Source organism: Sturnira hondurensis, unplaced genomic scaffold (genome assembly GCF_014824575.4).
Source record: "Sturnira hondurensis isolate 20B ecotype Veracruz unplaced genomic scaffold, ASM1482457v3 Scaffold0004386, whole genome shotgun sequence".
NCBI lineage: Eukaryota > Metazoa > Chordata > Mammalia > Chiroptera > Phyllostomidae > Sturnira > Sturnira hondurensis.
The window spans coordinates 115879-187967 of NW_028077017.1; the positions used below are offsets into that span (position 1 = coordinate 115879).

General features: G+C 40.8%; 1 protein-coding gene and 1 pseudogene across 1 annotated transcript; one reads left to right on the plus strand and one right to left on the minus strand.

Moving 5' to 3' along the window:
- Positions 1 to 6034: 6034 nt before the first annotated feature.
- LOC118986623 (zinc finger protein 883-like) lies at positions 6035 to 23795 on the plus strand (annotated as a pseudogene).
- A 19122-nt stretch (positions 23796 to 42917) lies between these two features.
- On the minus strand, positions 42918 to 60017 carry LOC118986624 (zinc finger protein 883). Its single transcript, XM_037045594.1, has 8 exons — positions 59849 to 60017; positions 56328 to 56427; positions 55674 to 55891; positions 53385 to 53511; positions 52700 to 52795; positions 45965 to 46038; positions 43212 to 44658; positions 42918 to 42996 (listed from the first exon to the last, which is right to left on the minus strand). The coding sequence occupies exons 3-7, from the start codon at positions 55812 to 55814 to the stop codon at positions 43225 to 43227; spliced, it is 1872 nt and encodes a 623-aa protein (XP_036901489.1). The 5' UTR covers positions 55815 to 55891; positions 56328 to 56427; positions 59849 to 60017; the 3' UTR covers positions 42918 to 42996; positions 43212 to 43224.
- Positions 60018 to 72089: the final 12072 nt, after the last annotated feature.

Consider the following 72089-nt stretch of genomic DNA (forward strand, 5'->3'; position numbering starts at 1 on the left):
CAAGACAAAAGTAAGAGATGTTTAGATCCTCTTGTGCTAAATATATCTAGATACTTTCATCCTACTTGATGGGGGGCTCCAATGCTGGAAAAAATTTAGTTTCAGGTAACAGCTAAGAAGCTTAGTAATCAATGTATGTACAAAGCTATTTCAGGAACTGACAATATGACCCACTCTGACTCCAGGAGACCATAAGCAGTTCCACCTTTGTGCTTCAGGAGGACTGCAAGCAATCAGGATGGTATCTGAGCCATTGTACTCCAGGGTGACACTAGTAAAGAGTACCACCCAGGGCAGAGATAAAGACCACTGCCCTGGACACAGAGGAAAGAATACTGTAGCTTGACATAGAAGAAAGAATACTGAAGCTTTTTATCTGATTAACTTTTCCCCTGAATTCCAAATCCCTTACCTACACTTTCCTTCTCCTAATAAAAAGGGTCAATTTCAAATGGAATTTACAATGGTCTGTTAGGGTACAAATGCACCCTCTTCTCAGATCACCATCCATCTGAATAAAGTGCCTGTAAAGATTCAGTTCTTCTCTCTGCTTATTGGGTCTGGTATGTGAGAGGCAGCAGGAACACAGCCTTTTCTGGTTTCAATTTGAAAAGAAAAAGTTCTCCATAAAATGGGGTTAAACAAAAAGTAACGAAAAGAATATAAGTCATTGTTTTTAAAAGATGATTTTCAGGTCTTCTTGTGGTTTGGTGGCCCATTGTTCTTCTGGTGCTTTTCTTAGTCTGGCGTGACGAATTAAAATTTTAGTCATCCTAACTTCATTGAGGTTGGGCTGGTGAGGGGTATGTCCCAAGGTCCAGTTCACTGTTCTTCTAGGAAGCTCTCTGGGATTCTGTCTTCCAAGGATTAAGGGGATCCTCATCCCCAGGATGAAAGGAATGTAGCAAACCTGTGGGCAGAGGTGTCTAATACAAACAAGGTCATTAATTACAGCTAAGTTCTGACTTAAATGTTGTACTTATTTCTTTACCTTCACTCCTTGATCCCTAGTCATATCTCCCACTCTAATCATAGCTTGAAATGGTCACCTGTACAGAATGTTATAAAGACTCAAGTGAATCCCACTTTAAGGAGCTACCCTTATCCTGAGCAGGGCAATAGGTAAAACTTGATCTCAATGGAGATGAGTTTCTTGACTCAGGTTGGCTACATTTTGCTTCGAGGTATGATACATCTTCTCTGCCTTCCCAGAAGCCTGGGCTCTCCATGTGGTATGGAATTGTAACATGGTGCGGCCAGGGGCCCCCCAAAGAGGGATTTTAATAGGGTCCAGAACTCAGGGTATCTAGGAAATATAAAAAATATAGGATGTCTTCATCCCCACCGGTCTGAACCGGGGGATGGGACACATGGAGCGGGGCCATTGAGAGTTGTTTTGCACAGCAAGTTTTGCAAATAACCTCAGCAATGATCATTTAACATATCTATAACTTTTAACTGGTTTCATGGATATATTAAATATAGATATATGACCATGCTTTGAGCCAGGGATATGCGAGTGACTTCCACACAGGATGTAACTGGAAGCAACTCCCCCTGGTTACAGCGTTATGCGTAAGAACTAGTAGAGGATTGGCTCCACGCCGCTGGGCTGACCATGCCTGGACTTATTATGGCAGCCCAGAAAAGCTGGAAAAATATGGGAATGTTGGCAGGTGTAGCTAATTGTGGGAGGAGTCGGAAATGGGGATACAGAGGAAGATTGGCACTGGGATTTTAAAACCCATGTGTGGCTGCTTTGCAATAGGGAAACCACTTTGGGAATGGAGGTCTACACAGTTTTGGCAAGGTCTGAAAACACATGGCTTTGGAGCTCCCTTCACCATGCAGCTTAGGAAGCCAGAAAGCAATACGTAGCAGCGATGCAGAGCTCTGTCCTAGCAGTTTGGAAGAATGCGGGAGAGATGCTGCAGGAGGGAAAGGGGTGAAAGGACTCTTGCTGTTTGGCCAGGAGAAGATGTTACATGTGTTTAAATTAAGAACTGGAGATCCTGGCAACACAGCTACTGCTGTTGGGAACTGCAGGAGGCATGCCAGCAGAGCCTGGATTTCTGGGAAGAACCAGGGACTACCTGAGCCATGGACTTCTATTTGTATTCCTGAGATATGGTACTCCAGACTGGGCAAAGGAGGGAAGGAAGGACTGTGTGTGTTTGTGGGTGTCTTAAGGGACTTGGGAATTTTAATGAACATATCAAGTCATTACTCTTAAGTCTATATAACTTTTGAATAAATAGTTCCTTTCCTTTTTACCAATCTGTGGCATTGAGAGCCATAATTCCCTGGCAGCAGGGAAGGCAAACCTGGCACAGGAGGACCCTGGGAGAATTGGGGGTGGGGGAGTGCATTTGGTAACAGTATTTTGTCCCCACCTTGGATCTGTTCTGTAACAGTCTCCACTTGATTCATAAAAATTTACTAAACTCCTGTGTAATTTCTGAAACAAAAGCAGTTCCACTATCACTCTGGATGCTGCTGGGTAGGCGAAAGCGAGGAATTATTTCCTTCAGTAAGGCTTTCACTACCTCTGAGGACATCTCAGTTCTGGTATGATAGGCCTCTCTACCCATCCTGAAAAGGTGTCAACAAAGACTACCAAATGTTTCCACCCTTGGACCCCTGGCAACTGGGTGTATTCTATTTGCCGATCTTCAAATGGGCCCTGTACTTGTTGTTATTTCCCTTTCTTTTAATGACGATTTTATTTACTTACTTGACTTACTTTTTGAGACATGAGAAGAGAGGAAGAGAGAGAGAAATGTTGATGTGTGAGAGGAACATGGATCTGTGGCCTCCCACATCCCCTACCAGGGACCTGGCCTGCAACCCAGACACATGCCCTGACTGGGAAGTGAAGCAGTGAGGCTTTGGTTTGTGAGATGATGCCCAACCCACCACTGAGCTACCTCACTCAAGCCTTTATTTTGATGGAGATCTGTGTGGGGCTGTTCTTCTGGCACACAACCCATCCAGCAATTACTTTTCTTATGGCTTTAGAAATTCCAGGACCTGTGAGCTGTGATTTAATATAAGCAGTTAAAGAGCGCCTTTCATAGTGAGTCATCTCCTGCAAATGCTTCATGACTGGCTCTACCAATTGTTCAGGAAGCAGTATGGCTCTTTTATTTTTTTTTAAGATTTTATTTATTTATCTTTAGAGAGGAAGGGAAGGAGAGAAGGAGAGAAATATCAATGTATGGTTGCCTCTCGTGAGTCCCCTGCTGGGAACTGGCCTGCAACCCAGGCATGTGCCCTGACTGTATACCAAACCGCGATTGTGTGGTTCGCAGGCCCGTGCTCAACCCACTGAGCTACACCAGCCAGGGCTTCTTCTCTTATTCTTTATCTACTCTCAGGACCTCCTTCATCAAAACCCTAGCTATTAGCTTTATCTCTGTCTGCAGTCAAATATTCAACGTCAAATTGTGACAAATCTAGAACAGGTAACAAAAGTATTATAAGGGTTCATTTAGCAGCCTCTTTCACTGCTCCATCAGCCAGGTTGTTTCCTCTAGTCATTTCAGTGTCCTCTTTCTGATGCATCAGACAGTGCATGACTGCCGCCTATAAAGGTACCTGAATGGCTTGTAATAATTTTAAAATTTCTGCTCTATGCTTAATCTCCTTTTTTATTGGAGGTCAACAGTGTTCTTTTTGTGTTTGGAACCTTGTATGTGCCAAATCAGAAAAACCTACCTCGAGTAAGTATATGCATTCACTCTCTTTTTGTGAGACAATTTCAGTGCCCTTGTCAATGCAATCAATTGAGCTTTCTGAGTAGAGGTTCTAGGCAGCAAGGCCTTGGCCTCCACTACACCTTCAAGACTCACTACTGCATAACCAGCCTTTGTGTTTTCTTTGTCCCCACAACTGCTTCCATCTGCATATAAAGTCCAGCCTGCCTCTCCTAAAGGACGATCTGGTAAATAAATCCCGCTAGAATAAAACTTCATCAGTGATCTCAGCACAGATGGGTCAGATACGATCTTCATTTTTTTGCAGTCCTTCTGGGGCACAGAAGTGGAATCGCCTGTGTTCTTCTGGAGTCAGGGTGGGTCATACATTCAGTTCCTGTATGTTCGTGTTTTGTTACATGCCTTCAGTTCATGTTTTGTTACATGCATTACTACTAAGCTTTTAAACTACAACCTAAAACTAAAATTTTCTAACTCTTGAGGTCCCTCATCAACATAAAAGCAGCAAGAAAGCTTATTGTTCCTGACTCTGTGATAAAGAGAGGGGAGAGTGACACTTCCAGCATTTCCACATCCTTCTGCTGGTGAGTTTGGTGGGATTAGAGAAAAGGGCTGTGCTGAGGCCTTGGAAGATACATCCTCAAAATGCAGGCTTGACTACTGAGTATGTCATCGCCTGAGAAAACAACCCAGAGCTAGAGGAGCAGGACCAGGACAACATGGGTGCTTCTCAGGGAAAGGATGTGTCCTGGGTCAAGGGCTATGATTGTTTTTCCACCTAACATGAGTGAAATTTAGAACTTGAAACCTTTATTTCTCTACTTCTGATGTTCTTGCCTAGCGAGATTTTCCTCTAGTTATTTCTTTTCTTTTCTTTTTATGATTACCAAGGTCAGCAGTTTATATACATTTCTCCTTTGTCCCAGAGCCTTCTTTGCATTATCTTTATCAAAGCTGCTCAAGTTGAAGAATTCTGCCTTTATTAAAGACCTTCAACTACTGCCCTGGCTGGTGTGGCTCACTGGATTGAGTGCTGACCTGCAAACCAAAGGGTGACTGGTTTGATTCTCAGTCAGGACACATGCCTGGGTTGTGAACCAGCTGGGTGCACTCTAGAGACAACCACACATTGAGGTTTCTCCTTCCCTTTCTCCCTCCTGTCCCCTCTTTCAAAAATCAATAAATAAAATCTTTAAATAAAGAAAAAGAACTGCCCTGGCTGGTGTAGCTCAGTGGATTGAGCGCAAGCCTGCGAACCAGACAATCACAGTTCGATTCCCAGTCAGGGCACATGCCTGGGTTGCAGGCCAGTTCCCAGCAGGGAACACATGAGAGGCAACCATACATTGATATCTCTCTCCCTCTTTCCTTCTCTTCCCTTCTAAAGATAAATAAATAAAAATCTTTAAAAAAAAAAAGAAAAGAAAAAGAACTACTTGGTAACAGATGAAAGGATGGTAAAGAGATTGCTGGACTGCAGTTTTTATCTCATTAACCTTTTGCATTAAATCCAAATCTTTTATCTATATTCCCCACCTTCCTGCCCCCAATTTCAAACCTCTTATCTATATATTTTTTTCTCCTTATAAAAAGCTGGTTTAAAATGAAATATAAGAAGGTGTGTTAGGGTACATAACTCACCATTTTCTCAGATCTCAGGCCATCTGCATAAAACCTCCATAAAATTTCAATCCCTATCTCTACATCTTGTTACTGTTGGTAGCAGGCAAAACAAATGCCAACTTTTCCGGTTTCAATGGCAGCATTTTTAAATCTGAAAAGGGTACTTTGAAAGCAGAGCTCCTAAAATTCAGGCCACTCCCCAGGAGGTCCACACAGGGCACTCATTCACTCCCTAACTGTCACTGCACATGCCTGGCCTTTCCTCAGGTGCTGCCTCCTGTCCCTAGCACTGTGTTCAGATTCAGTCCCCAGAACCTGCACTTTTCCATCCCAGAGCCATTTTATAGACAGACTCAGGAAGGTGACACTCCTGGGGAAAGGTTGCAAGGGGTGGCAAAGATCTTAGGCAAAATGTAATCATTGGAGGGTCACCAAAATAGTAATTTTGAAAAGAAATGTTACCAATGTTAGCAATAATTATGTGGATAAAGGAAAAGCAATGAACGAATAAAGCTACAATCAAGGTGACCTAGCTGGAATGGAGCCCCGGCCGCACCCCTGTGACTGCCCTTTCCCTGCACTCCTCATCTCTGTACTGGACTGGTCCTTTTCAAACCTTCCCCACCCTCCTTCCTCCAATACACGCCCTCACAGAGGAGGTGCTGAGCACAAACTCTGACTCCGCCCACCTGCTGACCTAAGGAGCATGCGCAGTATCTTCCTGACGCGAAAGCGTCTTGGAATAGAAATGTTCACTTGGTCCTCCCAAGTTTCGGCTTTTCAGGTCGAAATTTGATTTTTCAGTTCTTCCTACAGCCATGAATCCTGAAAATTACTGTAGACGTTGAAATCCCCGCTCCCGAGCCTCCTACAGCGGTGAGTCTGGCGTCCCTGTGAGACGCTCCGCGTTCGTTTCTGGGAAACTTGGGGCCTTCCGGCCCGCGGTCTTTCAGCCTTCAGGTCGCTGGACACCGCCTCCTTCGAGGTTTTCCTGCTGAAAACACTTCCCTGGGCAGCACACCCACCGCACGCCCTTTAAAGTCTGGAGATGCAGTCAGAGCCTGTGCACCCTTCCCCCAGCCTCGCCACTCTCGGTCCTGGAGCCCGGATTTCACCCCGGCCGCGGGATCGGCAGACCCCACTCCCAATTTGATACGAGACCTGAATCCGAGAGAAGCGCACATTCATGGGGTGGGACTTAGGAGGGGAGAACACGGTGTCCCCAGAAGAGGGGACCAGCCCCACGCAGGGAGGGGATTTGTGGGAGCAGTGAGAGCGAAGGGGCAGCAGGGAAAGCGGCGGAACGAGGCTGTGACGGGATCCAACGGACGCGTAGGGGCAGAAAAGGTCGGTGAGGGGCGGCAACGCAGGGGACGCGGGAGGGACGGGGCCGCGACAGAGGAGTGAAAGGGTAAGTGGGGAAAGTAGCTGTAGGAGGAAAACGGGAGAAATGCCGAGGAGACAGAGGAGCCCCACAGAGACGAGAGGAGCCGACAGGGAGGGGGCAGGAGAGGGTGAAGCCGGTCAGACGGAGGGAGTGGTTCTGAGAAGAGTCGAGGAGGGGAGAGAAGGGACAGAAAGGCTGTTTGAGGAGACAGATCGGAGTGAGAAACAGCACTGAGAGTTTGCCGGTGGGGGCGACAAGAAAGACTAATAAAAGGGGCAGCAGAGATGACACCGGCTTGGGCGGGTACGCGGAAGTGTATGGCGATGGGAGCAATCTCGTATCAGGGAGGAAGAGCAAGTGCAGGTGAAATAGGGAACAGGTGTAGGTAGAGGAATACCAAAAAGGGGAGAAAGAGCAGGGGACCGGGTAGAGCAAACACAGGAAAGGACAACAGTGCAGAGAAACACGGAAGAGACAGAAACAGATCCATACATAGAAGTACAGAGTAGCAGGAGAAGGGGAACCCCGATATAGATGAATGGTGAGTTGAGGGGATGTGGAGGATTATGTCGTGACTTGTGGGTTGTGGCTTTATAATCTATTTAGTTTAACATTTGTTGAGTTGTTTCAGTTAAACAGATTTGAATGAGGATAACATTTCCAGCTTATAAGGTTTGTGAATTTTAGAATTGCTTGTTTCCAGTTGCAACCTTCATTCACTTAGATGGAGGTCAGAGACCTGTCTTTCTGCACAGTGGATTTACTCTTTTCGTTTTACATCTCCCATTGAATTTATTTTTTGAGAACACATTGAGATAAACCAGAGTCTGTTGAATATCTGCTTTCGTGCAGGTAGTCTTTCACTTCTGAAATAAGCATTGGTGATATCTCTTAACTAGCACTTAACATTCTTTTCTAAATATGGGGTAGTCTCAGCATTTTTTAAACTTTGACCATAGAAGTCATTTAAAGAAAATTCCACAATAGTTTCTCTTTTAAATATATTGTGCCTAGTTTAAAATCTGAGCCCTGCATTCTTTGTACTGTTTATAATACTTTGGAACATAGATTGGTACTTAGACAGTAATATCAGGCTATTTCAGTGTGCACTGGTCAGGATGTCTATGATCTTAACAGTCAGAACCTATTTTTATGAGTTCACCTAATGTTCAGCAGCTTTTTCTTGCATTTATGTTACTTGTTGAATTAGTGACTGTGAGCCATAAAGGGGCTGTTTCCCTGAAGTTCCTCTTGTCCATTCTCTGAAAATATTGAAGGAAGGACTGAATTAACCTGAAACAGGGTTCCCAGAAAACCCATCTGTTGGTTGTGAAATTTGATGGACATGTTTTCATAGCTAATATTTTTTAAAAGTTTCAGTATCAAAACTTGCATTTTGGGGTGGGGAGAAAATACAGCTGTAATTGAACAACAACAAAATAACTTTATAAAAATCTATCCCTTCCCCAAAATACCCCACTATTGCTGACAATATGATCAGAAGATTTGCAGATAATGTGATCTCTAGATTCTAAAAAATCTACCACAAAAGTTTTTAAAAACTTACATTTATAATTTTATGCTTTTAATATAATTATTTGGCTTTTCCTGGGTAATAAAAAAAAAACTTTTGCCCTTGGAGCCTGTCATTTTAGAAGTTGCTGCCTAAATTCCTCACAGTACCCAGAGGTCTGAGGTGTGATGGCTCTGATAAGCCTGGCCCAGTGTACAGAAAACAGCTCTGATGGAGCAACCCAGGTACCAGGAGGGAACTAGATAAAGATGCCACTTCCTGGACTGCACTGCATGTTAGTATAACTTAGAGTGGAGCCTCATTCTCTTTGTGTCTGCATGCTTTTTAAAGCGACACTGTTTCCCTTCAGAATCCTGTTAAGTCACCCGAGAAGTTCTGACAAATGCCATGGGGTATGTCACCCTCTACAGAGTTGGACAACTTCTCTGGATGGAGCATCATTGTTCAGTGAAGAGCTTCAGGAGATACTAAGGTGTGTTCAGGGATTAACAGGAATGCTTTGGGATGCATTTAAAAAAAATCCACTTCCAAGGATATGCTCATTGATGAGAGAGAGAGAGAAACATTGATGTGAAAGAGAAACATCACTGGACCCTTTACATGCCCCTGGACTAGGGGTTGAAGCTGCAGCCTAGGTAAGTACTCTGATCTAGAATCAACCCCCAGCCTTTTCTGTGTACAGGAAGATGCTACAACCAACTTAGTCACCAGGGCACGGCATGCATTTGATTTTTGATAAAAAAATTTTTTACTTAGTCACACATAGAGGAAGTGAGGTCAGGGAATAAGACATGGAATCATAAGAAGGACCATTGGAGTTTCGGGGAAAGAAAGGTAAAGGTTTTCTACAGGGTGTGAGGGAAAGGAAAGGGGAAGGAAAAGGCATGCCCAGATGCATTTGTAAGCATGAACAGCAATCTTTAGTCAGGGGAAGTAATAGGATGTTCTGCTGGGTTTGGGGTTCAGGAGAGCAACATATGTTGTCTTTACTGTAGAAGGTTTTGGACATCTGTGGGAGGAGAAAGCACTTGAAAAGTAGGAAAAACAGTGTGGTCTCCATGTAGGTGGAGATCTTTGTTCCTGACTCTCCTGTGACATTTCCAGGTTCTTCTGCCTGTGAATGTGGTAGAAGAAGAAGAAGGGGCTGTGCTGAGGCCTTTGAAGGTACATCCTCAAAATGCAGATGTGACTCCTGAGCATATCCCGGATAAAAGAGCCCACAGCAGGAGCAGGACCAGGAGGACATGGCTGCTTCTCAAATAAACAATGTATCCTGGGTCAGTGGCTATGTTTGCTTTTCCTCCTGTCAGTGGATGAAGAGCAGGCAACTTTTATTACTCTCCTTCTAATGTCCTTGCCTAGTGAGGTGGTTTTTATCTACTTATTTTTTCTTTTTCTTATGATTGTCAAGGTCAGCCATTTATATACTTCTGTTCATTGTATTATAGGCTTTTCTGCATTCTCTTCATCCAGTTTCCCCAAAGACATGAGGGATTCCCATCCCAGATTAATGACCTTCTACTACTGAACACATCCCCTCTGTGACAGATCAGCCTGGGAAGGCACCAATGTCTATTTACTTATTTATTTATCTTTAGAGAGAGGAGAAGGGAGGAAGAAAGAGAGGGAGAGAAACATCAATGTGTGAGAAATACATGAATCAGTTGTGTTCTAATACGCCTCCAACTGTGGACCTGGCCCTAAATCCAGGTGTGTGCCCTGACTAGAAAGCAAACCAGTGACCTTGCAGTTTGCAGGCTGGCGCTCAGTCCACTGAGCCACATCAGCCAGGGCTCGTCTTTAAATGTAGTACAGTATTTGTGTAGAAAACATGGAAGGTACATGTGTATTGACATTTGCAAAAATTAATGTTTATTATCATTTTCACATAAAGATTTATGTATTTATTTTTGCCAGTAACATCACAGCAGTGATGACATGTCCTTCCATGTGCCCCAGTGACCTGTTCTTCATTTACTATGTAGTTAAGAGCTTCCCTTCATCATTAACTAGGGTCCAGCAGGGAATTATCAAGAGATGTGCCCAAAGCATCACATTTCATCTGGAAACTTAATTTCTCTTCCCTTTGGAAAATGGAGGCCCTCTGTTCATTTCCTAGAGGTTATTTGCTTTAGAGATGGAGACTTTAATTAATCATATCTCCTTCTGTAAATTTTTGTTATATTCACTTTTGTATTACTAACTCTACATTATCACTTTTTATATTTTCAAGAGTTACAAGAATCAAATTAATGTATGTTCAATTCAGTTAAATTTCTAAGATACAGCTCTCCACTATTGATACCCGGATATATTAAAAAAACAAAAACTAACACTGGCTTTCACTGTTTTATCATTATGTGCGTTCCTGTACCTATTGTGTTTATAAAACACAAAGGGATAGTACAGTTGTGATATTTACAGAATCGCAATATAATCTTAATTTCATTGACATGAAAATTCTATTTTCTATCATTTGTTTTGTACCTAGTTTCCATATGTATGTATGTATGTCTGTCTGCATAAAATGTTAACATTTGAGTTATTTAGTCGTACTCAAGGTGTTTTCATTCTTCTCACTTACAGAAACTGCAATGAACATTCATGAGGTCTTTAGTGTATTTGCCTGTGTTTTTTTAAAAGTTATAGATGAAGCTTGAGTGAAAGTCAAGGTGTACCCTTTGTTTCAGAAAATATTCTCACAACACAGGAAGAATAATCTTGTTCTAAGATTATATGTACAAAATGTTTTAATAAAGTTTTGATATTCTTTTTTAAAGATTTTATTTATTTTTTTTAGAGAGGGGGAAGGGGGGAGAAAGAGAGGGGGAGAAACGTCAGTGTCTGGTTGCCTCTCACCCACCCCCACTAGGGACCTGACCCACAGCCCAGGCATGTGTCCTGACTGGGAATCAAACCAGATACCCTTTAGGTTGCTGGATAGCACTCAATCTACTGAGCCACACCAGTCAGGGTGCATCCCAGAACTTCTGAATCAAAATCTGCATTTTTACAAATCTACAGGTCTTTGTTGTCTGAAATATGAAATAGTACTTATACTTTTATCTCACCATGTCTTTTCCAGTTGAGAAATATACACAATGGATTGTGAAGGATAAAAATACAACACTCAACAATCCATATATTTGTGTCTATTCCTTCATTTTAATGTGTATTTTCATGAAAAGAAAAGTATTTGCAGTGGATTTGTGGACCTGTGTCATCCTCATTTCTCAGTGTTATAAAATATATTGGAAAGTGTTTTGGGTCAATATGATTTTATGAGATAATTCAGGATACTGTCCTAGGTCAAAACCACTTTTCCTAACACTGCTTTCATGTTGGATGACAGTATGAAGTCGGTCTATGGCTCCAATATAAATGTGTCCTTTTCATCAGGGATCGTTGACCTTCAGAGATGTTGCTGTAGATTTTTCTCAGGAGGAGTTGGAGTTCCTGGACCCAGCTCAGTGGAAATTGTACACAGATGTGATGTTGGAGAACTACAGGAACCTGGTCTCCCTGGGTGAGGATGACTTCCTTTCAGAGTTCCTACCTACTACACCCACAGGATTTCGTTTTCTGTATTAGTTTAACATCTTTTGGGCACTTCTGCTTTGTATGGTAACTCTTAGGTTCTTGGTCTCAAGGGAGAAATTGGAGGTAATCTGGTTTAGAAACCATGGTCCAAGTAACTACCTTTTTTTTCCCTATGAGGTGGATTTCATGAGATTACTCACCTAAGTGGACTTGTATAATGTCTGTCTTTTTGTGACTTGTGTGCTTCACTTAAAAAAAAAGTCCTCAGTGTTTGTCTCTGTGGTATCACGTGATAAGATTTTTTTCTATGTCCTGCAGAGTGGTTTTTCATTGTAGGTATATGTTATATTTTTTTATCTGTTTATCCACAGACATGGGTTTGCTTTCACCTGTTCAGGCTTTTGTGAATAATNACTTGTGTGCTTCACTTAAAAAAAAAAGTCCTCAGTGTTTGTCTCTGTGGTATCACGTGATAAGATTTTTTTCTATGTCCTGCAGAGTGGTTTTTCATTGTAGGTATATGTTATATTTTTTTATCTGTTTATCCACAGACATGGGTTTGCTTTCACCTGTTCAGGCTTTTGTGAATAATACTACAATTGACACAGGTGTGTACATGTCTTTTGCAAATCCTTTTTCGAATTCTCTTTGATAAATACCAGAAGTGAAGGGCTAACTAACAAAACAATTCAACTTTTAATTCTTTGACAGAACACTTTGTTATTCATTTGGTTTGTACCAATTTATCTTTCATTCAACAGTGTGTAGGGTCTACTTTCTCCACATTGTTCTTTTTTTTAAATTTATTTATTTATCTTTAGAGGGGAAGGAGAGAGGGAGAGAAACATCAATGTATGATTGCCTTTTGTGCATCCCCTGCTGGGAGTTGGCCTGCAGGGAACCGGCCTGCAACCCAGGCTGGTGCCCTGACTGGGAATCAAACCGTGATCCTCTGGTTTGCAGGCCTGTGCTCAATCCACTGAGCTACACCAGCCAGGGCTTCCACATTTTTCGAAACACTTGATATTGTTTCTTTGATACTGGTCATCCTAATTATTGTGACGTGATATATTGTATTATCTGTGTATTTCAATGGAGGATGCAAACATTTGTTTCTTGGATGTACAGAAAGGCCATAGAAAAGGTGCATAGACCTGAGTACAGATACTTCAGAGAAGAAGACTGAAAGACCTCTTCAAAGGGCAGTTTTAGGTTCACAGCAAAATTGTGTAGGAGTTAGAATTTCCACACTTTCCATGCTTCTTCATGCATACCCTACTCCTTCTCTATGTCACCCACCGGAGTGGTACATTTGTGATGCATATGAACCTACAGAGGTCCATCATTATCACCCAGTTTTAGCTGACATTAGGGCTCACTGCCGAACTTTATGTTCTATGGGTTTGGAAAATTTATGACACAGATCCACCGTTTCAGTCTCATACAGACTTGTTTATTCTGTGTTCTGCCTGTTTATCCCTATGTCTGCTGTACTCTTGCAACCATTGATGGCTTTACTGTTTCTTTCATTTTGTTTTTTCTAGAATATCGTGTAGTTGTTATCCTATAGTTTGTAGCCTTCTCCAATTGGACTCTTGTATTTTTATTTTTATTTTATTTATTTTTTTAAAAATTAAATCAGCTTTTTTTTTTTTAAGATTTTTTTTTATTTATTTATTTTTAGAGGGGAAGGAGAGAGGGAGAGAAACATCAATGTATGGTTGCCTTTTTGTGCATCCCCAGCTGGTAGTTAGCCTGCAAGGAACCGGTTTGCAACCCAGGCATGTGCCCTGACTGGGAATCGAACCGCGATCGTTTGGTTCGCAGGCCCGCGCTCAATCCACTGAGCTACACCAGCCAGGGCTGGACTCTTGTATTTTTAATTTCATTTATTGAGTTTTTAGAGACAGGAGGGGAGAGAGACATTGATTTACTGTTTCATTTATTTATGCATTGATTGGTTGAATCTCGTATGTGCCCTGCTATGGATGGAATCCACAACTTTGGTGTATCTGGCCAATGGAGTAACCAACTGAGCATCTGGTCAGGCAGATTAAATTCTTTCTCTTCATGCTCTCTAGGTTTCTACCACTTCTTATGATTCGATATATTTTCATAGTGCTGAATAATATTTCATTGTATGCATTGTAGTTTACTTATCTATTTACCTGTTGACAGATATCTTCACTGCTTCCAATTTTTGGATATTATAAATGAAGTTTCTATAAATAGTCCCTTTTAGGCTTTTGTGTGTAGGCTTTTTAGCTGTTTGGTTAAATATTAAAGCTCACAATTATTGAATTATAAGTGTATGTTTAGTTTTTTTAAAGAAGTATTTTATTTATGCAGTTCCACTCATACCAATTTTTTCCCTTTGCCCCCTTCCGCCCAGCCCTCCCCATTATTTTTAGTTTTGTGAGGACCCTCAAACTCCTTCCCAAGGGGCTGTAGCATTTTACATTTTCATCAGCAGTGAATTAGAGTTCCCTTCACATCCACAGCAGCATTTACTATTCTTAGTGTTCTGGATTCTAACCTTTCCCATAGGGGTTAAGTATTGCTTGAAGAATGTGCTGTTCATATAATTCTCATTGTTTTAATCTGCAATTCCTGACTGGTAAAAGGTGTGGAGGTTCTTTTTAGAAACTAATTTTTTATCTACATTTTTTTTAGTGTGCTTTCTGTTAAGGTGTTTGGTCCTTTTCAGTCTGGTTTGTTTTTTGTCATTGTTGGGTTTGAAGACATCTTTGTATGTTTTGCATAATAGTTCTGTATATGTTACCTTTTACAAATGTATTTTCTCATCTTGTGGCTTCTGTTTAGTTTTTGTTAATGTTGATCACCTTTTGTTTTTGTATTTTGGCCTTAAAGCTTGATTTAAGACAGGGATTTAAATCTTAATATACAGATTAAAAACCAAAGATGAGATGGTTAAGAATTTGACCTGCAAAAGTGTGAAGTATATAAAATTAAGTTTGTTTTATATTCAATAACCTGGATATAATATTTATAGTTTTTTAAATCTTTGGAGTAAACACGTAATGATTCAATGCCTGAAGGAAACATGTTGAAATAAATATTTTTTAAAGATTTTATTTATTTCTCTTTAGAGGGGAAGGAGAGAGGGAGAGAAACATCAATGTATGGTTGCCTCTAGTGTGTCCCCTGCTGGGAACTGGCCCCAAGGGAATTGGCCTGCAACCCAGGCATGTGCCCTGACTGGGAATTGAACCGTGATCCTCTGGTTTGCAGGCCTGTGCTCAATCCACTGAGCTACACCAGCCAGGGCCAAATAAATATTTTTTGATGTTATATGTCAACTAAAATTATATCTCTAAATTTATGCCCAATTATATGGTACCATTATAAAAAGGGTCATATTTTAAATTCTGTTCTATAGCTTCACTGTTGTAGGTAATGGTGCAGTAGATATAAAGGTGCCTATACCATTTTGAACCTGTGTACTTATATTCTTTGGATAACTCCACAGAAATGGATTTGCTGCATTATGTGGTACTTCTTGGTAAATTTTTGAGGAACCTCCCTCTTGCTTTCTGTAGTGGCTGAGCCAATTTATTTATAATCTTACGGACAGTGCATGAGGATTGTCATTTCTTGACATCATTGCTAGTGTTGGTTGTTTGTTGATGTGTTGATAATTACCATCTTGATAGGCATGTCCTGGTATTTCATTGAGGTCTCAATTTGCGTTTCTTGATGATAAATGGTATTGAATATGTTTTCGTATTTCTTTTGGCCATTTTTATGTGCTGTTTAGAGAAGTATCTATCAGCTCCTCTGCCCATTTTTCAGTTGGATTGTTTTTTGCGGGGAGAGGGATGTGTAAGTTCCTTATATATTTTTGATATTTAGCATCATTGGTAGATATCTTCTCCTATACAATAGACTGGTTTTTCTGTATTTTTTAAAAAGGATTTTATGTATTTTCTTTATTTTTTTCAAAGTATATTTCATTGATTATGCTATTACAGTTGTCCCATTTTTTCTCCCCTTTATTCTCCTGTCCTCTACCCCCCCCCACTGCTTCTGCTTAGTTCATGTCCATGGGTTGTACATATAAATTCTTCAGCTTCTCCATTTCCTATACTGTTCTTAACCTCCCCCTGTCTATTTTGTACCTACCATTTATGCTTCTTATTCTCTGTACCTTTTCCCCGATTTTCTCTCTCCCCTTCCCTAATGGTAACCTTCCATGTGATCTCAATTTCTGTAATTCTGTTCCTGTTCTATTGTTTGTTTAGTTTGTTTTTGTTTTAGGTTCGGTTGTTGATAGTTGTAAGTTTGTTGTCATTTTATTGTTCATATTTCTTATATCATCTTCTTTTTCTTAGATTAGTCCCTTTAACATTTCATATAATAAGGGCTTGTTGATGATGAATTCCTTTAACTTGACCTTGTCTGGGAAGCCATCTATCTGCTCTTCAATTCCAAATGATAGCTTTGCTGGACAGTAATCTTGGATGTAGGTCCTTGCCTTTCATGACTTTGAATATTTCTTTCCAGACCCTTCTTGCCTGCAAGATTTCTTTTGAGAAATCAGCTGATAGTCTTTTCAGAACTCCTTTGTAGTTAACTGTTTCCTTTTCTCTTGCTGCTTTTAAGATTCTCCCCTTATATTTAATCTTATATAATTCAATTATGATATGCTTTGATGTCCAACCTCTTTGGGACTCTCTGAGCATCTTGGATTTCCTGGAATTCTATTTCCTTTGCCAGATTAGAGAATTTCTCCTTCATTATGTTTTCAAGTAAGTTTTTAATTTCTTGCTCTTCCTCTTCTCCTTCTGGCACCCCTATGATTCGGATGTTGGGATGTTTAAAGTTGTCCCAGAGGTTCCTAAGCCTCTCCTCATTGTTTTGAATTCTTGTTTCTTCATTCTATTTTGGTTGAATGTTTATTTCTTCTTTCTGCACCAAATTGTTGATTTGATCTCAATTGGTTTCCTTCCCTTTACTGTTGGTTCCCTGTATATTTTTCTTTATTTTTCGTAGCCTTCACTTCTTCCTCTATTTTGTATCTGTACTCAACCATTTCTGTGAGCATCCTGATTACCAGTGTTTTGAATCCTGCATCTGATAGATCGACTATCTCTTCATCACTTAGTTATATTTTTGGAGTTTGAATCTGCTCTTTCATTTGGGTCATATTTCTTTGTCTTGGTGCATCCGTTAAGTTGTAGGGGCCAGGACCTTAGGTATTTTTTCAAGACAAGGGCTACCCATCTCTCTCCTATTCAACTCTCCTATGAGTTTGGGAGTTTTTCCTGTGCTGGATTCCTGAGTTTTGCAGACTGTCTTGCTCCCTCGTTGTTTCTCTCGGTTTCTCCTCACCCAAATGTGGGGCCACCCAATCTTCTAGCTGCCACCTTGCCACGCATCCTCTCTGCTCGGGCTGCCTGTTTCCAGCCCCTCCTACCAATCTGAATGAATGTTTCTTCTTTAACTTCTTGGTTGTCAGACTTCCATACAGTTTTATTGTCTGGCACTTCTGATTATTTTTTGTTTTTAAATTTGTTGTCTTTTTGGTTGTGTGAGGAGACAAAGTGTATCTACCTATACTTCCATCTTGGCTGGAAGTAGCCCTTTATTTATTTTCTGAGTAAGGATGAGAAACAATGTGTGAGAGACACATCTCTCACAGCTGGTTACCTCTGGCATGCCTCCAGCCAGGGACCTGGCCTACAAGCCAAGCATGTTCCCTTACTAGGAATCGAACAGGCAACTTTTCAGTTCACAGGGTGGGGCTGATACCTTGGAGTCACACTAGGCAGGGATGTTTGTTTTCTCGATGGTTTCCTTTGCTTTGCAAAACGTGATTTTGTGTAGTCTCATTTGCTTTTTTTTTTCTTTAGTTTCCTATGCCTACCAAGTTATACCCTGAAAAGAATTTTCAGGTGTCCTTCTTCTAGTGTTTTCATGATTTCAGGTGTTACATTTTAGTTTTTAATCCATTTGGAGTTTATTTTTTTCTATGGCATAAAAAATTGGTCTAGTTATATTTTTTGTGTGTGTCTAGGTTCAGGGTTTTGGGAGGGGGGCATCATTTGTTCTCCTGATGTTTTTCTTATAGACTCATTAACCGTTTATCTTTGGCTACTTTAAAAATTGGGTTAACATGTTTTATCATGTTGTTTTGTAAAAGTTCTTTATATATTCTGAATATTAAAGACTTAATCAGATATATACTTTGCAAATTTTCTTCCATTCCACTGGTTGTGTTTTTAACCCACTGATTATTTGCCTTAATATGCAGGAGTTTTTATATATAATTTAATCTCATTTGTCTATATTTGATTTACCTTTGCTTTTGGTGTTATAATGAAAATTGATTTTTTTCCATACCTTTTTATTTAGAAGATTGAGTTATTAGCTTAATGTTTACATTTTTTCTCCATTGTGATTTGATATTTGTACTGTTATTTTAGTAAAGGGTCCAACTTCAGTCTTTCTTTTACAGTGAACATCTAACTTTCTCAACATTACTTATGGGAATACCTTCTTTTTCTTATTTTGTGGTATAAGCTTCATTGTTCAAGATCTTCTTTAATTACAGCCAGAAATACTGTACACTTTATTTTATTGATTACAGAAAGAAGGAAAATAGATAAACATTGACTTGTTCTTCCATTTAATTTTGCATTCATTGGTTGCTTTTTGTATGTGCCCTGACTGAAGAGCAAACCAACCATTTTAGCATATCAGGACAGTCTAACCAACTGAGATGCTTAGTCAGAACAAGAATATCCTTTATTTTTTTTTAAGATTTACTTATTTTTAGACAGAAGGGAAGGGAGGGAGAAAGACAGGGAGAGAAACATCAATGTGTGATTACAGCTTGCACACCCATTACTGGGGACCTGGCCCACAACCCAAGCATGTGCCCTGACTGGGAATTGAACCAGCGACCCTTTGGTTTGCAGGCCAGCACTCAGTCCACTGAGCCACACCAGCCAGGGCTATCCTTTCCCTTTTTTTGTAGTGTAAGCACCATTGTTGAAGGTCATTTGAGCTGATCCAGAAGATGATGTCTGTAGGCTTTTTAGTCCTCTGTGCTTCATTATTAGAATATCTGTCTTAATGTTTGTAATATACTTTTTTGATAATAGCAGCTGTGAGATGTTTAGAGTTCAGAAAACATGATGCCCTTAATTCTATACTTTCTTTGTACAGTTATGTTGGTTTCATGGTATCCTGTGTCATTCCATATTGATTTACTTTTTGTAACTTTTTTTTACTCCTTTTTAGGGAGAGGGGAGGGAAGGGAGAAGTAGAGAGAAATATTGCTATGAGAAAAAAACCATCAATTTGTGCTTCTCATATGTGCCCCAACCTGGGCTGAACCCTAGACCCAGGAATGTTCCCTGACTGGGAATACACCAGCCAGGGATAATAGGGAACTCTTGGAATGTTTAGGTCATATTGGATACTACCAAGGCCTTATCTATTATCATTCTGATTTAGGATCATGAGATAAAATTTTTTCAGTTATTGGTTTATTAATCCTGCCATGAAAAATCTCCACAATGACTACTGATAAAGTCCCTGATTATTTGCCCTGACATTGTTCAGCAATGCAAAAGACATCATTCTTTTGCATTCCTATCTCTGTTTTCTTGAGGTCTTTTTATATGACCCATATCATGCAAGTCTTATGTTTGGGGTTTTCTATGTATAATTTATGGAATAATAAATCATGACATAGCCAGTGTCTTGCCTGAATCCAAACATAAAGATAGCATCTAGTGTGACCATACACATTTTGGCTAGTTTTCTTGAATTTCATTTTTGTGTGCTGTTGCTTTACCAGGGTTAAAGATGTTAAAGACTACGTATTTCTGGTGATGTAGTCTATTGGTCATCAATATCCTGCTCCATATACTTAATGTATTGTTCATGATGGTGGTTGACTTTCAAGCAATCCGAGAATTTTTCATTTATTGATTTTATAAAATTGCTACCAGCAATACTTTACCTTTTTTAAAAGATTTTATTTATTTATTTTTAGAGGGGGGAGGGAGAAAGAGGAAACATCAATGTGTAGTTGCCTTTCACCTGCCTCCTACTGGAGACCTGGCCTGCAACCCAGGCATGTGCCCTGATGGGGGCGTCAAACCAGTGACCCTTGTGCTTACAGGCTAGCACTCAATCCACTGAGCCACACCAACCAGGGCAGAAGTCCTAAATTTTTCATTATGCTTTATACAATTGATTTTGTAATTACATTGTTAAGGAGTGTGTGTGTGTTAATTTGTTACTATATAAAAACAATGAATTTATATTTTGCATTTTGAAAATTTTGTTTTGCTTCTGTCATTTTTTTAAATGTGGATTTAGTGTGATTTTGCAGTACAGTTTTGTCATGTGTTAACTGAGATCATTTTTTTTCTTGTTACTATGGTGGGTGTACTAAAAACATTTTAAAGCTATCAGAATAAATTTTAAACTGATAGCATCAGTTGCATACAACTCTACTACTTGCCATTTCTACTCCTCTAGTTATATTATTGGTATCACATTATATCTTTTATGTTGTACATCTAATAACACAGATGTAAGATTTTATGGTTTCTATTTTTGAGTTATTTAGGAAATATCAAAGAGATTTGTGTTTGATATTAGACCATTTCTGATTTTTGCATTTGTGTATATATTTACATGTACAAAAATTTTATGTGTTTATATGCTTTAGTGTAGTTTACAATTTTACTTATTACATTAGAAATTTTTTCTTACTCCATTTTATAGAGCTGGTTTAAAGATGAGAAGATCCTCCCTGACTGCTGTAGCTCAGTGGATTGAATGCTGGCCTGCGAACTGAAGGGTCTCCAGTTCAATTCTCAGTCAGAGCACATGTCTGGGTTGCAGGCCAGGACCCATTGGGGGGTGTGCACAAGAGGCAACTACATATTGATATTTCTCTCCTTTTTCTCCCTCCCTTCCCCTCTGACTAAAAATAAATAAGTACAATCTTTAAAAAAAAGAGAGAAAACTTTCATGTTTTTGAGCCGTATTGTTAGCAAATGTAAGCAACTGTTTCTTCCTTTTTGATGTATCTTTAGAATTTTTATTTAACTATTTACTGATATTTAGAGAAGGGGAAGGGAAGGAGAAAGAGAGGGAGAGAAACATCTATCCATTGCCTCTTGCATGCACTCAACTGGTGACCTGGCCCACAACTCAGCCACATGCCCTGACTGGAAATTGAATTTGTTGACTTTTCGGTTCACAGGTAGGCACTCAATCCACTGAGTTACACCAGGCAGGACTGATGTAAAATTTCTCATTGTACTTTTCTTGGTCTTGCTTTGAATATTTAACTATTTTTTAATTACTCAAAAATGTAATTTGCTCAATAATTGCTTATAATTACAATGTAAATTTACCTGAGTGTCATTCCTGTGATCCTTTATTTTAGATCTTTCAGCTTTGTCATCAGAAGACTATCAGGCCTTGTTGCAAAAGCCAGGAATAGAAGATTTAATCTCTGAAGTAATACTGGTAAGATATGAAATGTGTGCCTCTAATAATGTAATGAAAGCCTGGTAAGAAAGGGTTACATGAAGAAAGGATGTTAAAATGCACAGAACGTAGCTAGGATAATTATTCATAATAAAATCCTTGTTACCCAAAGAGGTGAAAAATAGAATATGTTTGGGAAAACTCCCCATTGTCAGTTCATTTGCAGATTGATGTCTTTCACAATGTTAAGACTGAAAACAATTTCCGAAGTGTGTATCAATTTGGCAATTCCTTTATTAAGGAATTACCATACTTTGCTGTGCATCATACACTCCCTTGTGTAATATATACCCACCTTCTGGGCCCAAATTATCAGGAAAAGATACCTTTTCTTCTAGTATTTTTATTCCAATTATTTATATTTAGATACTTGTTTTTGTATTATAAAGAAATTTTGTATTTATTTTTGAATATATTATGGTACAAGAAATTTTATGTAACAATGAAAAAAACTCAAGACCAGATACTGGTTATTTCAGGTACTACCCATGTAAATGTATATCCTTATTTTTTGCTAAAAATTTTGGGCTAAAATGTGCACATTATACATGGCAAAGGTGGCACTATACTTCATTGAGAAATAATGTTTTATTTTCTTCCAATACAAAATTTTCATGAACTTGGGAGTGAGTTTTCATATCACCAACATGGTTTAATATAGGGATCACAGAATAGTTAATTTTGGAATAAGTATGCATGATTAATGAAATTATAGGTGTCACTAAAGGCCTCTTTATCTTCAATGATTACCAGAGTCCGTATAATGAAGACAGAAGTTATCAGTGCCATGAAGACTGGAAAATTTTTAACCACAAGTCAAATCTTAAACATCAGAATACTCATCTACCAGAGAACCATTATGAAGGTGGAAACATCTTTGACCAAATGTCAAATCACATTATACATCAGGTTATTCCTATTGTGGAGAAGACAAATAAACAAAATAAATGTGTCAAATTACATAAGGAATCTTCAAATAGTACTGAACAAAAGAATATTGCTATTGGGGGAGATGTTTACAAATGCTTGCTGTGTGAGAAAGTCTTCAGTAAAATCTTTAATCTAAATAGAGTTAAGAAAATCTGTACTGGTGAAAAACATAAATGGAAAGAATATGGTAAAACATATACTTGGCCTTCAGGGCTTATACTACGTCAGAAAATATGTACTGGAGAGAAGCCTTATAAATGTGGAGAATGTGGTAAAGCCTTTAGCCGCTCCTCAAACCTTATTGAACATCAGAACCTTCATACTGGAGAGAAACCTTATAAGTGTAGAGAATGTGGTAAAGCCTTTTGCCATTCTTCCAACCTTAGTCAGCATCATAAAATTCATACTGGACAAAAGCCTTATAAATGTAGAGAATGTGGTAAAGCCTTTAGGCACTCTTCATCCCTTACTCAACATCAGAATATTCATACTGGAGAGAAGCCTTATAAATGTAGAGAATGTGGTAAAGCCTTTAGCCGCTCCTCAAGCCTTATTCAACATCGAAACCTTCATACTGGAGAGAAGCCTTATAAATGTAGAGAATGTGGTAAAGCTTTTTGCCACTCTTCAAACCTTACTCAACATCAGAAAATTCATACTGGAGAGAAGCCTTATAAATGCACAGAATGTGGTAAAGCCTTTATCCAATCCTCAAACCTTACTCTACATCGGAAAGTTCATACTGGAGAGAAGCCTTATGAATGCAGAGAATGTGGCAAAGCCTTTAGCCAGTCCTCCACCCTTACTAATCATCAGAAAATTCATACTGGAGAGAAGCCTTATAAATGTATAGAATGTGGCAAAGCCTTTAGGTGTTCTTCATCCCTTACTCGACATCAGCCAATTCATACTGGAGAGAAGCCTTTTAAATGTACAGAATGTGGCAAAGCCTTTAACCAGTTTTCAAATTTTAATCAACATCAGAAAATTCATTCTGGGGAGCAGCCTTATATATGTAGAGTATGTGGTAAAGCCTTTTGTCAGTCCTCAAAGCTTTCTTATCATCAGAAAATCCATACTGGAGAGAAGACTTATAAATGCACAGAATGTGGTAAAGCCTTTAGGGAATCCTCAAACCTTACTCAGCATCAGAGAATTCATACTGGCGAAAAGCCGTATGTATGTAGAGAATGTGGTAAAGCCTTTAGGTATTCCTCATCCTTCAGTAAACATCAGAAAATTCATGCTAGACAGAAGCTTTATAAAATGTAGAGAATGTGGCAAAACCTTTATTCAGTTCTCAGCCCTTACTCAACATCATAGAATTCATGCTGGTAAAAGATCCTTATATATGTAGAGAATGTAGTAAAGCCTTCATCTACTCCTGTACCCTTATTAAACCTTAAGAGAATTCATACTGGAGACAAGTCATGTGAATATGGCAAAGCTGTTAAGCAGTCATCGTTACTGATCATCAGTAATCATACTTGAGAGAGGTCATATAAATGTTGCAAAGGTCTTATTTTTTAAATAGATTTTATTTGTTTATTTTTAAAGACGGATAGGGAGGGAGAGAGGGAGAGAAATGTCAATGTGTGGTTGCCTCTCGTGTGTCCCCTACTGGGGACATGGCTTCCCAACCCAGGCATATGCCCTGATTGTGAATCAAGCCTGTGACCCTTTGGTTCACAGACTGGTGCTCAATCCACTGAGTCACACCAGCCAGGGCGCAAAGCTTTTAATCACTACTCAAAACTTATTCCACGTGGTGTTTTTCATATCATAGAGAAACAATATAAATGTAGTGCATGTGCCAGATCTTTTAGTCATCAGTGCCATCTTGCTCAACATGACAGAATTCAATTTAGAAAAAGTACAAATGCAGAGAATGTGGCATAGCTTTATTTTTAGTTTTGTTTTTTAATTTTTGAGAATGTGGTACAGCTTTTATTCTGTGCTCAAAACTTAATATTGGAGAATTCATGCTGGAAGAGAATCAAAAAAATTGGAAGAACTGTTGAACAAGAATTTCAACCATTTCCAAACCTCATTGAATACCACGGAACATATATTGGGAGAGAAGCCTCAAAAATGTAACGAATTTGGTAAAGTTTTAATCCGAATTCATACTGCTCTCAATATTGGATAATTTATACTGGATAGAACCTAGCAAATTAAAAAATGTGGCAATACTATACCCATTTGCAAAACTTACTCAACCTGAGAATTCATTCCAAAGAGACAATACTAATGAATGTTGAAGCTGATTTTTCAGTATTCACTGATTGTTTTACATGTGAGAATTCATACTAGCAAGAAACCTTAAAAAAGAAGATCCTAGGAAATAGTACATATGGACCTACAACCATATTGTTTATCAGGGAATGTACAACTGGGGTTGAATTCAAAGTAAAGAGTAATAGACTTTTGTCCAAAATATACGGTTCACAAAGCCCAAAGACTTACACCTGCAAGTGTCTTTGAAATGTAAAAAATTTAGGAAAGTATGTAATTAAAACTGTTTCAAAATAACAGTGAATTTGCAGTAAAAAGTTAGTTATAGTTTTCAGGTATTGATATAAATTAGAATACTTATTATAGAAGATCATCCAAAATTTAAAAACATAGATCATTACTTAAATGTGCTTGAAAATGTCAAGGGGATGGATTTCTGGATATGTATAATTACTTAGAATATGAACTATTGTACATTGACAGTATCTGAAATATTTTGAGAAGGAATATGAACATGATTCCACTATCATATTGATGCTGCTATGTTTTTATTCCTGGTGTGTGTGTGAAATCAGGGTTGATTGTTGGTGTCTTAAAGATCTGTGAATTCTTGTATATTAGTTGGGCTGCACTCATATATACCTTTCAATGGAAGACTGAGGACATTGTAAGCACAATGTATGAAGAAATTCTAAATGAAATTGCTGTTTTTGATTGACTTAATACGGTGTTGTATGTTACCATGGATGGCATCTTATTTTGTGAATGACAGTCTGCCTTGGCCCACTGGCCAGCTCTGGGGGAAGAGACCTATCTACCAACCTCACACTCTGGTCACATTTAGCCTAGCAGATCGTGGTCTATTCTAGTCCATTTGTCTTCACTCCATTACCAGCTCTGGGGGAAGAGGCCTACTATAGTCTGAGGAGGGAGGGCAGAGGGAAATGTAGATCAGAGCAAAGAGATATCAGGGGCGAGACAAAGACCAGACTGAGCTCAGCCAAGATTGCCCCACTGTTGTCCTAACTGCCTGCTGGCGCTTTCCATGAGGATGAAAAACAATGTAAACCTTATGTCCAGAACTGAATTCCTCTTTCATCCAATTTGACTATTCTAGAATTTCTCTCACCTTATTTAAGGGTAGCTTCGTCATTCTATCTTCAGACTCAAAATTTAGGAGTATGTCTCTCACAGACCCAATCTCCCAGCATATTGTTTAAAATATAACCAGAATCTAGCACCTACCAGTACCTCCACTACCACCCTCTGGGTCAAACCAGCACCACCTCACACCAGTTGTTTCCAGCTTTGCTCACCTACAGTCAACTTTTTTTTAAAGTATATTCTGATTATGCTATTACAGTTTTCCCATTTTTCCCCCTTTACCCCGGCTCCATCTTGCACCCCACAACCCTCCAGCACTCCCCCCTTCCTTAGTTCATGTCCATGGATTGTACATATAAGTTCTTTGAGTTCTCTGTTTCCTATACTATTTTTGACCTCTCCCTGTCTATCTTATGCCTACCAATTATGCTATTTCTTCCTTTTACCTTCCCCCTCCTCACTGGAAACCCTCCATGTAATGTCCATTTCTCTGCTTCTGTTCCTGTTCTAGTTTGCTTTTTGTTTTTGCTGGGGTTTTTTTTTTAGGTTCAGTTGTTGACAGTTGTGAGTTTGTTGTCATTTTACTGTTCATAGTTTTTTATCTTTTTTTAAGATAAGTCCCTTTAATGTTTCATATAGTAATGGTTTGGTGATGATGAACTCCTTTAACTTGACCTTATCTGGGAAGCACTTTATCTGCCCTTCCATTCTAAATGATAGCTTTGCTGGGTAGAGTAATCTTGGATGTAGGTCCTTGCCTTCCATGACTTCTCTCCAGTCCCTTCTTGCCTGCAAAGTTTCTTTTGAGGAATCAGCTGCTAGTCTTATGGGCACTCCTTTGTGGGTAACTCCTTTCCTCTTGCTGCTTTTAAGATTCTCTCTTTATCTTTAATCTTGGGTAACTTAATGATGTGCCTTGGTGTGTTCCTCTTTGGGTCCAACTTCTTTGGGACTCTGAGCTTCCTGGATTTTCTGGAAGTCCATTTCCTTCACCAGATTGGGGAAATTTTCCTTCATTATTTGTTCAAATAAGTTTTCAATTTCTTGCTATTGTTCTCCTCTGGCACCTCTATAATTCAGATATTGGAACATTTTAAATGTCCCAGAGGTTCCTAAGTCCCTCTTCATTTTTTTTTGAATTCTTGTTTCTTCTTTGTTCCAGTTGGATATTTCTTCCTTTTGTTCCAAATTTGAGTCCTTGTTTCCTTCCTGTCACTTTTGGTTCCCTGAATATTTTGCTTTATTTCCTTTTGGGTATCTTTCTTTTGTTCTTTCATTTTTCGACCAAGCTCAATCAGTTCTGTGAGCATTTTGATTACCAGGGCTTTACATTCTCCATCAGGTAGGCTGTCTGTCTCCTCATCACTTAGTGCTCTTTTTGAAGTTTTGCTCTGTTCTTTCATTTGGGTCCTATTTCTTTGTCTTAGGGCACCTGTTAAGTTGTAAGGTGGGAGGGCAACCCTCCTTGCTGCACTGCAGGGCTGCCTGTGGGGGAGGGTCCAGGGAGGGAACAATGCAGCTCCCCTGCCCATCTCTAGCTCTACTTTCCAGCAATCTGGTGTGAGACTGGGAGTTTCTCCCACTGCAGCAACCTTTGTAGTCCAGTCAGCCCTAGGTCTCAGTTTCCCGTTCAGTCAGCCTTGCCCTTGCAGACTGCTGCCTAGCCACGAGTTCTCTCCATCCGCTGCCTTATAAATATGGTTGTTCTAGTTGACTGTTTCTTTAATTCCTTGGTTGTCGCTGCTCCACGCAGTTTGATTTTCTGGCACTTCTGGTTGTTTATTGATTTTAGATTGGTTGTTATCCTCCTTTTGGTTGTGCGAGGAAGTGAAGGGTTTCTACCTACACCTCCATCTTGGCTGGAGCTTTGTAGTCAGCTTCTAACAGAGCAAGAGGGAAATCTTTTCAAAATATGTGAATTGAATTCTAAGTCAGCTGTATATCCATGAATGCTTTTCTGTTTCACAAAAAGTAAAGCAAAAATCTTAATGACCCACTAGGCTGCACAAGATCTAAACCCTTATTATTTCTCTGACCTCCTTCCTTCAACTCCTCATTTCCTTAGATTCAGCCATTTCAGGGCGTCTGTACCTGCTGTTCTTGCTCTTGTTCTTGTTCTTACCTGCTGTTCTTCCTCAGTGTCAGACTTCTCTTTCGAGAGATGAATTTAATTTACATTTTCCGATGGAAATGCTTATACAGTAGAACAGACTCAGTGCCTAGCTACTGATTTCTGTTAAGAAGGGCACGTGCCATGAGTGCAGATAGCTCCCAAATTTCAAACTCATCCTGGCCATCCAGCACCAGCCACATGCCAGAAACCAGAGGTGGAAATAAGCTGGGCTCAGTCACGTGTCTTCTACCCCATGGAAAAAGGCTCGGGAAGGAGACCACATGGCCTGAAAAATCCCCTGTGGTATTTCTGCATGAAAAGATACCCTTAGCCCAATAACATTAAATGTAAGATCCAGTTTTCTTACAGGTGAGACCTCAACAAAGCATGTACAACAACATAGCAACAGGAAATTTGTACTATAGAAAGATAGATCAATATATAAGGAAGAGTTCATGTTATGGTCAAGACCTCAGAGAATTAAAGTCACCCTGCATATAACATTCAAGAGAAAATGTCGACCTTCAAGTAAAACATTCTATTACACTACAATATGCAAAGCACTGTAGTAATCACCACTGATCCTGTAACATGGCTTTTAACCTTCAGAAGTTTATAAACCAGTGCAGAGACATACAAGTCATAAATATCACTAATAGCGTGGAAAGTTCTATAATTAAGCTAAAAAAACTTTAGGTAGAAGAAAACCATGGGGCAAATTTAAATAATATGATTTGGAGAAATTTCACGAGGAGACACATTTTTATGTGGACTCTGAAGGGCAAAAAATTTCAAGCAGTAGGAATGGAGAAGAGACAGGAGACGATGCATGCAGTCACTCATGATAATAAGTACTTACTGAGAACCTTCCGTGTGTCATGAAATGTGTTAGATGCAGAAAGGATGTTTCTCCACAAGGGAGAGGTACTACAGAGGTGAGGATGCAGGCAGAATATCAGGAACAGAGATTGGCTGGGGAATTCGTCAGATCACAGGGAAAAGAGGTTAGTTGATAACAAGGACAGTAGAATGTGACCAAAGGGACTGTTCTCTTGTTTCTAGAATGTGTATAATTTTGTTGTAAATATCTCTACAAAAATTATCAGTTTTANGACAGGAGACAATGCATGCAGTCACTCATGATACTAAGTACTTACTGAGAACCTTCCGTGTGTCATGAAATGTGTTAGATGCAGAAAGGATGTTTCTCCAGAAGGGAGAGGTACTACAGAGGTGAGGATGCAGGCAGAATATCAGGAACAGAGATTGGCTGGGGAATTCGTCAGATCACAGGGAAAAGAGGTTAGTTGATAACAAGGACAGTAGAATGTGACCAAAGGGACTGGTCTCTTGTTTCTAGAATGTGTATAATTTTGTTGTAAATATCTCTACAAAAATTATCAGTTTTATTATAATTGATAGTTCTGAAGGGTGTGCTTAAACATTTAGAATTCATGCAATAGCAAGATTTTGGGAGCAGGGAAGTGACATTCGCAGTACTCTTCACAGGAAGAACAACAAGGCTGCTATGTTCCCCAGTACCACTGAGATACAGGGCCTCCTGAAACACCAGTCCCACAAATGCTTTCATAGCAACATTCACTCCTGGTTTGCTTCAGGGCTGTCTTAACCCAGATGGAAAGCAAAAGAGAAGCCCAAGACGCTACTCAATTCTGTTATGAAGACACACGCTATGCTTTATAGGGATCTTCTGAAAATAAAATGATTACAGTTGTCTAGTGTCTCAAACACAACTGCCTTTGGACTTGAGTTAAGGTGTGATAAAGTATTTATCTTGGGCTGACTGAGAAAGAGAGGACCCTTAGCCAGTTCTCTGTAAAAGCTCTGTGGTTGCCAACGTACCACCTGACAAGTCTCCCGTGGCTGGCACCACATGCTTCACACTGGCAGTCAACACAGTGAGCCAGTAAGACTCGGTACACCTCAGGCTCTCTACTCTGCCTTGTTCTATAAACATTCACCGTCAGTGCTTGTGTATTTAAATACATACATTCAATTCATGTGGACTGCAGTAACATCACATAACATAATCCCACCTGTCCTGAGAATGTTCTGTGCCCACTGCCTATCTCCTTTAAACCTGACTGGGGGTGACCACACCCCTGCCAGGATTGGAAAAGTAGACACTGCCCAGCCTGGGTACACAGACAGCACCAAAGCCAGATGACTTCGAACGGGAGCCCTGGTCGGTGAGGCCTCCCCCAGTCCTCACAGAACTACTTCAGTAACCACCTGACCATAAGCAGACACTTCGTGCATCATACAATGAACAACAGTACGAACAGGGCAGCTTCCCTAGAAAGTAAAAACGGGTGCCTGACTACTCCCGCATTCCTGCAGTAATACTGCATCCCACTCAGCGTTTCCTGCCCAGCTCTGGGACATGCACTCACAGTAAACAGGACAGACGCTGCCAGGGCCCCCACAGAAAAGGACGGCCAGGGAACTCCTCCCGGCACAGACACAACAGAGCCTCCGGGACCCTACAGAAATGAAGGCTGACTTCTCAGTGAAACACACCATAGTGATATTCAGAAAGCAGGGCGCAGGCCATGAGAGGGCAAAGAATGAATGATTTAGACAAAAAAAAACAAGGTTCCCCCTTCTCTCTGCTCAGCCTGTGGACTGGGGACTCATGAGGGAGCTCAGGAGTCCTGGTCTCCGAGGTTGCTGGGCCCACAGCAGAGCTGCCGCTCAGTCAGCGTTAACCACAGAGGGTCTCAGAACAGATGGAACTGGAGGAGGCACCCACAAGCCCGGGGCTCAGTCTTTAGCTTCCTTCTCCCTCCCTCCCCTGCTGACTCCCAAATGTGTATTTTTCAGATCCAACCATTGCTGTAAACTGTGGACTGGTCCATTCAACTCCTAACTCCAGAGTTATATTACAGACTTCTAAGACCAAACATCTACAAGCTGGAACTCTTAAGCTCTTTCCTAAAGCCTTTCCTCCCAAAGACTTCTTCACATAATTAAACGGGTACATCCTTCATGCAATCAGTTAGTCCAAAAGTCTAGGCATCTTCCTTGATTCCTCTTTTCTCTGATGTCCCATTATCCATTTAACAAGTCCAGTCACCATCATGTTAAGAATTATATTATAAACTTGATCAATCCTCACCAAATCTATGACTAAAGCAGGAAGCCAACCCCAATCACTTCTCCCCTGGATCACCACCAAGGCCTCCACCTGAGGCGCCTGCTTCTGGGCTTACCACACTGTCCTGTGCCCTCTACGAGGGTTTCTCCCTGCAGAGCAGTCGGGATCCTTTCTAGTAGCTAAACCAGATCATGTCAGTCTTTCCACTCCCACTTCCCACCAGGTTCTGAAAAAAACTGCAAATCTTTAGCAGGGCCGACAAGGTCAAGTGTGTTCTGCCCCCACTCACTGCTTAGATGTTACCTCTGCACACCTCCCTGTCACTCAATGTGGTCAGTTCTCTCTTGCTGTCAGGATTTTAGGCTGGCTGGTACCTCTTTCCAAAATGTGTTTCTCTGGGAGACTGGAAAGGCAGAGATGTCACACCATGTGGGTTGTGGTTCAAGAACAACCTCCTAGATTATCCAACCTAAAATAGCCTTCCCCCCTCCCTCTAAACACAGTCCAGCTATATCTTTTCCTTTCTAGCACTGACACCACCTGAAATTATGTTTGTTCACTTGTTCAATACTTCTCGCTTTCAAAAGAAGTCATTTCCATATTTTGTTTCATTCACCATTGTTTTTTAAAACCGCAGACCTGTGTCTGGTGCATAATAGGTGCTGAGTCCGCATCTGTTCAAGCAACACAGTCTTGGGGCACATCAAGCAAGTGCCAACCTGCTATCACAGTGAGGGGTGAGTTATGAAAACCACTCAGGATTAGTTTCAAGGGAATGATTCCACAGATGAAAGGGAAATTTCTACTCTAGAGAAAAATTATGGAGTAAATGGTTATTAAAGGAATCACAGGAATCTCCTTTTAACCCCAGGAAAGCTGGATACCAGGAGGGGGTGGAAATGAAATGAGTGGGATCCTGGCTTTTCTTTTCCTAGATGTACATGACTTTTTAAAAATATATACTTTATCTATTTTTAGAGAGAGGGGAAGGGAAGGAGAAAGAGGGAGAGAAACATCAATGTGCAGTTGCCTTTCACATGCCCCCAACTGAGGACCTGGCAACCAACCCAGGTATGTGCCCTGACTGGGAATCGAACCAGCAACCCTTTGGTTTGCAGCCCATACTCAATCCACTGAGCTACATCAGCCAGGTAAATGCAAATGACTTTAAGTGAGCTACTAACTCTTGCTCAGCCTCAACCAATTTTTCATTGGTTCCAAAGATCAAATGAAATTATAACATAAAGAGCCCTCAAAGATTAGATACTGGCCTACACTGATTTCTTTCATGCCTACTTCTTTCCTGAGACACACAATGAAATCTAGCATCTAAAATGTTCCTGGCTGGCGTGGCTCAGAGGAGTCAGTGAAGGACTGTGAACCAAAAGGTTGCCAGTTTGATTGCTGGTCAGGTCACATGCGTGGGTTGTAGACCAAATCCCCAGTTGGGGGTGTGCAAGATGCAATGTATCGATGTTTCCCTCTGTTTCTACCTCCCTTTCCCTCTCTGAAAATAAATAAACAAAATCTTGAAAAAGTAAAATGGCACATAAACAATGGTATCCAGCAATCAGAACCGTGGGACCTCCGAGCCAAGAAACTTCTTTGAGAAATAGTTGGCACTTTCACTTGACAGAGGAGCATTGTGCTTTATCAATAAATGCTTATCTAATTGAGAACTTAGCACTAAAATACACAAAGATAAATATAATGTCATAAGCAAACCCTCATGAATAACCATCCTAGAGCCAATGGAGGGCTGAGCATATATCAGGCACTTGGGCTAAGTACTGAACACATGGCCACTAAATGAACAGTCACAACAATGTGGTGAGAGTTCACAATTAGTCAATCTGAGGTTCCAAGTACCTTGTTTAAGGCCACACAGCCACCAAGTGGCAGCTGGGAGTCCACTGACCAGTCTGTTTAGTTCTGTAGCCTGGGCTGCAAACCCAGGGCCACTGGGAGGTTTTGGCAGCCTGGGTGCAGCACCAAGGAGCGCAAGGGAAATGGTGCCTGTGTAGGGGCACCATGGGGCTGAATTCCAGCCCCCAGCAATGAACCCTGGCACTGGGTCCCTACACAGAGGAAGACACAGTTTTGCAGTTTCCTAGAAACACAGCACTGAGGGCATTCTGAAGAAATAAAAAGTGTACAAATTGGAAAGAAGTAAAACTCACTATTTGCAGATGACATGATGCTGTACATAGAGAATGCTAAAGAGTCCATGAAAAAAACTACTAGCACTCAAAAATGAATTCAGCAAAATAGCAGGATACAAAAATAAATATTCAGAAACCAGTTGCATTTTTATACACCACTCATGAACTATCAGAAAGGGGAACTAAGAAAACAATGCCATGTACAATTGCAATAAAAAATACCTAGTATTAATTTAACCAAAGAGGTAAAAGTCCTGGACTCAGAAAATAAACTGAAGAAAGAAAATGGAAGAAGATACAAATAGAAGCATATGCCCTGTTTGTGAATGGGAGAATTAACACCACTAAAATGTCCACACTATCTGAATCAATCTATAGAGTCAATGCATTTCCTATCAAAGTAAGATGGCATTTTTCACAGAACTGGAATAATCCAAAAATGTATGTGGAACCACAAAAGACCCCAAAAAGCCATAGCAATCTTGAGAAAGAAGAACAGAGTCCGATGTATTCCACTATCCAATATTAAACTATATTACAAGGATATAGTAGTTAAAACAGCATGGTACTTGAAAAAATAGATTAATGGGACAGAATAGAGAGCCCAGAAATCAACCCACATGGATATGGTCAATTTATGACACAGGTGGCAAGAACATATAATGGGATAAAGAGAGTCTCTTCAATAAATATTGTTGGGAAAATAGACAGATACATGCAAGAAAATAAAACTAAACCACCTTACACACCATATACAAGAATAAACTCAAAATGAATTAAAGACAATGTAAGATGTAAAACCACAAAACTCTTAGAATATAGGAAATAAAAAAGTACTCATTACATTTGTTTTATAACCAGCCAAGTCTAACCACATCACTTCTGTTGAAAATCCTTCCTTGCCCTTTAGTTCCCATTTCTCTTCCCAGCCTAGCTTCTTACATCCTTGGAGGGCTTCTCACCCTGCATGGTACTCACCTCTCTGAATCTGGGCCTCTGTACATGGCTCCTGCACACAATGGAACCCGTTCTCTGCCTCTTAACCTCCTGACTCCTGCTCATCTCTCAGGCCCAGCCTACATGCTCCTCCCCAGAGAAACCCTTCCTATACTTCCAGCAGAGTTAGGCACCCCTACAATGTGTCCTGGGACACCAGACCTCGTGTTAGAGCACTGGCCATGTGCCTGGTGCAGAGCTCATGTCCAGCAGGCATTGAGCAAACGTTTCTTCAGAAAATGAGTACATGCAATGGGTATTACAAGGGGCTTGCTTTCCCCTACAGTTCTTGGCCTTTAATTTCCTACTTCACCCAGTCTCTTCTGGGCTCCCTGATCCCTAAATCCATACATCCCTCTGGCCTTTCTGGTCCAAGACTCATCTGAAACCTTGCTGACAGGGCCTTAGATCCCACACAGAGGGGTAGCTGGAGTCAAGACCCAGGGGATCGGGCCTCCAGCTGGTGGCTATGCTCAGACTCTCTCTCCAGATGTGAATGGATGTAACAAACCTATCATTTTTTCTGCACATTACTCTATCATTTTTGTTGGCTCCCCATTACCTGCAGGGTAAACCAAGCTTCCGCACCTTGGCATTCAAGGACCTCTGGTGTTGTCTAGGTCCCAGCTCTGTATTTTTTAGACTCGTGACCCTTTCTATGTTGACACAAGCACTTCACCCCAGTGAGTCTGGTAGCTAATTCCTGCTCACACTCCAGGCACATGGCTGACTCTCTCCTGCACCTATTAGCTTGCACTGTTCTACTGGACCTGCCCAGCCCTCAGCAAATATAATGGGAGAAATTGGTATCAGTTGCCTGAAGCACACACTGATGACTACATCATCTATCCTGTATGTTAACAGGGGGGACTAACTTATACTATTAATCTAATCAAGAGAAACCAAGAATTTTATATGCAAATTTAAAGCACAGTGAGCCCCCATGTCTTGTAATCTGTAGTTTATTTTAAAATTTTAAAATTTCACTTTGGGGGCAGTGAGAGAGAGAAATTTGTTGTTTACTTAGTTTTGCATACCTTAGTTAACTCTTGTATGTTTCCTAAGGATCAAACCCACAACCCTGGTGTATGGGGACAGTGCTCTAACTAACTGAGCTACCAGCCAAGACAGCTTTAGCTTATTTTAATTACTATGTTTTTAGCATTCTAGGCAGCAAGGCTTTTTTTTTTTTTTCACAGAACGCTGAATTTTGGCAGGGGAGGAGGCACATATTCATCGTGTTTATTCATACATTTTCTTAATCCTGGTCTACAGTGCAGCAGATTGAGCATCCAGATGGGACCAAACATGAAATGTTCTCCTATTTACAGATATCCCAGTATCCAACCCCACCCCAAAGGGGCATCTCAGATATCAACACATTCTTATGTTCACCTGTCACAAACGGAACACTTTCAATAGTTGCAGGTCATTAGACATGGTGAGAATTGCTCACACCACATACGAAGTCAGGATGGAGAGGATGGAGAGAAGCTCTGGGGCACAAGAAAGACGTATTCTGAAGAGCTACCTTTGAGTGCAAATGTAAATCCACACATACTTCTCATGTTCAGTAACTCTAATAATGCCTTTAAATAGCAAGTCTTTCGGCAGTGAGCAAGTCTCTCCTATCTACTCTTCTTTGTCAGAACTTTCTGAGCTATCCTGACCAGTAAAATGTGCATTTTCTTACCCCTGGTCTAAAGAGCTGATGCTGCAGCCACAAGAACTTAAAACCTATACTTTCCCTCTTCACCAATTCCCGAGCCCATCCCAACGGGGATGCTGGACATGGGTGCCTTCCCAAGTTGATCTGTCCACAGAGGGGATGTGTTCAGTAGTTGAAGGCCATTAATTCCAGATGGGAACTCTTTCTGCTCTCAGCGGGCCTGGATGGAGAGAATGTAGACGAGGCTCTGGGGCAAAGGAGACAAGTATTCTTAAGAGCTGACCTTGACAATCATAAGAAGTATGGTAAGCAATAACCAGCTGCAAATAACCTCAACAGAAGCAGAGCACGGTTGCAGGCTCTAAATCCGGAGATGTTAGAAGAAAAAGCCAGCACTGGGACTGGGAACACAATGTTTACCTAAAAGGCAGCCATGTTGTCCTCGTCCTGCTTGTGCTCTGAGCTGCTTCCTCAGGCGACATTACATGGAGGAGTCATGTCTGCATTTTGAGGCTGTGCCTTCACAGGCATCAACAGAACCCCTTTAACTACTCCCACCACCCTCACAGGCATAAGGGCCGTGAAACGCTAAGAAGTACACCGTCTCCTCTCCTTTGTCACAGGAGAGAGTCAAGAGCAATGAGCTCCTGCATGGAAACCACACTGAGTTTTATCTTTCCTCTTTTCATGTGCTCTCACCTCTCAGACATGCATGGACTCCCAGAGCAGTGAGAACAAATCCCCTGAACTCCCAAACCCAACAGAACATGGGGTTACCTCCGCGAACAAAGCCTGCTCCCCCCTCTCACAAATGCATCCGGGAGCCCTCCTGCTAATCCCTAGGCTCACCTGGGCATCACCCGGTGCACCTCATTAAACAGTGATGCCGCACCCAGAGCAGATGCCCAACTCTGTTGGATAGGACACAGCTGATGTCATTTCTCAACCACCCTTCCCGTGATCTAATAGAAATCAGGCTGGAAACCACTTAGAGTAAATGAGCATGCGTCTTTTTCTCCCCCTCCCCTCCCCCTTCCCGTCACCCACTCCGTTAGCTGGCTCTCGGTGCCGTTTCTCTCGCTGCTCCCTCACCCCCAAACCCCCTTTCTGTTCCCGCTCTCGCTCCCCCAACTTCTCTCCGCCGAACTGCTCCGTCCGTTTGAGTGTCTCGTCCTTTCCGGCCCCAATGTCCGCCCAGACCCCCAGGCAGGCGTGCCCTCCGCGCGCCCGGGGCCGCGAGGGGCCAGGAGCTGAGGGAGGCGCCCAAGGTCCGACTCCACCTCCGGACCGAACGCGTCTCCCGAGACTCGAAGATTCCCGAGGTGGGCGGACTCCCCCGAAACCAGCCGCAGGCGGAGTCCGACGGGCCCCAAAGCGGAGACCACTGGCCGGACGTTTCCGCGTTTCCTCGGAAACGACAGCGGATCCTCCACGGGGCAGCGACGCAGTCATTTGGGGGGATGGGGGGCGCGGGGCGGGGTCAAACCTGTGCCTCGGAATCACCGCTATAGCAGGCGCAGGTCTACACGGGCAGCGGCCCTCAGGCTTCCCGCGGGTAGGGATGTCGACTGAGAACGTCAGGTTAAACCCAAACTCCGAAATCTCCGGACTTCGCTACTGGTCAGGGGCGGTGGGGTCCGGGAGACACTGCGCATGCGTGGTGTCGCCACGGACCTGCGATGCGAAGCTGGAGGGATTCCTCCAGCAACCGGTGGGATTTATACAGGGAAGAATGGGGGCTCGCAGGGAGGAAAGAACAGGGGTGTGGTGGGGACGCCCCTAAACCTCTTTAGTTATAGCCTTTCCTTGTCCATTGCGTTTGACTTACCTAACCTTTTTGTAAGGCTTCAAGTCATTACCCTAAAACTTCTTAGATCTCCTTTCGAAATTATTCTTATGAAGCCTCCCCTTCCTCACCCAAGGATTGAATTTTGTAAAACATCTTCGGCACACACATTATATTTTAAAAATTGCACTTAGATGTTTTAGTTATGTTTTGAGGCCTAAATACATTTCCCAAATTCCTTAGATCTTAAGATTTCCCCTAGTGTGAATTTCTGATGCTTAGTGAAGATTCATCCTGCCTTCACTCCTTCCAAATTCATTTTATTTGTAGTTTTTCTGTAAGATGTATAACTATATATTTTTTTCATCAATGAAAAATGGATCAAAACTTCCCCATCTTTACTGAAAAGGTTAGTTGTGTGTGTGTGTGTGTTTTAAGAGTTTATTTTTAGAGAGAGAAAGGGAGGGAGAAAGAGAAGGAGAGAAACATCGATGTGAGAGATACTGATTGGTTGCCTCTTGCAGACCCCCAGCTGGGGTCCTGGCCCACAACTCAGGCGTGTATCCTCACTGGGAATCCAACCAGTGACATTGCTGTTCACAGGCTGGCACTAAATCCACTGAGCCACAACAGTCAGGGCTGCAAAGGTTAGTTTTGAAACTAGTAGATTTTGGCCCTGGCTGCCTGCTTGTGAGTTGAAGGGCTGCCAGTTCAATTCCCAGTCAGGACACATCCCTGGGTTGCAGGCCAGGTCCCCAGTTGGGGGTGTGCAAGAGGCAACTGATCCAATGTCTCTCTCAGACACCGTTGTTTCTCTCTCTCCTTCCTTTCCCCTCACTCTAAAAATAAATAAATAAAATAATGACGTTAGAATCACAGGTAAATTATCAGCTGCCTAATCTACATAATTAATGAAAAAGAGCTTTTTCAAAATATTGAAAATCCAAAACCGGAAAATCTTTACATGGGTTTTCTTCCCACCCTGTGTGCCCAGTGCATGGATGACAGCCTGCCCAGCATAGGACTCTAAGGAACAATTCATTCCAAACACTCTTCCAACAAGAGAGGATGAAGTACTGAGCCGGACCCTAGATAATGTCGTATCTGGCATTGAGAACCTTCTTTTTGTCTGTTGTAGAGAAATGTAACCTTGTCATGTACACAGTAAAGGTGAAGCTTCCACTAATATCAAAGCCAGAGGCCAGTTTTCTCAAGCCATCAGTCCATCTGCATCCGTCCGAGCAGCACATGCTTCAGTCAAAAGGAAAAACACATTTACTTCTCACTCCAAAAGAAATTTTTAAAAGTCCTAGGCTTCTATCACAAATGAATATAAGCATTTAATTAGACTTTTCTGATTCAAAGCTACATGTAGGGTCTTCCTCACGTACCATACTATGGTGGAACACACCACCACCACTTTAATAAAACTTCCGATTTAGAAAAGAAAAAGAAAAGAAAGGACATACTCTGAGGTCTCTGGTCTACACTAAATGGGCAGCTTTGCTGGGCAGAATGTACTTTAGAGACCTGTGTCTGGGGGATGGAGTGAGGAGTCATCCTTTTGTTGACTCTAGTTCCGAGAATAGTTATCCTGCCCTTCTATTTACTTGTTTCTGACTTCACCTAGTCAAATCGAATAGAGAACTAGAAACTATGCCTTCCTAGTGAAATAAGCAGCTTCCCCAGCTACTCCTGATAAATATTTATAGTTGTAACTTTATCAGGTCACGGTGATTTATGGTACACGTTTGTAGAACTGTAAACAATTCAGTATTTTTTTCAAGTAGGACTTTATGTGGAACGAAAGAACACCATTTTTAAAAAAGATTTTGTTTATTTATCTTTAGAGGGGAAGGGAAGGAAAGAGGGAGAGAAATATCAATGTATAGTTGCCTTTTGTGTGTCTCCTGCTGGGAACTGGCGTGCAACCCAGGCATGTGCCCTGACTGGGAATTGAACCGCAGTTGTTTGGTTCACAGGCCCTCACTCAATCCACTGAGCTACACCAGCCAGAGCAGAACACCATTTTTTATTACCTATACCCACCATTTTTGGTACCATGTGTCTGTCATCTTAGTTTTATTCCAGGGTCCTTGTGCTTCTTAACCAAATAAAAGTAAATAAATAAAATCATTTTAAAAATAACTGTTAAAAGACAATGCCATACTTCAATGTGAACCATTACACATGCAAATACTATTCCAGTTTCTTTTTCTTTTAACTAAATCTTTTTTACATTTTATTTATGTAGAGAGAGGGGAAGGGAGGGAGAGAGGAGACAAACATCAGTGTGTGAGAGAAACATTCAGCAGTTATCTCTCAGCTGTTTTTCATACCCTGCCAACTGGGGACCTGGCCCCTAACTTAGGCATGTGCCATGAATGGGAATTGAACTGGTGACCTTTCAGTTCACAAGATAGCACTCATTCCACTGAGCCACACTAGCCAGGGCTCCAGTTATAACAAACTCTCCAAAAACTGTTTCTCTTTACAATTTCCAAGTTTAAGACCCATTTTTCAACAATCTTTAATAAACCCATTATTGTCATTCACAGAAGAAAATCACCATTTCTTCTGCATTGTATCTACCACATAATCTTTTAATAAACTTATCATTCTCTTCCCATGAAAAGCCCAGTACTGCTTTTCATGGTCTGTTGGTAGGGCATTTTTTTCTGTAAACTTAACATGGTCTTTCTAGAGAGGGGCACCCATCCTGAACCTAGTAAATATGGAGACTTACAGTTTTATATAATTCCCTGCCTTCCCTGATGCTAATGTATACAATCAGGAATTTCATATTGAGCATCTTTGTTTTCCAGGAGCAATGGATACCAATGAACCATACCTAATGAAGTTAAGCCCTTTTATTGTATTTCTTCCCAGAGACCATCACAAAAGGCCTTTAAATATTTCTTGACATAAACAGATATCGATCTTTTAGGTAAAATTCATAAATACTAATACTTTTAAGAAATCAGATAACTACTATAAACACTAATGAGCTATGTGTACACATTCTTGTTCCTGTGATACACAACATTAGCTGAATTTTAACAGTTTGAATTGTAATTTCTCTGCAGTATGTAAGGTCCTGGGTTAAACGCAGAAAACTAAAACCTTAATTATACCTAGTATGGATTCTTAAATATGTGGTCTTTCAGGAGAGTGGGTTAGAAAATTGACTACATTCATTACATTACTACATTACATTTGTAAGCATTCTCATGGAAATTTTGGAAAATCCAGAAGGCACATGGTCCCTTGTACGTAGTTCCATGTTCCATATGTTAGTATAGTTCAGTTCTGCGTAAATTTCATCATTACTCAAAAGGCATAGCCCAGGGGTGTCAAACTCATTTTCACCAGGGGACCTCATCAGCCATGTGGCTGCCTTCAGGGGGCTGAAATAATTTTAGGACTGTATAAATGTAACTACTCCTTAACTGTTAAGGAGTTGAAATTACATTTGGCCTTTTGAAGGCAACCACAAAGCTGATGTGGGCCTCGGTGAAAATGAGTTTGACATCCCTGGCATAGACATTGGATGAAAAGCCTGACATTCACATTTGTTAAACTGCTCTTTGATATGATACCTGGTTTTGATCTTCAGGTCAAAGCATTAACATGGACATGAATTACACGTGGTTTCTCTCCAAGATGTACATTCTGATGTCTAGGGAATCGTGAGAGGTGGGAAAAGGCTATGCTACATATGTTTACATAATTTCTCTTCGCTGTGGCTTTTCCAGTGCTGCATAACACTGAACTCAAAGGCAACTTCTTTACCAAACTCATTGCATTTGGAACAGTATTGCTCCCATGTTTCCCAACCACTGATCGTTGAGTAAACACTTTGCCACTTGTTAATGTCAGAGATCTGTCTTCAGGATGTACGTTCTGCTGTCTAGCAAAGAATAAATCTTAATGCAGGATGACTGCTATGTGGGGCAGTTAGTGGGTAGAGGGATCAAGCAAAAAGGAAAAAGGAATCATGCACATGGACAACAGTGTGCTGGCTGTGGCGGGGGAGGTATAAGGAGGCTAAATGATAATAAAAATAAAACTTTTTAAATCAAGTAGGCAAAAAATAATACTTTAATAAAAATGGGCGAATGACTTAAAAAAAGATATTGCTCTCTTCACAGGAAGTATGAAATCTTTGTTGAACCCTGAGTTTCAGGGAATACTCAAGAGCCTCTCCACGTCCAGTACATTTTTAAGGTTTCTCATCAATATAAATTCTCTGATGTTGAATGAGGCTTGAGCAATGGTGAAAGGTATCCTTAAATTTTTCATTTTTATTGTTCTTCTCCAGCATGAATTCTCTAATATTGTGTTTTGAACACAGGTTTAAAGCTTTCCCACATTACCTACATTTGTATGATTTGTCTCTAAGAATTCTCTGGTGTTAGGTAAGATACCACTGATGATTAAAAGATTTCACACCTATACTACATTTATAAGGTTTCAGTCCAGTATGAATGGCATGTTTCCAGTAAGTTCTGCGGAGCAATTAAAGGCTTTCCCACAGAGTCCACATATATAAAGCTTTCCACCAGTATGGATTCTCTGATGGTCAGTCAGGGGTGAGGACTGGACAAAAACATCACCACATTCTCTACATTTATAAGGCTTCTTTTCCAGTATCAATTCTGTGATTCTAAGTGCTCATTAATCATAAAAGGATATCCTACATTCTATTTGTAAGATTTCTCCTGAGTGTGAGTTCTTCTCTCATGCAGAGCAAGACATGAATGCTTATTAAAGGCTTTGACACATGCTTTACATTTGTAAGTCTTCTCTCCATTATAATTTGTCTCATGTTGTGTAAAACACCAATAGTAATAAAAAGTTTTCCCACATTTTCCACATTTTTAAGGTTTCTCTCAACAATGATTTTAAACTTATTTATTTATTTATTTATTTATTCTTAGAGAGAGAGGAAGGGAAGGAGAAAGAGAGGGAAAGAAACATCAACGTGTGGTTGCCTCTCATGCACCCATTACTGGGGCCCTCACCTGGCCCACAACCCAGGCATGTACCCTGGCTAGGAATGGAACTGGTAATCCTCTGGTTTGCAGGCCAGTGCTCAATCCACTAAGCCACACCAGCCAGGGCTCATCAATGTTTTATTTCATGTTCAGTAAAGTACAAATGCAAATAAAAAATGCTTTGCCACACTTTTTACATCTCTAAGGTTTGTCTCCCCAAAGAATGATCTGATGAGAAGCTTTGAAAAGTGTTAAAGGCTCTGCCATATTCTCTACATTTGTAGAAACTATACCACACTTGTTACATCTATAAAATTTCTGTCCAGCATAGACTTTCCAATATCCAGTAACATTTGAACACCATTAAAAGGTTTTGCCACATTTTCTACACGTTTCTCTCTGGTATGAATTTTCTGACTTTGAGTAAGGTTTGACCACTAGCTAAAAGCTTTAACATAGGCTCTAAATATAGAATGCTTTATACAGGATAATTTCTCCTATGATCAGTGACAAGTTTAAGACCAACAGCTTTACAATATTCTCTATATTCATAAGCCTTTTTTTAAAGATTTTATTTATTTATCTTTAGAGAGGAAGGGAAGGAGAGAAGGCGAGAAATATCAGTGTATGGTTGCTTCTTGTGAGTCCCCTCCTGGGAACTGGCCTGCAACCCAGGCACGTGCCCTGACTGGGAATCAAACCGTGATCCTGTGGTTCGCAGGCCTGTGCTCAATCCACTGAGCTGCACCAGCCTGGGCTATATTCATAAGACTTCTATCCAATATGGATTTTCTGATGTCGATTAAGCTTTGAGGACTTGCTAAAGGCTTTACCACATTCTCTACATTTGTAAGGCTTCTCTCCACTATGAATCTTCTGATGTTCAGTAAGGTATGAATACCGGATAAAGGCTTTACCACATTCTTTACATTTATAAGACTTCTCTCCAGTGTGGATTATCTGATGATAAGTAAGGTGTGAGAATTGCCTAAAGGCTTTGTCACATTCTGTACATTTATAAGGCTTTTCCCCAGTATGAATTTTTTGGTGTTTGGTAAGATATGAGGACTGGCTAAAAGCTTTACCACATTCTCTACATTGATAAGGCTTCTCTCCAGTATGAATTTTCTGATGTTGAGTAAGGTATGAAGACCGGCTAAAGGCTTTACCACATTCTCTACATTGATAAGGCTTCTCTCCAGTATGAATTTTCTGATGTTCAGTAAGGTGAATAGACTGCCTAAAGGCTTTGCCACATTCTCTACATTGATAAGGCTTCTCTCCAGTATGAATTTTCTGATGTTTAGTAAGGTCTGAGGAATGACTGAAGACTTTACCACAATCTATACATTTATAAGGCTTCTCACTAGTATGAATTCTCTGATGATAAGTAAGCTTTGAGGACTTGCTAAAGGCTTTACCACATTCTCTACATTTATATGACTTCTCTCCGGTATGAATCATCTGATGATAAGTAAGATGTGAGAATTGCCTATAGGCTTTGCCACATTCTCTACATTGATAAGGCTTCCCTCTAGTATGAATCTTCTGGTGTTTAGTAAGATATGAGGACTGGCTAAAGGCTTTGCCACATTCTCTACATTGATAAGGCTTCCCTCTAGAATGAATCTTCTGGTGTTTAGTAAGGTATGAGGACTGGCTAAAGTCTTCACCACATTCTCTGCATTTGTAAGGTTTCTCACCAGTATGATTTCTTCTCTCATGTTCAATAAGACATGAATTCCATTTAAAGGATTTATCACATGCTTTACATTCGTAGAACTTCTCTCCAATATGAATTATCTGATGTGCACCAAGAGCTGAGGGGCAAATAAACGCTTTACCACATATTTTACATTTATAATGTTTTTCTCCTGTACGGATTACCTTAAGTCTATTTCCACTGAATATTTGACTGAAGATTTTGCCACACGGTACACATTTGTCACCATCCTTCCTTGTATGAATATTCCCTTTTTCATCGAGATTTGAAGATTGCTTAAAAGATTGGACACATTTACTTTGTTTGTCTGTCTTCTCCACAGTAGGAATAACCTCATGTGTACTGTGATTTGACATATGGACAAAGACTTTTCCGCCTTGATTTTGGGTCTCTGGAAGCTCAGTATTCTGATGTGCATTAAGATTTGACTTGTCAAAATTTTTCCAACGTTCATTACACTGATAACTGTCTTCATTATATGTACCCTGGTAATCATTGAAGATAAAAAGACCTTTAGTGAAAGCTCTAAGTTCAGCAAACATATATACTTATTCCCAAATGACTATACCCATTAAACCCTGTTGGTTGTATAAAAAATCATTGCTGCCCTAACTGGTGTTGCTCAGTGGGTTGGGCTTCATCCCACAGACAAATGTCGCTGGCTCAATTCCCGGTTAATGTACATGCCTGAGTTGCAAGCCAAGTCCCTGGTTGGGGCTCATGTGAAAGACAGCTGATGGATGTTTCTCTCTCACATCGATGTTTCTCTCCCTCTCTCTCACCCTCCCTGATCCTCTCTCTATAAATGAGCAACATCTTAAAAAAAAAAACTACTCCCAAGTTAACAAAAAATTATACATATTGAAATAAAAACCTTATTTTTCTTTTTTATAGATTTCATTTATTTATAGACAGACAGAAAGGGAGGGAGAAAGGGAGGGAGAAAGAGAGGGAGAGAAACATCAATGTGTGGTTGCCTCTTGCACACCCCTCACTGAGGAATCTGGCTGGCAACACAGGCATGTTCCCCAACTGGGAATCGAACCCTTGACCCTTTGCTTCGCAGGCCAGCGCTCAATCCACTGAGCTATACCAGCTGGGGCAAAACCCTTATTTTTTTTAATTTTTCTTTATTTATTCTTAGAGGGGAAGGGAAGGAGAGAGAGAGAGGAATATCAATGTATGGTTGCCTCTCGTACGTCCCCCACTGGGAACTGCCCTGTAACCCAGGCTTGAGCCCTGACTGGGAATCGAACTGCGATCCTCTGGTTTGCAGGCCGGAGCTCAATCCACTGAGCCATACCAGCCAGGGCTAAAATCCTTATTTTTTAATAAAGTACATTATTTTAGTTTGATATGTGCATAATAAAACACTAAATTTTAGCAATTATTGACTGAAAGTTTAATCCCACTCTACATTTTAAACAATTCAAATCATTGCTCACACAATGGATTATGTGAGCTCCTGGATTTTCCAGACTGCCTTTAGAAGAATATATAGCCTTAGAAATTGTTTCCAGTCTTTGCATTTATTAACACATTTTACTGAAACTGTAACTGACTTAAACGCAGGTGGGTTCCCCAAATGTGTTCTATTTTTAAAAAATATTTTTTATTGATTATGCTATTACAGTTTTCCCAATTTTCCCCCTTCTAGCTCCCCTCTGCCCTGGCCCCCTGAACCCTGCAGCAAAATGTGTACTATTTTTAACCTCATTAGGTAACAAGGACTTTTTAAAAATAAATAATTGTCCCAAGTTACATTATCAAACCACACCTTCTATATCTTACCAGCATGATTTTAGAGAATAAATCTTCCATTCCTGGGTTTCTCAACAAGTCCTGGTTGTCTTCAGATGACATAGCTGAAAAATACAAAACAAAGTTTCACCATTTTGACACTCTGGTGAACATACAGTGAACTTATTACCAGCAAGTATTGACCAAATTACATTTTTGAGCACTCCAAAAGAAAGTTAGATGTTAAAAGCAAGACAAAGAAAGGTACATGAGATAAAGTTACATCAAAAAAGTTGTACTTAAAGAAAAAAGTGAATTTAAAAAAATCCGTTTTCCTCACAGGTGCTTGAAGATTGGCTGCCATCATGAACTACACAGTAACTATACAGACCAGGAAGTTTATGACCAATAGTCTACTTCACCAAAACAGATGGTCATTCATGTCCTTCACTCTGGGGAGGCCACAGCTTGCAAGAAAGAAATGCAGGAAGAACTAGCCAAAATGTATAAGACTGCACACCAAATGGTAACTTTGTGCTAGAGTGCTGAACCCATTTTAGTGCTGGCAAAACAACAGCCTTTGGCACGATTTATGATTTTGTGGATTACACACGTAAAAAAATTACCCAAACACAGCCCTGGCTGGTGTGGCTTAGTGAATTGAATGCAGGCCTGCAAACCAAACAACTGCAGTTTGATTCCCAGTCAGGGCACATACCTGGGTTGCAGGCCAGTCCCCAGCAGGGGGCGCTCGAGAGGCAACCACACACTGATGTTTCTCTCCCTCTCTCCTTCCCTTCCCCTCTAAAGATAAATAAATAAAATTTTAAAAAAATTACCCAAACACAGACTTGCAAGATATGGCCTATATGAGAAGACAACATCTTCAAGATAACAGCTAGGAATGCAAGAAAACAATGAAGAAAGTCAGGTGGACTGCAAAGGACAATCTTGGTGCTTTGTCAGCAAAAAGATTCTTCACTGACTTACTCAGTGGATGTTATGCAGATTTTTCATGACGGAAGTATAAACTAAGAAATTTTTTAAAAATGTACTTATGATCCTAAATTGGATTGCTAGTAGTATAAGACCTCACTAGTACCCCAGGTGATTGAAACATTCAAAAAGTTCACTATCAAAATAACAATGACACTTTTGGCATAAATAGCATATTTATTCTAAAACTAAGCATACACTTATTATATGATCCAGTAATTGTGCTCCTTAGTACTTAACCAAAGAGCTAAAAAGTTTTATCTACACAAAAGCCTACAAGGAACTATTTATCAAAGCATCATTCACAATCTTAAAAATTGGAAGCAATGAAGATATCTGTCAACAGGTGACTAAATGAATAAACTGAAATACATACAGTAAACTATTATTAAGCACTATAAAGAAATAACACATCAAGCCATGAAAAGACATGAAGGAAACCTAGCTACATAAGATTAAGGGAAGTAATTTAATCTGCCTGACCAGGTGCTCAGTTGCTTAGGGCATCATTCCGATATGCCAGGGTTGCAGGTTCAATCTCCTATCAGGGCACATACAAGATTCAACTAATAAATGCATAAATAATCAGAACAACAAATCAATGTTTCTGTCTAGCATTCTTTTGCTAAAATGATCAATAAATGAAATAATAAAAACAAGAATCCACTTTGAAAAGGCTATAAACTATAGGGTAACAACAACAACATGCGATTCTAGGAAAAACAAAGTGAGAGAAACAGTAAAAAGATAAAAGGTGCAAAAGTTTAGGAGACATAGGGGAAAACAGGCAGAGCACAGACAGCATTAGGGCTGAGCAACTAGTTGGTATGACACTGTAATCATGGGTACGTGTCATCATGAATTTTCAAAACCCGTAGAATATACAACCCAGGAATGAACATGACAGTCAACTAAAACTTTGGGTTATAATGATGTGCCAGTGTAGGTTCATAAACATCACAAATGTACCACTCTGGTCAGGATACTGAGAACAGAAGAAGGTTATGCACATGAGAATTCTTAATAACTTGTACACAATTTGCTGTGAACCTAAAACTGCTCTTTGAAAGTCATTAATAGACCATCTCCTTTAAAGTGTCTGTACTCAGGTCTAAGAGTCTTTCCTATGGTTCTTTATGCACATCCAAGAAACAAATGTTTGCATCCTCCATTAAAATCATACAAACAATATATATCATTTCATAATTACGATGACCGGAACCAATGCAACAAACAATATCAAGTATTTCCAAAGGTGTGGAGAAACGGGAAATTATACACAGTTGAATGAAAGATAAATTGGTGTGAACTGGATAACAAGGAAGGGGGTTTCTCAAAAAATTAGAAGTTTTTTAATTCCACTTTTTACTTCTGGGTATTTATGAAAAAAGAATTCAAAGGAGGATGTGCAGAGACATGTGCACACCTGTGTCAATTGTAGCATTACTCACAAAAGCCTGTATAGGGGGAAACAACCCCTGTATCTGTGGATAAATAACTAGACTTCAAAATGTAGTACATGCATACAATGGGATAATCTTCTGCCAGGAAATAGAAAAAAATCTGGGTGTACAACAAACACTGAGGACACTTTTTAAGTGAAGCACATGAGTCACAGACAGTATAGGATTCCACTTAGGTGAGTAATCTAATAAAGTCAGTATCGTAGGAATAAAAAAGTTTATCTGGGTCTTGGTTTTAAGGCAAATGAGGAAGTGCTTGTTTAATGATATGGAGACACTTCTACAGGATGGAAGTTTCCAGACATCAGATAAAACAACAAAGAGAATATACTTAATGTGACTGTACTATACAATTACAGACAGATAAGATGGTAGATTTTATTCACATGATTTATTAAAATTTAAAATAATAACAGATAGTTATAAAACTTTTCAAAATTTACATTCAATTTAGAAAACTTTTTTATTTTATTTTATTTTTTTATAGATTTTATTTATTTATCTTTAGAGGCGAAGGGAAGGAGAGAAGTATCAATGTATGGTTGCCTCTTGTGAGTACCCTGCTGGGAACTGGCCTGCAACCCAGGCATGCGCCCTGACTGGGAATTGAACCGCGATTGTGTGGTTCGCAGGCCTGCGCTCAATCCACTGAGCTACGCCAGCCAGGGCTAGAAAACCTTTTTTAAAAAGATTTTACTTATTTATCTTTAGAGAGAAAGGGAAGGAGAGAGAGAGAGAGAGAAATATCAATGTATGGTTGCCTCTTCTGCGTTCCCTGCTGGGAACTGGCCTGCAACCCAGGCATGTGCCCTGACTGGGAATCGAACCACACTCCTTTGGTTCGCAGGCCCGAGTTCAATCCACTGAGCTATACCAGCCAAGGCTAGAAAACCTTTTTAAAATATATTTTATTGATTATGCTATTAGTTGTCCCATTTTTCCCTCCTCTTTATTTCCCTCCCCCTTAGTTCATATCCATGGGTTGTACATGTTCTTTGCCTTCTCAATTTCCTGTACTATTCTTAATCTCTCCCTATTTTGTATCTACCATTTATGCTTCTTATTCCCTGTACCTTTTCCCCCATTCTCCCCCAACCCCCTCCCCTTTGGTAACCCTCCATGTGATCTCCATTTCTGTGGTTCTGCTCCTGTTCTAGTTGTTTGCTAAGGTTTTTTTTTTTTAGGCTCAGCTGTTGATAGTTGTGAGTTTATCATTTTACTGTTCATATTTTTGATCATCTTTTTCTTAGATAAGTCCCTTTAAAATTTCATAGAATAAGGGCTTGATGATGATGAACTCCTTTAACTTCACTTTATCTGGGTCCCATTCTAAGTGACAGTTTTGTTGGATGGCTAACCTCTAATGTAAGTACTTGACTTTCATGACTTTGAATCTTTCTTTCCAGCCCTTTCTTGCCTGTAAGCTTTCTTTTAAGAAATCAGCTGATAGTCTTATGGGAATTCCTTTGTAGGTAACTGTCTCCTTTTCTCCTGCTGCTTTTAAGATTCTTTTTCTTTAATCTTGAATTATGGTGTGCCTTGGTGTGTCCTTCCTTGGGTGGGACCCTAAGCTTCTTTGACTTCCTCGAAGTCTATTTCCTTTTCCAGATTAGAGAAGTTCTCCATTATGTCTTCAAATAAGTTTTCAATTTCTTGTTCTTCCTCTTCTCTTTCTGGCACCCCTATGATTTGGATGTAGGGCTGCCAGAAGGAGGCACCCTTTAAACATCCAATGTTTAAAGTTGTCCCAGAGGTTCCTAAACCTCAACTTATTTTTTTGAATTGTTTCTTCATTCTGTTCTGGTTGAATGTTTAATTTTTCCTTCTGCTCCAAATCATTTAACTGAGTCTTGGTTTCCATCCCTTTACTGTTGGTTCCCTGTATATTTTCCTTTATTCCACTTTCTATAGCCTTTACTTTTTCCTCTATTTTGTGACCACACTCAACCATTTCTGTGAGCTTCCTGATCACCAGTGTTTTGAACTCTGCATCTGATAGATTGGTTATCTCTTCATCACTTAGTTCCATTTTTGGAGCTCTGATCTGTCCTTTCATTTGGGCCATATTTCTTTGTCTTGCCATACCAGTTACATTGTAAAGGGTGGAATCTTAGGTATTTGCCAGGGCGGGACAACCCGTGTAACTGCATTGTGTCAGTATATGGGCACCAAGAGAAAACAATGCTACTTGCTCAGTTCTCAGCTAGCTTTCAGTCACTTCCCCTGCTACTCACAAACAAATTGCGCCCTCCTGGTGCTGATTCTCAGTTGGGTGGTTTTGTGTATATTCCAGGACCCTGTAGGTCTCTCCAATGAACCTGCTGTGAATCTGGTAATTTCTCCAGCCACTGCAACCCCCACGTTTTTACAGGCAGAGGTTTTGAGGCTTTATTTCCTGGCACTGGAACCACGGGTTGCATGGTCTGTCCTGTTCCTCAGTTGTTCCTCCCAGTTTTTCTGCACACAAACGTGAGACTGCCTTGTCCTCTCCATCCTGCTGCCCATCTCCACCCTTCCTTCTAATCTGATGAATGTTTCTTCTTTAACCTCTTGGTTGTCATACTTCCATACAGTTCAACTATTTGGCAGTTCTGGTTATTTTTTAAAATTTTTAAAAAGATTTTATTTATTTATCTTTAGAGGGGGAGGAAGGAGAGAGGGAGAGAAACATCAATGTATGGTTGCCTCTCATGTGTCCCCTGCTGGGAACTGGCCTGGAACCCAGGTATGTGCCCTAACTGGGAATCGAGCTACAATCCTTTGGTTCACACGCCTATGCTCAATCCACTGAGCTACGCCAGCCAGGGCCCGGTTATTTATTTTTTTTAATTTGTTGTTGTCTTTTCGGTTGTGCAAGGAGGCAAAATGTATCTACCTGTACCTCCTTGACCAGGGTTACAATGTGATGTCCCTGGGCACCTCCAAAACCAGCACAAGTAGGAACCATCTGCATATCACTCTGTAACTAGGTCCAGGTGCCCTGGGCAATTCACAGGTTGTGGCTAATCTGGCACTTCCAGGAAGGACCCAGAGCCAGTGCACCCAGTAGACAGGTTAAGAACATGTTAGATTATAACCCTACCACTTCTACAATGACACACTAACAGAGCAGACTCTTTGAACACCACGGCACACTGAACATTCTTTTTTCTTTTTAAGATTTTATTTACTTATTGTTAGAGAAGAGAAGGGAGGGACAAGAAGAAGAGACATATCAATGTGTGGTTGCCTCTCAAATACCCACAACTGGGGACCTGGCCTGCAACCCAGGCATGTGCCCTGACTGGGAATCAAACCTGTGACCCTTTTCTTCGAAGGCCAGCACTCAATCTACTGAGCCACACCAGCCAGGGCACTGAACATTTTTTTAATATGAACTGCCAAATAATTCTTTAACTCACTTCTTACCAAAGGAGCACATTCAAACACATTCTGCCAGCACTTCTGAATCTAAAAGCAAATGTGACAAAGGTCTAGTCAGAAAGTGAAAATGCACAGGACACAGTCCTAGGCAGCTGTGGACGGAACAAGAAAGACTGATAAAATCATAGTGATGAACAAATCAGGTAAAAATAGAGACTTTCTTACCTGATTGGCAGTGTTTTAAGGTCACCTATAGCAGTAACTTATTGAAGAACTCTATGAAGTGAATGGATACTATAAACTAATAGGAAGGAATTAAAAAATACAGACTAGAAATAATCTTATTTAGTTCATATAAAGCAAAAAAAGTTTTGAAATGAAACCCAAAATTAGACTTTCATGGTCTGGAGAGATGCATTATGCAGTGATAAAGTCACTGAGTCTAAACTTCGTAGGATCTTGTTTGAAGACTCCACAGAATTAGAAATTATATACCAGAACACATGACATCTGACTCTAGGGTTACTGGGATTTCTGCAACAAATTCTAGGATCTTAACCCCTTCCTCTATAAACACCTTTCATGAGACAAGAACAAAACTTTAAAAAACAGGCTTAACATACAATTTATCCGCAATGTGCACAGATTTTCCCAGGTACCCAAAGCAAATGAAGAGGAGCCAGACCATGGTGGCCCTCACAGTCCAAGGAGAGGACTTTGGTTGTTCCAACTGCTATTGGATGACAGAGGTCACTGGAGTAGAAACAGAGTTGTGAGAGGATGTAGAAGCATGGGACACAACTGGAAACCAGTTGGCCCTCAAGGACAGCAACAGAAATTAACGTGGGCTTTTCAAAATCCTTTCCAATGAAGCACAGCATCCCAAATCACACCTTAAAGTCTGCCTTCCTCTGTGACCTTTGTGCCTTTCACCTTTGCCATCTGCTTCCCCATTTCCACCTACCTGGGTGGGCAAAAATTAACTTTTTTCTCTGCATATCCCAGCGCTCCTTCATTTGCTCCAAAAAGGTGACCAGGTCTGGCTTAGAGACAACAAGACCTGTTTATAAAAGAAAGAAACATTAGTTCTAGTAGAGAGGTTCCCATTTCCAGTTTACTTTGTGAGCAGGTAAGAAGCCTGCTAGATGGCCCTGGCTGGTGTAGCTCAGTGGACTGAGCGCGGGCCTGCAAACCAAACAACTGCAGTTTGATTCCCAGTTAGGGCGCATGCCTGGGTTGCAGGCCAGTTCCCAGCAGGAGACACACGAGAGGCAACCATACATTGATATTTCTCTCCTCCTCTCCTTCCCTTCCCCTCTAAAGATAAATAAAATCTTTTTAAAAAAGAAGAAGAAGACAGCTAGAAAGTTAGAATATTCTAGAAAATGACTTTCCAAAATGCTGTTTTCTGACAGCATGCTAATTATTCTGGAAAACACGTAAAATTTCAGACACTTGAGTTCCTAATTCATACAGTTCAAGAAGTCTTTTCTTACAAAAGCAGATAACCTCCAATTTCTCCCTTGAGAGTAAGAATCTAAACTGTCCATGCAAAGCATGAGTCACAAAAATTTTTCTTTATTAAACTAATAAAGGAAAATAAAAACCCTGTGAGTGGAGCAAAAACTCTGAAAGGAAGTCATCCTTACCCAGAAAGACTAGGGTCCTGTAGTTCTCCAACATCACATCCATGTACAATTTCCGCTGAACTGGGTCCAGGCATTCCCACTCCTCCTGAGAAAAATCTACTGACACATCCTTGAAGGTCAACAATCCCTGAAAAGAAAAGATACATTTACCAAGGAGACACCAGAAGAGTCCAACACGAAAACAGAATTAGCAAAAGTGGTTCTGACCTAAGAGAGTATCCTGATTTACCTAGTAAGATCATGTTGACCCATAATATTCTCTAGTGTTATTTTCAAATATTGAGAAATGAGGATGGCATAGATACACAAATCCACTGTAGAGACTTTATTTTTCAGGAAAATAAACTTTAAAATGAAAGCATCGACACATGCATATGTAAGGCTGAATGTTGTCATTGAATCACTCATAATCAATTGTGTGTATTTCTCAGCTGGAAAAGACATGGTTGAGTTGGAAGTGCAAGTACTTCTTCATGTTTAATTCAGACAACAGAGAACTGCAGTTTTGTGAGAATGCAGATTCAGATTCAGATTCAGGAGTTCTGGGCTGGGACCTGTATTTCCACATCTTTAACAAGCTCCCTTTTTACTAATGATACGAATGACTCTGATCCACATGCCATACTTCTGAATAGCACAATAAGGAAAACAGAATATAATTCATACATGACTTTGACCTTAAGAAGTTTTATACAATTTACGGTTCTTGAGAAATAAGAAACATTAGCAGCCACAATTTTATTTGAAAACTTAGCATAAGTAATCTTAGAACAAGGTTAGAACAATCTTAGAACAAGGTTCCCTCCCCCACAAAAATCCCCCAAATACTCAAATATTATACAGACATGTTTATTGTGAAAGTGCATCACAATTTCTGTAACTAACAAAAACTACTTAAGAAAATTAGAAGACAAAGTAGCTCAAATAAAGTAGCATTTTATGCACACAGACATATATATATATGTATATGTCTGTGTGTGTCAATTGTACTTAGTTTATATATATATATATAAAGTACAATTGAAAAGTGATAGAAAACAGAATTTTCATGTCAGTGAGGTAAATTATATTGCAATTCTGCAATTCTGTAAATCTCATAAGTCTATGTGTGGATGATATCCTTTGTCTTTTATAAACACAAGAATATATAATGAAAAAATAAGTTATTGGTTATTAATATTTAATTTTTTAAAATGTGTACCACTGGTTAAGACCTATATCTTAGAAATTTAACTGAATTGAACATACATTAATATGACTCATAAATCTCTTGAAAATAGAAAAAAGTGCTAAGTCAAGTATGTCTATGACATGAGTGTGGAATATAACAAAAATCTACAAAAACAAAGCCCGATTAATTAAGTGTTCCATGTCAAAGCTAATGATCTCTAAGAAAAAAGGTAGGGCCTTCACTTTCCAAAGCAAACAGAAACTAAGAAGAGGGGAGTTTCCAAATGAAATATAATGGGGTTTTTTTTCTCACATCCCTCAATAATTCTCTGCTTGATCTTGTTAATTATAAAAAGAAACTATTAATTGTATAGTGAAGAGACCACCCCAGCCACAGGAATAGCAGGTGGACTGGAACAACAGATACCAGATGACTGAGGTATGTGTCCTGTCACTGCCATGACATTACTGGCAAAAATACAGAAATAAGGAAATCATTACACGAAAATGATCACAAATAAACATTATTTTTTGTAAACGCAAATGTACATGTACCTCTCCCATTATCAAACACCAATATTGTAGTATATTTAAAGAGTAAGATTTTTGTACAAATCTAGTGAGCAAGTCTCTTCTATTTATTCTTCTTTGTCAGAACTTTCTGAGCTACCTGACTAGTAAAATGGGTATTTTCTTACTTCTGGTCTACATAGCTGATGATGCTCTAGGCACATGAACCTAAAGTCTACATGTCCCTTCTTCACCAAAACTCAAGCCTCTGAGCCCATCCCAACAGGGATGCTGGACACGGGTGACTTCTCAGGTTGGTCTGTCACAAAGGGGATATGTTCAGTAGTTGAATCATTAATTCGGGGCAGGAATTCTTCATGTCATTGGAGAGCCTAAATAAAGAAAATGCAGAGTAGGCTCTGGGACAAAGGAGAGAAGTATATAAAACGCTGACCTTGACAAGCGTAAGAAGAAAGGAAAAAAATAAGTAGATAAAAACAACCCCCCTAGCCAAAAACATCAGAAGCAGAGAAATAAAGGTTGCAGGTTCTAAATCCACTGATGTCAGGAAGAAAAGTAATCAGCCTCCAATCAGGACACATCATTTACCTGAGCAGCAGCCACGGCATCCTCATCCGGCTTAGAGTTCTTTTCTCTGGTGATGATATGCTGAGGGGTCATATCTGCATTTTGAGGATGTACCTTCAAAAGCATGGGTACTGCCCCTTCATCTGCACCCAGCACGCTCATGGCAGAAGGATGAGGAAATGCTGAAAAGGTCACTCTCTCCTGTCCTTTGTCCCAGGGGAGTCGGGAACAATGAGCTCCTACATGGACACCACACCATGAGGTTTTCTTTCTTTTTTTATGGGTTCTCTCTTCCCACAGATTTCCACAAACACAGCAATGAGAACATGCGTTACTCTCCTGAGCCCCAAACCCAGCAGATCACCTCATAACCTTCCCTGATCAAAGCCTGCTTCTTACTCTTACAAAGGTGTGCTGGCATGCCTTTTCCTTCTCATTCTCCTTCCCTTCCACCCTGCAAATAACCTTTGCTTTTTCTTTCTGCCAAGCTCCAAGGGCCCTTCGTTTGACTATGTCTCTTATTTCCTGAGCCCACTTCAACCTATGTGACTTTCTATCAATAAATACCATTTTTCTTAAAAAAAAATGCATGCCCTTGCTGGGTGGCTCAGGTGGCTGCAGCATCATCCCATACATCAAAATGTTACGGGTTTGATTCCTGATCAGGGTACTTACCTAGGTTGTGGGTAAGATCTCCAGTTGAGGTAGATACAGGAGTCAGCCCATCGAAGTTTCTCTTTCACATCAATGTTTCTTTCTCATTTTCCCCCTCTCTCTAAAATCAATAAACATATCCTTGGGTGAGAAATTTTAATCAGTGCATCCCAAAGCATTCCTGCTAATCCCTGTGCTCACTTTAGCATCACCTGGACCACCTCATTAAGCAATGATGCCCCACCCACAGCAGTTGTCCAACTTTGAGCAGGATGACATGGTTGATGTCATTTCTCAAATCTTCTCAGGTGATTTAATAGGAGTCTGAAGGGAAACAATTTAGCTCTAATNCAATGTTTCTTTCTCATTTTCCCCCTCTCTAAAATCAATAAACATATCCCTGGGTGAGAAATTTTAATCAGTGCATCCCAAAGCATTCCTGCTAATCCCTGCGCTCACTTTAGCATCACCTGGACCACCTCATTAAGCAATGATGCCCCACCCACAGCAGTTGTCCAACTTTGAGCAGGATGACATGGTTGATGTCATTTCTCAAATCTTCTCAGGTGATTTAATAGGAGTCTGAAGGGAAACAATTTAGCTCTAATAAGCATGCAGACCCCTAGGGAATGAGGGCTCAACTCTATAATTCTGCAAGTCAGCAATGCAGCCTTTGAAATGGCATCTTTATCTAGTTCCCTCCTGGTGCCATGTGTTGCTCCCCAAAAGCTCTTATCTGTAGCACTGGGCCAGACATATCACACTCAGCACACCTTAGACCCCTGGGTACTGTGAGGACTTCAGGCAGAAACTTCTAAAATGACAGACTCCCTAGGGAAAATTTTTTCTTCTTTTCCAAGAAATTACAAAGAATCATTTTCAAAACATAAAATGATAAATGCAAGTTTTGATGCTGAAAACTTTTAAAAAAAAGGTTAGCGTTGAAGGTACATTTATCCAATTACACAATGAATAGATATGCTCTGTGGGGACATTTCAGGTAATCCAATCCATCCTTCAATATTTTCAGAGTATGGACAATAGGGACTAGAGAGGAAGAGCTCCTTTCTGGTTCATAGTCACTAATTCAACAAATCACATCAATGCAAGAAAGTAGCTGCTGAACATTAGAAAAATTCGTGAAACTAGATTCTGAATCTTAAGATCACTGACATCCTTACCAAGTGCACACTGTAAGAGCCAGATATCACTAAGTACCAATGGATGTTGCAACTTACAATAAACACTAGAAAGGATGTAGGGCTCAGAATTTAAACTAGATACAATATATTGAAAAGAAAAAATATCTGGAACTTTTTAAATGTAATGACTTCTATAGTCAACATTTTAAAAAAGCTGAGACTACCTCATATTTAGAAAACAATGTTAAGTGCTGATTCAGAGATATCACCAATGCTTATTTCAAATTAGTGACTACAGAAAAGCAGTATTCAATGGAGTCAGATTTATCTCAATGTTTTTAAAAAATACATTGAAAGTAAGATTTAAAAAAAAGAAAATCCAACAGAGAGAGAAAAAAGACCAAATGGTTTTAATATTTTGAAAAAGCATCATGTGGTGAGATACTCAGTCATTTCTTGTCCCAGGTCACCTTTCTCTTGCCATCCCAGGAAATGAGAAGGAATGGAAGACAAGTCTCTGCCCTCCGAGTGAGTATGGGTTCCAGTTTGAAGCTAAGAATGATAAAATTCACAAGCCTTATAAACTGGAGATCTGCAACTGTCATCCAAATCTTTTTAAGTGAAAAATTCAGCAAATGTTAAATACATAAAGTCACAAGCCATTATCTTACAAATTAATTACCCACATTCTTCTTCCTGCTATTCTGTATTTCTGTGTGTCTATCTGATTATCTCCCGTTTTTCTGCAGTGTTGTCCCTTCCTGTGTTTCCCCTCTCACCTCCCCTGCTCTTTCTTTCACCCCTTTTCTCTATTCCTGTACCTACACCTGTTCTCTCAAACAACTGGACCCTATTTCACCTCACTTGCTCTTTCTCCCTGATATATTTGATTGCTCTCATCTTCATACACGACTGTATCCCCCGCCCATGCCTTTGTCCCCTCTGCTGCCCCAGTTACAGTCTTTCCTGTCACCTCCCAAGCGCTGGCTGACTCTTAGTGCTCTTTGTCCCTCCCATCCGTCATCCCCAAACCCCCTTCCCGTCCCACTGCTCGCTCCCCTAACTCTTCGCCTCAGAACCACTCCCTCGGCCTGAAGCGCCTCGCTCTTTGCTGCCCCCACGTCTGCTCACGGGCCCCTCTCCCTGTCAGCTCCTCTCGTCTCTGTGGGACTTCCCCGTCTCCTCGGCATTTCTCCTGTCTCCCTCTTCCGGCTGCTTTCCTCACTTATCCTTTCACTCCTGTGTCCCGGCCCCGTCCCTCCCGCGTCCCCTGCGTTGCCGTCTCTTAGGGTCCCTCACAGACCCAGTCTCTCATTCCTTCTCCGGATCCCCTCACAGCCTCGTTCCGCCGCTTTCCCGGCCGCCCCTTCGCTCTTACCGCTTCCACAAATCCCTCCCCGCGTGGGGCAGGTCGCCTCTTCTGGGGACACCGCGTTCTCCCCTCCTAAGTCCCACCCCATAGAAAGTGTGTTCTTACTGGATTCGGGTCTCTTATTAAATTGGGGGTGGGGTCTGCAGATCCCGCGGCCGAGGCGAAATCCCGGCTTCAGGGACCGAGTGGAGAGGCAGGGGGGTTGGGGTGCATAGGGTTTGACTGCGTCTCCCGAGACTTTAAAGGGCGTGGAGTGAGAGCGCAGCCCAGGGAAGCGCTTNCCATCCGTCATCCCCTTCCCTTCCCACTGCTCGCTCCCCTAACTCGTCCCCTCAGAACCACTCCTTCGGCCTGAAGCGCCTCACTCTTTGCTGCCCCCACGTCTGCTCACAGCCCCCTCTCCCTGTCAGCTCCTCTCGTCTCTGTGGGGCTCCCCCGTCTCCTCGGCATTTCTCCTGTTTCCCTCTTCCGGCTGCTTTCCTCACTTATCCTTTCACTCCGGTGTCCCGGCCCCGTCCCTCCCGCGTCCCCTGCGTTGCCGTCTCTTAGGGTCCCTCACCGACCTTTTCTCCCCCTCATGTACCCATCTCTCTCACTCCACCTCCGGATCCCCTCACAGCCTCGTTCCGCCGCTTTCCCGGCCGCCCCTTCGCTCTTACCGCTTCCACAAATCCCTCCCGCGTGGGGCAGGTCGCCTCTTCTGGGGACACCGCGTTCTCCCCTCCTAAGTCCCACCCCATAGAAAGTGTGTTCTTACTGGATTCGAGTCTCTTATTAAATTGGGGGTGGGGTCTGCAGATCCCGCGGCCGAGGCGAAATCCCGGCTTCAGGGACCGAGTGGAGAGGCAGGGGGGTTGGGGTGCATAGGGTTTGACTGCGTCTCCCGAGACTTTAAAGGGCGTGGAGTGAGAGCGCAGCCCAGGGAAGCGCTTTCCGCAGGAAAACTTCCCTGCAAGCTGTGCCCATTGCCTGAGGGCTGAGTTTTCCCTAGACCAACGCAGAGCGTCTCAGGGGGACGCCGGACTTACCGCGAAGGGAGGGTCGGAGGGGCGATTTCACCAACCGTAGTGACCCTCAGGGTTCACGTGCGTAGGAAGGAGGACTGAGAAAATTAGATTTCAACAGGAAAAGAGCAAAACCTGGAAGAACAAGACCTTGCTACTGCACAACCGCTTTTGCATCTGTAAGGAACTGCGCCACCTCCGCACGTCAAAATATGGGCGGGTCAGAGCCTGAGACGAGCGCTTGCGCAATGGAAGACGGGTCTGTGGCGGGGCAGGCCACTACGGGGACCGGAATGCAGGGGTGGGTGGGCCCAGTGGTCTGTGTTCAGCTCCGCTCCAACTTGTTGTCATTGGTTATAGTCTTTCCTTGGTCATTGTGTTTGATTTACCCACATCATTACTCCTACAGTGAAAGGGGAGGGAAACGGAATCTGGGTGATGGAGGAACTCGAGTTGGAAAGTTTTAGTTTTAGGTAAGTTAATAAACTTAGTAGTTAATGCAAGTAAAAAGCTGTTGTTGCCAAACTGAAGGTACATTCCATCCTGACTCCAGGGGACTCCAAGAAAGTCAACCTCTGTGCTCCAGAAGAGGCTATAAGCAATCAAGATGGTGTATGAGCCATGTATTCCAGGGAGAGACATCCCACCGTCCAGGACACAGATAAAGAAAATTACCCAGTGTATCAGGGTGCAGCCAGCTCCCCCCTCAAATAGGTATTTGAAATGGGATCCAGAACTCAGGATGTGCAAGAAATATTAAAAATAAAAGATGTCCTCACACCCACAAGTCTGAACTGGGGGATGGGACACAAGGAACAGGGCCTTTGAGAGTTATTTTGCATATCAACAGTTTTGCAAATAACCTCAAGAACAATCATTTAACATATCTGTAACCTTTCCACTTGCTTTCTGGTATAACTTTTTAAAAAAGATTTTATTTATTTTTTTGGGGGGGACATTAACTTGTGGTTGCCTCTCATCTGGCCCCCACTGGGGACCTGGAAGGCAACCCAGGCATGTGCCCTGACTGGGAATTGAACTGGTGACCCTTTGGTTCATAGCTGGTGCTCAATCCACTGAACTACACCAGTCAGGGCTGGATCTATAACTTTTGACTGGTTTCATAGATATGTTAAGTAGCTGTGGCCATGCTTTGAGCCAGTGAAATGGGAGTGACTTCCACCCAGGGCATAACTGGGAAGCAACGCCCCCTGGTTATATTGCCTGTGTGAGAGCTTGGACATGGTTGGCTCCATTTCGGGCGGGGGGAGGGGGGGCGGCATGCCTGCCCGCACTTACCATGGCAGCCCAGAAAAACTGGAGAAATATGGGAATGCTGGCTGGTGTAGCTGATTGTGGGAGGAGTCAGAAATGGGAATGCAGAGGAAGATTCGTGCCAGGATTTAAATTCAGGCGCCCCAGCCCTGTGGGATGGGACCACACCATCTTGAGGTAGGGGGAAACACATGGTCCTTGACAAGGTGCGGAACTACGCAGTTTGGGGGTTCCCTTTGCCACGCAGCTTAGGAAGCTGGAAAGCAAGATGTAGAAGCGATGCAGAGCTCTCTTTTGGCAGTTTGGAAGAATGCAGCAGAGACATTGCAGGAAGGAAAGGGGTGAAAGGATTTTTGCTATTGGCCATGAGAAGGTGCCATGTGGGTTTGGATTAAGAACTGGAGATCCTGGCGACACTGTTGATGGTGCCGGGAACTGCAGGAGGCCTGCCAGCCAAGCACAGATTACTGGGAAGAACGGGGGACTACCTGAGCCACGGATTTCTATTTCTTTTCCTGAGGTATGGTACCCCAGCCTGGGAAAAGGGGGGAAGGAAGGACTGTGTGTGTTTGTAGATGTTTTAAGGGACTTTGGGATTTTAATCAAGACATTAAATCACAACTCTCTATAACTTTTGAATAAATAATTCCTTTCCTTTTCATCAAACTCTGGCATTGAGAGCCATAATTCCCTGGCAAGGTGGGCAAGGTGAACCTAGCACTGGAGGACCCCAGTAGAAGGAGGGGAATCCATTCAATAACAGTATCTTGCCCCATTCCCCCATGGGTCTATTCTGTAACACCAGGACACAGCACCCAGATGAAAACAATCACCAGTCAGTGGCTGAAGGGATGTTAGAGAAATTGCCCGACTACATCTTTTCATCGGATTAACTTCTTTCCTGAATTCCAAATCCCTTGCCTACACTTTTCTCCTTATAAAAAGGGTAGGATTGAGGTGGAATTTAAGATGGTCAGTTAGGGTACGTAACCTGCTGTCTTCTCAGATCTGCAACCATCTGGATGAAGCGCCCATAAAGATTCAATCCCTTTCTCTGCTTATTGGTCCTGGTAGGGACAGAAAACACAAACACCAACTTTTCTGGTTTCACTGGGATTGTGCTGCTTGTCACTCACTGCTCAGCCAAAAAAAACAGAGACAGGGATTGAATTATCATGGTGCTTTTTATTAATATCAGAGGTCACCAATCAGAGAAGTTGGCAGGTAAAAACCCTAACATCCACCTTCCCCTTGAGTTTTCAAAAATTTATGTTAGAGAAACATGGGAATCTGGGAGGGAGGGATTCCTAGGGGAAGCATGGCCTTGAGCTTTCACTTGGGTGTAAGGGGACGGGGATCTGCAAAGGTAGTTGAGCAGCTTCAGCCCAAGCCCCCTTCCTTCCTTCTGGTGTCCTCTCTCTCTGTTATGTGGCATAGATTGTAAACCAAGGCAGGAAGGAGGAGGAAGGCAAGTCTCATCCACAAACTCAGCAGTCCTGACCTCTGCCCAATAGGATTGCCAGGTGTTCCAAACATCACAAGAAACTCCACGATAGTGCAACAGGGAGCGCTTGAAATTCTGCATCATTTCCGCTATCGGGAAGAAAGCCTTTGAAACTGTGTGTTCATCCCAAGGTTTAGAAGGGGGAGTACAGTGCCCAAAGAAAACGCCCATAAAACAACTTTCATTAATTGCCTGCCCACGTTCACTATCTGTTTTATGAGAGGGTCCCCAGTGCTTACAAAAAGCCCATAAATAACTCTGGGTAACTGCCTCAACTTTAATTAAATGCCTCCTGTCAGGTGTCTGTTTTACAAGATGAACAAATGTGGCATTGAGTAAAGTAAGAATTTTGGTTAACAACCCTCCACACATACTTACTTTTGGATAGTCAAGTGCCCCTGTGGGAAGCTGGCACATCTTTACCCACCAATCAGTATGTAACTATGTCACCTCTATCTTTTGAGCTATATAAGCTCTCAGAACAAAGGATCTTTGCTTTTGTCACCCAAGCCTATGTTTTTCACCCCCAACTTGGCTAGGCCAGTTCTCTTCCATGAGAACTTCTCATTCATACATTTTGCTGGCATGCTAACAGACATGCTGATAATTACATGCTGATAACAGACATGCTGATAATTACATGCTGTAATTCTTTACTGTGTTGGCAAGAGGTGAGGTTTTCCCGTACCACCCCTTTGCCTTACTTTTCCTCCCTTCCCTGGACACTTGTGTTTTATGGCCTGTGCCAGTGCCAGGCTGTCTCATAGCTGCAAGAAGGGTCAATGAAAAGTTCTGTTGCAGTCTCTCCAGTCTCTGATAAACAAATGTTTTTATTAGTGTATCCTGCAACATGACAGTCATCCTCTGCATTCCTGGTGGCTGGATGCTTACTCCAAGGTTGAGGCTGGACTGAATGTCTCTTTGTTCTCCTTTGGTTGACTATTACTGTAGGAGATCTCAGCCAGAACATAAGGTCACATATTCACTTAATTGGTTATATATTCTGGTAGTAATTTTCTTAAAAGTATTCTATCTCTATTTTCCTTATCCCTAAAAAGGATTTTATCTCTATTTTCCTTATGAATATTTGTTTCCAAAATGAATATTTTGGCGACCCCCAATAATTAAGTTCTGGATAAGATTTTGCCACACATATTCAATATATTTAAGATTTCTATTAGATGTATATATTTTTTTAAGATTTTATGTATTTATCTTTAGAGGGGAAGGGAAGGAGAGGAGAGAAACATCAATGTATGGTTGCCTCTTGTGAGTCCCCTGCTGGGAACTGGCCTGCAACCCAGGCATGTGCCCTGACTGGGAATCGAACTGCGATCATGTGGTTCGCAGGCCCGTGCTCAATCCACTGAGCTACACCAGCCAGGGCTATTAGATGTATATTGACTGATGTTTAGTAATGTTTGACTCCTCGTTAAATACACTGCCCAATTCATTATGTTTTAACATCTTCCACATTATGGATTCCTGATGCTCAGTGGAGATTCATTCTGCTTCAGTTCCTTCCAAATTCATTATATTTGTAGTTTTTCTCTGAGTATAACTCTCATATTCATTTATCAATGGAGAATGGCTCAAAACTTTCTATTTTTTATTGCAAAATTTGCTTTTCAAACTAGGAAAAAGTCCTTCCAGTTGTGAACAATAAGGAACCATCTTAACAAATTTCTTATTTTGAGTATACTTATAGTATGTTTTAAGGTCTACGGTTGACCCTGATATAACTGAAAGCTTAATCTGATCACTTTATCATATCTTCCCAGGTACTTGTTTCCTGAACATGGTTTTCGTTTTTCTTTATACACAATGTTGACAATAGTTTTGGAGATATTTGGAAGGTAGATATTTATGAAGATTATACATTGTTATAAAAATTATAACCAGTTATGTTGGAATGAATATTTCAATGTGGACCCCCATATTCACAAGAAAATAAATGGTTGATGGAAATTTTTATCAAGCTAAAAACAGTTGGAGAAGGGCCTATTATCACTGAAAGTCAAAAATTCGAGAGTTCATTTGTCTTATGGAAAGCTTTGTTGCTCATAAAATTTACAAGCAAGTGAAATGAATATATTCACAATAAGAAAAAGACTATTTCCTCAATCAATGGAAAATTCCATCATATATCTCCCTGTAATATTAAAAAATATGTAAATTATTAAACAAGTCAAAATCATGGTATAATTCAAAAATCTGAAAAACACAGGCACTTGTGTAACCTGGTCAGTTAACCTCTGTTTCACAAAAGACTTTTCATTTTTTTAAATAAACATTTATTTTACTTATTTTTAAAGAGAAGTGAAGGGAGGAGGAAAGAGGAGAGAAATGTGGATCTGTGTCTGGGTACCTGGACCACACCCAGGCATGTGCCCTGACAGGGAATTAAAACAGTGACCTTTTGGTTCACAGACCTGTACTCAATCCACAAATCCAAATCAGCCAGGGCAAGGCTATTTTTTAAAACACATATGGAACACATAATATGTACCACTGTTGAATTTTTTAAATATGGACTTGAAGAAGGAGAGATTTTGTAAAAAAATTATTACTTGAAACAATACTCTTGAGTACAAGATCTACAATGATCTCAAAGGTCAAACAGAGATGGGCATGTCAACAATGCTAGAAAAAAACAGACAAAAAAACTATGATGAATAATCTGATGGTTTACAAAAGTGATGGATATAAACAATTAAAATTAAAAAATTAAAGAAAATTATTTTTTAAAAACCACATAAAATAAACTAAGACACTGAAATAGAGAACATGGCGACAGCAAGCTGAGGGGAGAGGGGAGGGAATTTTAGGGGAGAAAGGGGAGGGATTTAGAGGAACTAGTATAAAGGACACATGGACAACTAGGGGGGGTGGAAATGGGAGGGAGGTGGGAAGCACGGGGGAGGGGGCTGGGATGGGAGTAAAAGACAGAAACTGTATTTGAAAAATAATTAAATAAAAAATTGTAGCAGGAGAAAAAACACACAGGAAATGAAAACATCACATGCAATAAGATAATTGTTGCTGCAGATCATTGGAGTAAAGCATTCAAGGTCATCATAGTGGTTGGGATGTAAAAACACTAAAGTATAATCACTCACAGGACAATATATACTTAAATGATATCTTAAAAATGTACAGACAGTATAAAACAAAAAAATAGAAAATATTAACCAAAAATTAGAAGAACCAGGACAAAAATTTAAAGCGTGGGAAAAATATAAACCATATGCCCACTATTCAAAACAGAGTAGATCTATTAAAATCAAATTAAGTTAGAGAACAAATAATATGACCAGGGACAAAGAAATGTGTTTCATGATCATACTGCAGTAATTCATCACAAGGACATGACAATAACAAAATTATGAACCAAGCAGTAGAACTAGAAACCCTCTGAAAGGCACTAATAAGGTTGCAATGAGAAAAAAGTACAGCTACATACTTCACTTCAGAGGGTTCCCAGCCCCCACCCCTCTATAATAGCCAGAAAAAGCAGACAGAAAATAAGTACCTAGAAGTTTGGAACAATACTGTCAGCCACAGATTCAACTGGCATCTGTGCTGTAGGTGGAAGGGGCAGCTTGTGGGGCTGAGTCCTTCACCCAGGGGATCTGATGCCAGCTCTGGGCCACAGTGTCAGAATTGCTGTAAGTTCTCTGACACCCAGCTGGTGTCCCAGAGAATTGCTTAAAGGGAGAAAAACCCACACGTTACATAAGTGTCAGCAGTATGCTGTTTTGTGTGAGTGTGGTAGTCTAGTGTGACTCCAAGGAAGAAAGCACAGAGTAGGAAAGAGCACACAGTAGGTAAAGAACTGAATTTTCCCCTACACAGAATAAGAAACAGATTTTTTTCCATAAGAACATTCCACCTATCAATAGAATCATACACAATTTTTAAATATGACCAGATGTCATAATAGTCCACAAGGACTTAAGCATAAGTACCTTGAAATGTCTTAAATTTTAAAAAATTTCAAGTCATACAAAATATGTTTATGACCACAGTGAATTTAAAATGAAAATAATAGAAATATCTCTGGGAAATGCTAGAACATCTGGAAAATAACATGCTTGTGGCTAACACTGGAGAAAGAAAGAAACTGAAGTGGAAATTAAAATATAACTAAATCCAATGAAACAAACAAACAAAAAGAACATATCAACATTTACAATTTGCCCCCATGGCATGAAACACACTCTAAAACACACTTTAAAAACACACACAATCAAAACACACTCTAAAAAACTATAGAAATTAACAAAACACCTATAAGCCTAATGGTTCTTTTTTTTTCATTCCCTTTGCTTTGGTTTTCTGTAGATCATTTTGAAGGGTCATGAGCTGGAAACAGCTCACCCAGGTCAAAGTATTCCTGAGGTACAGGCAGCACCTGGTGATAGAGGTGAATATCTCTTCGTAGTGATAGAGGCCTAGGTGCTTGAGGTTATTTACAAATACTTCATCATGATAAACCAGTCGAAAATGCTGTAAATGGCAATATGTAGCCCACTGAGAAAGGTAGAAAATGAGGCATGCATTTCTAGATTAATTAGAAATAAAGAGACTTCTGGCCAAGATGGAGGCATAGGTAGACACACTGTGTCTCCTTGCACAACCAAAATAAGGACAACAACAATATAGAAACAAATTAACAACCAGAACTGACAGAAAATGGAAGTGTATGGAAGTCGGACAACCAAGGAGATAAAATAGACACATTCATCCAGACCAGTAAGCCGGGTGGAGTCAGGCAGTGGGACAGAGAGGGCTGGCAGCACAAAAAGCGGTGGCACCAGGCATGAAAAGCACCTCAGGAGTGCAAGATGGCAGTGGGCAGACCCTAGGCATGCAGGTCGCAGCTGGCAAAACCTGGGCGCAGGGTGGCAACAAGCAGACCCAGCAAGGCAGTGATTGTGAAGTGAGGCACTGTGTGCAAGGCGGCTGACCGGGTGGTCCCACATTCACACACAGATAAACTAGGCAAAACTGGGGAGTGGGAAAGACCACGCAACACAGGGTCCCAGTGTGTAGAAATAAAACCTCTAAACACCGATTGAAAACACCTGTGGGGGTTGAGGCCCAGGAAGAGACTTCCAGCCTCACAGAATTGGCTGGAGAGACCTACTGGGTCCCAGGATGTACACAAGACCATCCACATGGGAATCAGCACCAGAAAGGCCCAGTTTGCATGGGGGAAGTGGCAGAGAGGACCAAGATCCAACACAGAATGGTGCAAGCACCACTGTTCCCTCTCTAACCCTGCCCTAACATAGAGCATCACAACCCAGTGACAGGGGTTGCACTGCCCTGGAGAATGCCTAAGGCTCTGACCCTCATACATAACAGGTGCAACAAGACCCCCCAAAATAGCCCAAACAGAAGAACAGATCAAAGCTCCACAGCAAATACAACTAACCGATGAAGAGATAGCCAACCTATCAGATGCACAGTTCAAAGCACTGGTGGTCAGGATGCTCACAGAACTGGTTGATTTTGGTGGCATATTAGATGAAAAAATGAAGGCTACACTAAGTGAAGTGAAGGAAAATGCACAGGGAACCAATAGTGATGGGAAGAAAACTGGGACTCAAAGCAATGGAGTGGACCAGGAGGAAGAAAGAAACAATCAAACAGAAAAGAATGAAGAAACAAGAATTCAAAAACATGAGGAGAGGCTTAGGAACCTCCAGGACATCTTTACACGTTCCAACATCTGAATTATAGAGGTACCAGAAGGGGAAGAGGAAGAGCAACAAGTGGAAAATGTATTTGAACAAATAATAAAGGAGAACTTCCCTAATCTGGCAAAGGAAATAGACTTCCAAGAAGTCCAGGAAGCTCACAGAGTCCCAAAGAAGTTGGACCCAAGGAGGAACACACCAAGGCACATCATAATTACATTAGCCAAGATAAAAATGAAGGAGAGAATCCTAGAAGCAGCAAGTGATAAAGAGACAGTCATGAAGGGGCTGGAAAGAAGTATTCCAAGTCATGAAATTCAAAGACCTACAGCCAAGATTGCTCTATCCAGCAAAGCTTTCATTTAGAATGGAAGGGCAGATAAAGTGCTTCTCAGATAAGGTCGAGTTCAAGGAGTTCATCATCACCAAGCCCTTATTTTATATAATGTTAAAGGGACTTATCTAAGAAGAAGAAGATAAAAAATAAGAACAGTGAAAGGACAGCAAACTCACAGTTATTAACAACCACATCTAAAACAAAAACAAAAACAAACTAAGCAAACAACTAGAACAGGAACAGAACCAGAGAAATGGAGATCACATGGAGGTTAGCAACAGGGGAGTGGGAGGAGGAGAGAGAGGGAAAGGGTACAAAGAATAAGTAGCATAGATGGTAGGTAGAAAAGACAGGGGGAGGGCAAGAATAGTATGGGAAATGTAGAAGCCAAAGAACTTATGACACATGGACATGAACTAAAGGGGGGAATGTGGGTAGGAGAGGCTCTGCAGGGTGGAGGGGAATGAAGAGGGGGAAATGAGACAACTGTAATACCATAATCAATAAAATATATTTTAAAAAATATGAACAGTGAAAGGACAGCCAACTCACACCTAAAACAAAAGCAAACCAAGAGGACAGCTAGATCAGGAGTGGAACCATAGAAATGAAGATCACATGGAGGGTTAGCAACAGGGGAGTGGGAGGAGGAGAAGGGGGGAGAAGGTACAGAAAATAAGTAGCATAGACGGTAGGTAGAAAATAGCAGGGAGGGCAAGAATAGTAGGGGAAATACAGAATCTAAAGAACTTGAGACACGTGGTTATAAACTAAAGGGGGGGAATGGTGGGGGAGGGGGTGTGCAGGGTGGAGGGGAATGAAGGGGGGAATAAAACAACTGTAATGGTATAACCAATAAAATTTATTTTAAAAAAGAAATAAAGGGCTATTTTAATGGAAATAGAAGGTATGGAGTAGAAGAAATGAGGGTAATAATATAGGAAAGGTGTTATTGAAATCAAGATTTCGAAGGTGGTACAATTATGAAACATGAAGTGCTCCCATCTGTATAACCTTGCCTTTGCGGAGTTTAGGTAGAAAAGAAAAAAGAAACTGTCGGCAAAAAACACAACCAAAGTAATTTTTAAAAAAAACAAACCCTCACTGAAATGATGTCACTCACCTTTCTCAATTCTCTTTGGCTTACCACAACAAACCTATTTTTTAAGTGACATGTTAAACAAATTTTATATATTTATTTTTAGAGACAGGGGGAAAAAGGGAGAAAAATATCAATGCATGAGAGATACATCTATCATTTCCATCTCGCACACCACTAATCAAGGACTTGGTCTGAGACCCAGGCTTGTGAAATGAGCAAGAATTGAACCAGCAGCCTTCAGTTCGCAGGCCTATGCTAAATCCACTAAGCTATACCAACCAGGACACAAACATCTATTTCCTCATTTTATTTTTATATATCCCACGATTTATACCTACAGCAAGCTTAACATCAATAGGCAGAGATATGTAACTTTGCAGGAGAGTGATGACTGGACATATCACAATATATGACAGTGCAGCTTCCACCAGAAATGACTTGTCCCTCCTTTGTTCACAGAAAATACTACTACCCTTCCTAATGAATTTTAACAAGTCAAATCTACACGTTTTCAATCACAAACTAGTATGTTAAAAGTGTTTCATAAGTTTTTTCTGATTCACTGCCTGTGTGCAGTGCTCACTCGACACATTACGGTAGAACACAGAGCTAACACCTTAATAAACCCTCCCACCCTTTTCTTTTCTTTTTTTCTTTTTTACTTTCTTTCAGAAGTTTATTTTGGATAAAATAGTTGAAGACAGATAACAATGATACACTGTACAAAAGACTAGAAAAAAAAGGGAAGGGAAGAAGAAAGAGTGGGAGAGAAACATCAGTGTGTGGTTGCCTCTCATGTGTCCCCTGCTAGGGACCTGGCCCACAACCCAGGCATGCGCCCTGACCGGGAATCGAACCGGTGACCCTTTGCTTCATAGGCCCATGGTCATCCACTGAACTACACCAGCCAGGGCCTCCCATCCTTTTCTTAACTCCAATTCTCTTGAGAATATCCAGCCCTCTGTTTCTTTGTTCCTGACTTCACCTAGTCATATCTAATACAATACTGGAAACAATGCCTTTCTTGTAAAACTAGCACCTTTCCTCGTTCAGTTCCTTCTTATAAATACTTTCACTCCCAAAGAGTATTGTAGGTCTACCAGGTCACACTAATTGTATTGTACAAGTGTGTAGATCTTTCAACAGTAGAGCATTGGATTAAAAGAACAGCAATTTATGTGATACCAAAGAGCTCCACCCACAACTATTAGCAAGGCAGTTTTAGCTCTGTAAATTCACTGCAAGGTCTTTATGCTCCTCAAGCCAAATGTGTTTATTCTATTCTATAAATCTCCTTTTGGAGATTCTGTTTTCTCCAAAAGAAATTCACAGCACCCACTTAATTCAACTGACAGCTCACTTCAAAGCACATTGGGGCCATGTCCTTTCTCTGGACTTTGCCAGTTTTAACATACTGTTGATCATAAAAACTTTTTTCATTTTTTTTTAAGAAAGAAAAGAAAGGGAAGAGAGAAAAATGTCAATGTGTGACAGAAACACTGACCAGCTGCCTTTGGTATACACCCAGACAGTGGATCTAACTTGCAACCCAGGTATGTGCCCAGACCATGAATCAAACCTGCAAACCTTCTGGCTATGGGACAACACTCCAACCAAGCCACACCACCCAAGGCTTGAAAATAAATTTTTGTAAAGATTACATTTATTTATTTATTTTAGAAAGAGGGAGAAAGAGGTAAAAAGGGAGAAAAGCAAGTGTGAGAGGAGAAACATTGACCAGCAGCCTTTGCTCATCCCCAACTGGGGACCTGGCCTGCAACCCAGGCATGTGCCCTGACCTGGAATCAAACCGGTGACCTTTTGATTCACTGTCTGATGCTCAACCCACTGAGCAACACCAGCCAGGGCAATTAACTAAAAGTTTTGAATATGTCCTATGTGCTAGGCATTACTTTAAATAGTTTACGTTTAACTTATCAACATAATAGCTCACTAGAAACAAAGCTGTTCTCGTCTTACAGAGAAGAAAACGTACCACAGACATGTAAAATATTTGCCTAAGGTCTAAAGCTGTTAGTTAACTTGCCAAACACCATGGCCTTTAGAATTGAACCTAAAGAATAAAACGGTTATATAACTGACATAACCTTAAAAGTACAAGGACAAAGCATTTTCTGAGAATTTTTTAAAAGGTGGTACTTTAACATGGAACTACAGTTATTAAATTTGTGCTCACTAATGTATATACATAATATGTTACTACCTTCTAATTACAAATATGGAATATACTCAAGATATCATTTGCTTTTTTTAAAGTTTTATTTATTTATTTTTAGAGAGAGGGTAAAAGAAAGAGAGAGAAACATCAATGTCTGGTTGCC

What these genes read in the sequence shown, in the direction of transcription:
- LOC118986624 (XM_037045594.1), bottom strand. Translation starts at nt 55,814, where the DNA reads ATGAGCGTGCTGGGTGCAGATGAAGGGGCAGTACCCATGCTTTTGAAG. An exon ending in CAGGACCCTAGTCTTTCTGG is followed by an intron (nt 52,796 to 53,384) that starts GTAAGGATGACT and finishes TTTTATAAACAG; the next exon opens with GTCTTGTTGTCTCTAAGCCA. An exon ending in TATTCTCTAAAATCATGCTG is followed by an intron (nt 44,659 to 45,964) that starts GTAAGATATAGA and finishes AATGATTACCAG; the next exon opens with GGTACATATAATGAAGACAG.